This window comes from Haemaphysalis longicornis, unplaced genomic scaffold (assembly GCF_048455015.1).
Source record: "Haemaphysalis longicornis isolate Haplotype H1 unplaced genomic scaffold, Haemaphysalis longicornis Haplotype H1 scaffold_13, whole genome shotgun sequence".
NCBI lineage: Eukaryota > Metazoa > Arthropoda > Arachnida > Ixodida > Ixodidae > Haemaphysalis > Haemaphysalis longicornis.
This window is the reverse complement of record NW_027526233.1, coordinates 46,320,869-46,392,957: the sequence shown is the minus strand read 5'-3', so window position 1 is coordinate 46,392,957 and position 72,089 is coordinate 46,320,869.

Below are 72,089 nucleotides of genomic sequence, written 5' to 3'. Positions count from 1 at the left end.
TCCCTAAATACAGAATGATGCACATGAGTTGCCAGGGGTAGTCTGATAGGCGACGAAGTTCGCTTGTAAGAGCTCAGATGTTATGTTTTTTTTTGCATCTCTGCGGTCGCTTGAATAGTTTAATTGAGCATAGCGATATCTCCGCTCGATATTCTTGCGTTTACCACTGCAAATTCCAGAAAACCCAGCGAGCCGGTCTGTTGGCTTAGCATTATGGAGCTACCTATTCAGGTGGGGGATGCCAGAGTGAGAGTGAAGATGTTGCGCGCATTTTGGTTATAAAAATGATAGCCTTAGCTATTCGTAGATGTAGATCTTCCTATATTGTGCATTTTAGTCTGAATTAGTCTCTTTTACTTCAACAGCATCCACAAGTAAGGAGCCCTAGATCCTTACAGTGCAGAAATTGACTAGTTTTGGCGTGTTTGAGGTTGCGTGTGTGAGTGCGTGAATGTGTCTAGGGGGAGGAGTTATTTGTACCTGTGTAATCTGTTCGTACGAACGGTCGAGCGCACGTTTTACAGCTAGCAGTTATAAATGGCTTAGCGTTAGAGGCTGCAATGTCTCCGCGCCATTCTGCTGTCGCAAAGATGCAAGTTGCCGAAGAATGCTTCAGGTCAGGACTCTTTCATTTGATCTTCCATACTGTTTTTCGTCCATCCATAAGTAAGGCGACATGAAGGACTTGAAAAATTACAGGCCGATCAGCTTACTGTCAGTCGTCTACAAGGTATTTACCAAGGTAATCGCTAACCGAATCTCCGCAACCTTAGATTTCAGTCAACCTAAAGAACAAGCAGGGTTCCGTAAAGGTTATTCAACAATGGACCATATTCACACGATCAATCAGGTGATAGAGAAGTGCGCTGAGTATACTGAACCCCTATATATAGCCTTCATAGACTATGAGAAAGCATTTGACTCGGTCGAAACCCTAGCAGTCATTCAGGCATTACGGAACCAGGGGGTAGATGAGCATTATGTAAGAATACTAGAGGATATCTACAATGGGTCTACAGCTACGATCATCCTCCATAGGGAGAGCAGTAAAATACCTATAAGAAAGGGTGTCAGACAAGGAGACACAATCTCTCCAATGCTATTCACAGCATGTTTACAAGAAGTATTCAGAACGTTGGATTGGGAACAGGTGGGAGTAAGGGTTAATGGAGAATACCTCAGTAACCTCAGATTTGCTGATGACGTTGCCTTGCTAAGTAACTCGGGGGTCGAATTGCAAAGCATGCTTTCCGCATTGGGCGAACAGAGTAGAACCGTGGGCCTGAGAATTAATATGCAGAAAACTAAAGTAATGATCAATAACCTCGGGACAGCACAGCAGTTTGAGATAGATGGCGAGGCAGTGGAAGTGGTAAGCGAATATATATACTTAGGCCAAGTTGTGACCCCAGATCCCAACCATGAGGCAGAGATAATTAGAAGGATCAGAATGGGGTGGGGTGCATATGGCAGACATTCTCAGATAATGAATAGCAGCCTACCATTGTCGCTGAAGAAGAAAGTGTATGACAGCTGCATCTTACCGGTAGTCACCTACGGGGCAGAAACTTGGAGGCTCACCAAGAGGGTTCAACTTAAATTGAGAACCACTCAGCGGGCAATGGAGAGGAAAATGATAGGCGTAACATTAAGGGACAAGAAGAGAGCGGAGTGGGTCAGAGAGCAAACTGGTGTTATAGACATATTAGTAGAAATTAAGAAGAAGAAACGGACGTGGGCAGGGCATGTAATGCGAAGGCAAGATAACCGCTGGTCATTAAGGGTAACAGAGTGGATCCCTAGAGAAGGCAAGCGTTGCAGGGGGCGGCAGAAAGTTAGATGGGCAGATGAGATCAAGAAGTTTGCGGGGATAAATTGGTCACAGTTGGCACAGGACCGAGGTAATTGGAGAATAATGGGAGAGGCCTTTGCACTGCAGTGGGCGTAGATAGGCTGGTGATGATGATGATGATGATGATGATGATGACTGTTTTTCGAAGTTATGTAGGTGAAAATGTTTCACTAAACGCTTTGAAAAAAAAAGTTGTGAGCGGAAAGCAATCCTGTTATTTTCCGTAACTGTGTCGCGAAATTCATGTCCCTCCTTGACGGGTTTTCTTGCCGCTCGCCAGTGGGCCGAGAGGAGGAGTACCGTGTAGCGAAGGAATGTTTTCGCCGCAGTTGTTGCACCCGGATCGGCTGGCCATGTGTTTCGGGTAGAGAGGTGGGCGAGAGTGCCGCGGCCTACAGAAGGCTGCGCCCCGCGAATTCTTGGAAGCCGCGCGGCCCGGTGGACTGTGTGCGTGGTGCAGCGCGGGGTTTGCGGCCAGAATGGGCTGAGAACTGGCGGTGGCCGGACGGACGGCCGGGACGCGGTGTCGGCCTTGAGGGCTGTGCTGGGGAGGCCGAGCGACGACGGCGGTGAACTCCGGGCCCCCGAAGATCGCCTCGAGGAGGTGAAACTGCGCGGCCGAGGTTCGCCCAAATTGCGTCGCGGATGAGCGGTGCCCCACCACAGACGACCGACAGCCTCCGTCACCCCGGCGAGACCATCAGCCGGACCGCAGCTAAGATGTTCTCCCCTTCTCCACCCTTCTTCGGACTCTTTCTACTCGGTATTTCTCTAAGTGCACTGCACGGGCTTCTTATCCGCCTCCTTCAGTGCACCACGCTGTATGTGTTCTTCGCGGGCCTTTGTTAACAGTTGGGGGAAGCCACCGACCCCACCTACTGTACACTCTACTATCCGCTTCATTTACTGTCGCCTCCTTCTTGGGCTCGTAATGGCGAGTACCGTTTCATTCATTCTCATCAATGTGCTCAATGTCGGTCTGTTGGCAGCTCTGACCCCTACGGGGTGTCAACTGCAGTGTGTTATTAAGTTGTCAAACCTTCTGTCTGTCTGTTCTAGAATTCCTGTGTATGTGGATAAAGTAAATCTGCCTATTTTTGAGGCTGTTATCCCGTGCCCCGTCTCGTGCCTGACGCCAGCGGCCAATCAGGCGTGGACCTATCGCCGGTTGGCAGGTCCGAACCACATCCTCTATTCGTATCCAGGGGGGTGTTGTTTGTCACTCCTCCCGTCAGAGACATCGGCCACTAAATTATTTCTCAATTCTGTGACAACCTGTGCATACTTTTTACAGACACAGAATGCCTTTTATTTGAACTACTGCTTTTAGCAGATTTTTACAGTCACTGTAAAATTTAAGCAGAAATTTGGAGGTTTTCTTTTGTCTCATTTATTTGAGCTTCTTATTGCTTGCTTATTTAGATGCCCGAGTACTTATACAGTGCATAAGCACGTTGTAAATACTGAAATGAAATTTTGCTGCTGATAAAATTAACACAGACAATAGACATGGTGTTGAATAAAGCGGGATTGTATAGGCGCGATTGTAGAAAAATATGAGCACTGGAAGTCATTGAAGACCTTTTAGAGCCTTGTACGGTTTGTTGTACGGTTGCTGGTCTTTTTGCTTGTTGATTACGTTTCTCCTTTTTCTTAAGGTGCCGGGAATTGGCACGTAGAAGTTGCCGATTCTGTGTATTGATTGCAGTCGCTAAATGCGGAGTAAACTAGAATGAAGCATCTTACGGTAGGGCTTTACTTGCGTGCACAATGTAAACGTGGTCCCAACGTTATCAGATTAGCTTCGTTGCGTGGATCTCGAAGTTCCGTGCCGACAGCTCATGCATCGCTCCTACTGTAAGCGCTCCATGGGCACACGTTCATCCCAAGATACCTACACGGCAGAAGATTTTGTTGCATTGATTTTAACACCACCGCACCTAACAAACACCATTTTTAACAAAGACCAAAGACCACTTTGGGTGACAGGGACTAAACCTACAAGATCGATACACACAGTTTCTTTATCTTCAACCAGCTCTGCGGACCGGACAAGTTCATTATATACGAGAGACATATTTGTGAATCAAAGTATATGCACCTCTGGATCACCATTAGGCGTTCAACGGTACTTTTAGGAGAGTTCTGCGCTGCATACACTTGCTTCTCGTTTTTTTAACAGCAGAGATGCTTAAGCTTCTTGTTCGGCCGCATAGCGTGACTGGAAAAAATTCCAAAACAAAATACCGAGCGCAAGTGAGCGTGCGCCTCGTAAGGAACGCCCGGGGTCGGCCAGCTCGACCTTCGAAACGCTCTGCGAAGCATTCGTGACGTGATCTCTCGCGTGCTCTTCTACTCACCAGTTCACCTGTGTTTGGAACTGAAGCGGGCACACAAACGTCCAGATCGCGATACAGACGCTGACTTCGCAAAGGTGCTTGCCGCGGAATCTAGCACGTGCTAACGCGGTCACTTTGTGGGACATGTAAAAGGCTGCGGGCTAAACGATCCTGAACTGCCAGTAATAAAGAACCTTCAGCGGCAATTTCGAAAATCCACGAGAGGTGCAAGAACCGGGTCTCCCACGGAGGGACAGGGGTCACCATCTCTGCTGTTTCAACCGCCTTGCACCCCTAGTTCAGGCTGCGCCAATTTGGCTTATCGAAATGATCCCATGAAATGGCACCAAACCGGAACCCAGCTTTGAAGGACGTTTTATGTTCCGAATATATTAAAAATACATCCAGCGGTAACTTTAGAAGATGTGTGCAATAGGTAACCGAGATAACACGCGCACCAACCATTAATTTGGAAATTTCTCCAACCACCATATGCGAAATACTTTGGTCGATCTGACTTTACATCTAGCAAATTTATTGAGGTAATTTTTTTAACAGCGGATCTTTTTACGCTTCAGTACAAGACATGCCGTTCGTCGCTCAAAAGTCGGCACAGTAAGGTGAAGAAAAGGAAGAGGCTAGGCCAAGATGTGTAAGGGAAAGTGGAGAGGAGGAAAGGAGCCGACGACAGGTGTGAAGACTGCGCGTCGCGGCTCCGATGTTCGGTTTGGGAGCCGTGCCGGGCGTTGCTCAAAACTTGCCACAACAAAGGGAATACGAGGAAAATGATAGGCTTGAAAACGTTCATTCCTCCTCCTTCAATCGCGAAAAAATAAATGCACGCGGCACGTAAATAAGCCAAGTTAAAGGAAGGGAAGACCACCTGCTCAGCTGTTTCCTTAGTCTTTGCATACGAATCGCGAAGCCGGCCGAATAGTGTTTATAGGACATCTCCCTGCTGTCGCCTACCTCTTGTGGCTTTCGCTGTAGCCACACAACCAGGCCGGCCGTCCTAAATTTCACCCAGTAGAACGCCCGGGAGGAGCCGCGAAACCTCGTTTTAAAAATAACAATTGAAAACTTTTTCCCTAATGGTTGCGTTACAAAGATTAGTGGTGCTCACACACTACACCGATATCATGCTTGGTGACGCAGACAGCTGGCGAAGTTAATAAAATATAGCGTAAGGCGCTCACTATTTCTGCGAAATATTTTGCGCAATCATGCAAAATTTGGAGCGCGAGTGCTATCATTTCCGTTGGTTAGTCTCTCACACACGGGGCCGTCACTAGACACTTATGGCTTTCACTCTAGACCTCAGTAACTAAGTGCAGCAGTTAATGACTACGTAGGGAACCATGAAGCCGGTACCATTGTATAGTGGCGGCGACCAGACTGAACATGTATACTGTGCGAACACGGTAATACGGTTAGTTCGGTGGGCAGCACTAGTACCACTCAGCGTTGAGATATGCGTGCAAAGGGCAATCGACAATGCCCAAGGAAGACAAGGGGCTCATGTCGGGTTGCCTGCTTTGGAAATGAAAGCCTGGTGACGGACATCATAACAACTTCTTCAGTGGTACATCGTATTTGCGTGCATTCTCTCTTTTTGTTTGGAAGCAATTAGATCAACGTGTTTCGGTTTCGCTACATCGTGCTTGCGTCTCTTCGGTTTCGCTCCTCTGTTTTAGGGCGTGAATTACGCAAGTAAGCAGTCTGGCACACGCCACAGCTTCCATACATTGATCGCCCCTATTTGACGATGCCGTTGGCTTTAAGGGAGAATAATTATGACAATTGTAATGAGAGGACACAATCGCACATTTGGATGACTCCAGCGGTATTCCTAGCTTGATAATTGCTAAAGTAGTAAAGTACGCTTGCGCGAAAAGGTATATCCAGGATATATCCATGTGCTAAGGCTGTCAGTCGCAGTAACAGAGAGAAAGAAACGGTGCACCAGTAAATGGATAGTGGAAACAGCAATTAGAGGGCACAATAGTTCCACAGGACCCGTTTCAACTGTCGGTGATGTCTAACCCTACGAACTATCAAGCATCTATCTCAATAACACCTGTGAAATGTGCTCTCTCATGGAAGTATTGCTTTGAGGAGACACTTAGAAAGATTGAAATTCCGCACTGCGACCAAGAATGGTGACGCTCCGTGCAGCTGAAAGAACCACCACCTGGAATCCCTGCAACCATAACGACGGGAAGATTACACACCAGACACATTTTTCTTGACACGAAGACGGCGGACCTACCATAAGACATTCAAATTTCCTCAGACAAAAATAAAATTTAGGGCTTTTGCAATGCCACACGTATGCTCACAGCCTTTTGCCAAGCCCCGAAAAGGTTTTTTGCCTGTGAACTCGATATAGCCCCTGATATGTGGATAGTAACTATTTTAAGTGTCCCTCTTAAACTCTTTATACTTACTTGTGTATGATCTCTCTTTTATACGAGGAGCTGTTTAAGCTGGAATACAATCCGTGCCTCGCATCGCTCAACACGCTCCCAAGCCAAGCGGTCAGGGAACGTGGAGATGAGGCCAGTACAACTCACGAGCACGTGGGGGGAGTGCGCACCTAAAAAAAACCGCTTCCCGAGGTCGGAATTGAACATGCGTCCCCAGTGCTATTAAACCGCCGTATATCTATTTGCGCTATTTTGCATTTGGGCACCCAGCTTTTCCTTTTACTTTGTAGCTCTGGCGTTTGCTTTGGACTTTGGCGTTTGAGTTGACGTGGACTTTTCTCCGGGCTTTGGCAGTTCGGATATTGTGCTTAAGGAGAGCGAATTGTGGACCTTAGTTATGACAATTTGCACCGGAGAAGCTTCGCTTTTAATTATCTTTTTTTTCTTAAAAAGTTAGCAGTTGCAAGAAAAACCAAGTCAAACCTAGTGAAGAACACCAGCGCTGTGTCCTCAGGCTTCGCATCTCAACTGCGATGGTAGCCGAATTTTTTATACGTCACTGTCTTCAATACTTCCTTCGGTACTCTCTCCAATCACCCATTCCGCGCACCTATTTCAACTCGGCCTCCACAATTCACTGCCTGAACTTCTACAAACACAGCAAGTCAGCCAGCAAGTCGGCCTGTGCGGGTGAGGGTTACATCCCCTCCCCCCGGCCGCAGCGTTTTGGCACACCTCTGTTGTTCCGTTCTTGCTTCAGTGTAGGTACTTGAGTGCATGTCGCCCATATCGCAACCCACATCAAGGTATATATTACTCTGCGCCATATTTGTCCTACTTAAGTCGTCGGTCCAAGGCAAACACGCATTCGTCTCCTAGAGAAACTATACTCGAACAGCCCCGATACCCGATACACAGCCATCGGCACCTACTCGCACCATGTAGCCCATGCAGTGGTTGCCCTTGATTCTCAAAGCTACATCCTGACATCCACCTCCATCTCTGATAACAACACCAACACCGCCGAAGAGATAGCCGCAGTCTTCGCCTAAACTACAGTCCCAGCCGGGTATGTAACCATTGTTAAATGCTCGCAGCAAGCTTGCAGGAACTTTTACGACTGCTTGCATTTTACCTCCAGTCCCCAAGCCTATCCAGACTCTCAGGACCCTGACCCGAATCAAAATCATTGGTACCCCAGGTCATCACAGGCATCAGCATCGGGGCAGGGCACCTTGGCCTTCCCCCTCCAATTTTTTTATTCCCAGTCGCTGTACCGATATACTACTACTGTCAGCCATGCCGCCATTACCCACATACTCTCCCCACCATAAACTATAGCATCGCCCGACTACAGCGCAGAGCCCAGAAACAGACATATTTCAACACCCTATCCTTTATCAGATATCCCCACTATACACCCTTACAACTGCCCAATCTGCTATACCTCCTATACGATGTACCATCTCGCATGGGCCTGCTCCGATATCAAAAACAACCCCTTTACGCCCCCCTCAGGAGCACTGGGAGTGCGGCGTGACTAGGTGTCAGCTCGAACTCAGGAAAGCCTGATCTATTGTGCTAGAGCGAAAGCAGTTAGTTTCAGCTCTCTGAACTTAGAAGGGGCCACCCAAGATTGATTTTTTTTTTGTCGGACAAATAAAGTTTATTTTCCTTCCCTCTACGACCACTTGCGAATAGACCAGCTCATTTACCACGGATCTATTTGCTTCGCTGAAAATGAACCTCTGGCGTGATCGCTAAATGTCCGCGCTATGCGGTGCAGAGGACACCTGAGGCTTATATTAGGAAAATTGTACATACGAAAGTACCAGCGTTCTTTTATATCTGAACACACGTTCGACTTGGTTTGCCTTGTTAAATGGACAACCAAACGCTAAAAATTCGTTCTCTCTTATATAACTATTACAGCATTTCATAACTGATATTTACCACGGGTATTCTGTTCACAATAGCGTTTTAATAACCACCGGTGAAATACCGCTTACCAATTCAGTTCCGAAGTGAGAGTTATACTTGGATACCTACCCGAGGAGGAGATTTGGAAACGCTTGCTAGAACGCAGCCCTGGCCCTCAATTCACGCTGACAACGTGGTGTTCAGGGCGAAGTCAAACGAGTGCAAGACAGAAAATACGATTGACTAGGGCGCAGTCCCAACGAGTTCCGAAAGCAAATCCTGGCAGTTTTTTTTTTTTGCACTTGGCATGCGGTTGGTTAATCAGGCAGTAAAACTTCAAAGGTCTACAATTTTATCATAGCAGAGCAGCTGCCAGAATGGTTTACAAATCCGACTACATGTTATCTGAATTAGGTGCGGTAGTTATACGAGTGACAGAATTATACAGAATACTTGCTGCGATGAAGGTCTCGCGGCTAGGCGTTCGCTGAGCATTAAAACGCCACATTATTTCTTTCTTGATTGTACCCATAACACATTAGTCACGACAGGTAAATGTAAGTATACTCCTTCCGTTCACGCACCTATATTTACTGCGGAGGGTAATTTCTCATTCTTCACACCACCATGGTACTCATGAAGAGTAAATGAAACTGAGCTTCCCTGCGAAGGGAAAAACTCGTTATCACTTCTTCCACGATACCTACAATCGATTGAGAGCTACTGGCAATCCCGGAAAAGTTGGTTTCCCGCCACATTTTTTGGAGACGGAGGGACGTAATGAAAATCAGCCATCCGAGTACTATCCAGCTTATCTGGACCACAAAGAACAGCACAGTACAGTCAAAACCGACTATTATGAAACCGGATAGAGGGAATTATGCTATATCTCGAACAAAAATAAATCAGCTGCAGAAATACACGCGAAACATATTCCTTATAAAAAACTTCACATCTCATATATCGAACTCGGCGTGCCTGAATGGCCGCCAAAATGCATTGTCTCAGAGCGGCGATTGAGGTGTTGATTGGCCGCTACCACTGAGCAAAGGCCGCGACTGATACATTGCGCCTCGTATGAAGTGACATGACGCCCCACACTTTCCGTAACTGTTTGCGACGCGCGAAACTCACGACGGAACCCGCCCAGTCAGTGAGACCGCACCAAGACGGAAGCTCGCCAACCTTCCCGATGCTGCGCCGAAAGGAGGGTCCTTCGAAGATTTCCTGAATTTTGACGACGACGTTGCCAATTAGGTGAGCCCCTAATTAGCCCGTTGCCAATTAGGTGGGCCTCTGAGCCCCTCGGATGCGGGAATCGTCAGTAGAACCGCCGTAATACTGATGACAAGCACCGAGGAGGCAGAGGATGTCGCGAGTGAAAGCCGTCTGACACTCAATGATGCGCTTTCGGCAGTCGATGTCCTGCGCCAATACTACGATATTGAAGGACACGGACTTGAACTGGTGCAAACCATTTCACGTGTAAAGAATGCTGTGCTAGTGGACGCTGCCAAAATGAAAGGGAAAACAAAAATCACCGTTTTTTTGGAAGTAGGCAGTTAAGGCGTAAAGTAGCTTTATTGTTTTTCAATAAATCGATTGTTTTGTGTATGGTAATGACCTACTTTCTTTTGTTCGTTTTGTTGGCAAGGGGATTCTTGCGTATTGCGAACTGGTAACAATATACTCGTTGTAGGCGGGTTCGGCTATTTCGAAGTATTGGATATATCGAACTAATCGTTACGCATATTGCAGTACGCTATAACACGGATTGACTGTAACTCCCACTGGCCCTTTGACTGAAGAGAAGTCTGCACCAACGTCTCAGGGCGAACGTTCTCCGGCCACACCCTGGAAACATAAAAAGCGAGAGTTCCCAATCACGAAGCAAACACAATAGTCGCGCTTGGCGTGAGAGAAACAGGACTGACAAAAGACGCCTGCGTGCTCGAATTCGCCAGGTGAAACGCCAGCCCCGGGACCGCATCAGTGTGGCTGTAAAGGTTTTTTTGCAGGTTGTTGTTCTTGTTGCAAAGGTTGTTGTGGCAGTATTTTCCCGACATGTAGCTCTATCTGTATTTTAAGTCAAAGGAGCACTGCATATCTTGCGGTGTTTGTCGCAACATTTGAAAATAAAAAAGGCAAAAACTTCTTTAAGTGCGAAAATGTTTGCATGAATCAGGCAATTTTTAGGAATGTTATTATACACAAGGTACTGGTCTTAGCAGGCTACAAACGACAGACTATTCAGTGTTTAGGGCTGGTATCATGACGAACGGTTGCAGCAAACTGTTCGGAAATGTTCAATGCTGTCGTGATCTGACACAGTGTCTGGTGAGCGTGGCGTTCTGCCGGAGCGACATTTTAAGGGCACATCACTTTAGGGGCCTGCCTTATCGTTGCAGCTCGTTCGCTGTTACGCTGTCTAGTCCCCGCCACAATCAGGCGGCGTAGAGAACCCTAGCAGAAGCTTTGAAACACAAGCGGTTAACCTAGCCATTACCGTTCGAAACTCCTCAGCCTCCGGCACTTGTCCTACATCTCTCCATTATTCAGCGCAACGAAAGATGCAGGTACATTTGAGTCGGAATTTCCGTAGTTACCCGGGAGCCCCTCTCCATTCATTTATTATGAACGCTCATTTGGGCTGGCTTTTATAACAGTATGCTGGAAAGTAGCTGCGGACTTCACCCTTTCAAAACAGCGTAGTAAGGCTCCCGAATGTGTGAGACAAACGCAAGCACAAAAAGAACGCAACTCCCGCTCCTGCTGTTGCCGGTAGAGCGAGCGCTACCACTGCGAAAACGGGAAAGTTTAGTTGTGTTGGACAAACCCCTGTTAAATTCATCAACAGAGGAGTGAGATAGGGAAGGGAAGAGCGTGAACGGTGTTAGCAATGAGCGAATAACGGCGCCACAGCCTCTCTGGCCAATCACTGCTCTGCACTTCGACAGCTTTCGCGTTTAGTGGAACTGTTTTAATTTTTCAGTGTGATTTAAATTTCAATGATTCGAACTATTGTTGTTTTTGGCAACCCATGTCGTATTTATTACGGGGCTTATTGCATTGGTTATTATTATATTCTTTCTTAAAGGGTAAGCCAGGAGAAGCAGACGCGTTTTGTCATACGCAAAATAAAACTTTTGGTCGTACATGTCTATTGCAATAGACGAGAATAGCGTGTTTGCTGTGCTGCATGGTACTGAGTGAAAATCAGCGAGGGATATTACATATGATAGACTTTAACCTTGAGGTAAAATTTTGGGATGGCTGTCGTTCTGTCGCTCGTTGCCATGACTTCCCGCTGGCAAAATAATATTTGTGTGGCTCTTTGCTTCTCTGCAAAACAACTACTGGTCCAGCTCATACATGCCGGTTTACTGAGCGCGAAATGAACGTCAGGCAAACTGGTAGCCAAAAGAAGATACATAAACGACAGGACCAATGCTTACTTATTGCGCAACACACTTTGGGGGGAAAGGGGGCGAGTTTACAGCATTTATTGAAAAAACAAACAACACGATCAAGACGGCGCAGAAAATATTGCGAGATAAACTCACGCTATCCCAACAGAGGGCGTAAGAACAGTTCGAACGCGGGATACTTTAATTTAAATGAGCATTCCGTGCAATCATCATCATTGCGTTAGTGCAGTCATCATGGGCGGAGCAAAATGGATGGAGCAAGCTGGAGGGGTAAGAGGGGGACGAAAAGGAGATACGCGGCGGAACGGCAGGAAACTCACCTCCTTCGACGCCACTTCTTGGTTTCAACTACACGACCTTCTTTTTTAGTCCTAACTCACGTTTCCAATCAGGAAACGTTACACTTATCATCCTCCTGTTTATGGCGCCTTGAGTTCCCCTAAACACTCCTTGGATGTGCTTTGTAAAATTTCGCTTCGGCGTATATGTGTTCCCAATTTGCATGTATTTCTTTTTAGTGATAGCTGTTAAGTACCCTTTGTTATCTTGGTGTGCCTTGAAGTGCATTCCATTTCGTCTGAATTTTACGTCTTATTTCTAATGAGTCTTTCATACCAGCACTGCCATTCTGTAAAATGTAATTTTAAAAACCACCTTCATTACTATAACGATAGGCGCTTAAGGGCTTGTATTTTCACATCATATGTCTAATTAACGATGTATGCGATTGCTTGTTTATTTTAGGCTTTCGATTGAAATTTTCTTATGGGATCCCTAAATATTTGTTTCGTTCTTTACCCCGTATTTAATTAACAGGGCGATTGTGGATGCCTGAATGGATTTATATATTCTCAGTTTACTCGTATACCTAAATTTCGGTACTTACCTTCCCGAAAAAAAAACGCCTGTTAGATCGAAAGAAGGGAAAAGGTTTGGGCGTGTTGGTTCATCGTCAGACGGAAAACAAGCGCTAAATAAAAACACAGGACGAGGAGAGGACGGGCAATAATCTTTTTGTTGAAAGTAAGCGCCTGTCCCGTCCACTCCTCGTCCTGTGTTTTTATTTAGCGCTTGTTTTCCGTCTGTTAGATCGAAAGCTATGTAATATTATTTTGTGGAATAAAACTGCGCACCCATGCGCTTATGTAAAAGAAGCATCTGCGTGTAGACGAACATTACAAAGGACCACACATTACAAATGACTTGGCAAACATCGGCTAGAAAAAAATGTGCAGCGACTAGCTACTGAATAGCGAAAAAATAACATAGTACGATGCCAAGTTTCGTCCCTGCAGTTATGGTGTCAGTGCCGACACACGATGCCTTGTATTTTACAACAGAACTCGAAGGGAACATGGAGGATCTAGTATAAAGTACATTTATGCACTTGTGGCCTTATTAACTATCTTTTCCGAAGTCGAATATACCTGTTCCCGAGAAATGTTAATCCCCAGAATTCGCGTCTTCGTTTCAACCTATGAAAATGACAATGGAATCGTTTGTCGCTCCCGAGGTCACGCTCCAAAAGAAATTGCCGAATTTACTGGCGTAATGGTCGTACTTTTTTTTTCCAAAAATGTAATGCAAATTTAGGGGTGCGTTCATTAGCGAGGCAAATTTTTCGCGAAAAAGGTTTTACCGCACAAAACTCAAGCCAGTTACAGTTCAGAATTTTTACGATAGGCTTCATGAAGTAATAAACACCATAAATGAAAACATCATAAAAAGCCGCCCGCATCTTCCCACGGGGGGAACTCGAGTAAATGCGTCGCATCTACTCGAGTCAAGCAAAGCGTCACGTCAAGCGTAAGCCATGCAAAGACGCCCTTGACTGAATTCCGAACGCGCGCTCCGCCGCTTATATAAGTTGAGGGGACTGCGTAACCCGGTCCCAGCCGACGACGGTGGCGTAATTGTAAAGCGGCGTGGACTCTAGGTGTTTGAGCCAACCGCGGATGTTGCTTGGCCGGAGAACGGCACACCGGTTATATGCGCAGCGCGCCCGAAGGAGAGGAAACCGCGGAAGAGAGAGTACTGCACATGCGCCGGCCCAAGCGCGTCTGCCGCGGCTATGACGCAACGTGCCGCGGCTATGACGCAACACAATCCAACACAATCCACTTTAATCCAATCCAATCCAATCCAAGCCAAGCCAAGCCAAGCCAAGCCAAGCCAATCCAATCCAAGCCAATCCAATCGAATCCAATCCAATGCCCCTCGCGAGAGAGTGTTCGAATCCAATCCAATGCCCCTCTGCGAGAGATGTGTTCGCTTTCGCCTCGACTCGACGCGCATGCGCAGTGAGCGTGCGGACTACGGACGCCAACGCGGGTGACATCGTGAGTTACTGAAATGCTCTGCATTTAAAACTCCACCGACCACCACCTGCCGCGTTTCAAAGTGACGCAAAATGCATTGTTTTCATGAATTACGGAACGCGCCCCGCAACAAGTTTGTTGCGAGGGGAGAACAGGTCAACACATAATTTGCTGCTGCTGGCACAGTTCTGGACATCAAAATAAAGACTGTACTCCATCTAGCTGCCGGGGGTCTGTAACACAAGTACTCCGTAACCCGCCTAATAACACCACTTTGTGTTCTAACATTTCTTGCTTTCCTATATAAGGCGACTGTGAGGGTTGACATCAGCTGCTTCAGAGAAATGATGAAAACTGCATCAGCATGTTGCAATTCATGTAAGAAGCCATGGCTCCCGGTAATTACATCCAACATTTGAGTTTCACAGGAGCGTCTACGCTAATACACATGTTGATTTTGGTATAAAATGTTGATATTTCTTACTTTATTATTGTTGACGACAGAGTGGGCTCAAAACGCTGCCGTAGCAAGTAAAGTGCGTCCTTTTCTTTTTCTTGTGAGTACATTATGGGCATTTAGTGAGAGTTCCTTCTACACCAATAATGAACACATGCTTTCCGATAACGCAAATACCGGCACGTCTACGGCAATAACGTACCCAATTCCGCTTTCAAAGAGCAGGGAACATAGGTAATAACAACCATCGCCAGCTAGACTTGGCACACATACCACATATGGCTGCGGAATGTTCAGGGTGCGATCATTGCGCGGGAAATAAACGAAGTTGTATTTGGACGACGAACTTCCGCGTGCGGTCATTACGCGAGTACGATCATTGTGCGAGTAAATACAGTAAGTGCTCTAAGCTAGAGATAGGGCGCTCATGGTCATTTTTTTAGCCTACTACCTCATAAAAAGACGGTAATTTGCACATTGTCCACTACTGATGGAAATTTAGGTCTGGTAATGTTGACTTGGGTAAAACGTTAGCGCTAAGAGTAATACATGGCGCCTTTTTTATTCGTCGCAGCTGAAGACACAGACAAAGATGACGAATACATGTATGTTTTGTATTGTACCTGGTATAAATTTTATAACTTGCTTTTATTAAATGTTGAGTGTCATCATCATGCGCGGTGACGGCGACAGCTATACGTTGAGTTGAAAAGTTTTATTTGAATGCACAAAACATTACACCATGATAACGCCGGGCCCCCAAGAACCACGCTTCTGCGCCCATTACATCACTATGCGCGAAGCGCCCGTCCCCAAGGGGCTTCGCCCCAAGAAAAAGGCCGACCTAAGAAATGCCACTTCAAAATAGTGAAGACCAACAGCTGCGCTGTTTCCTCAGGCTTGATATATCAAATGCGAAGGTGGGCGTATTTTGTAGCGCCAACCTACACTAGGCTATCCTTGGGCAGTATTCGCGGTGTGACCAGTTTTGCCTTTAAAGGGACCCTGCCACAGTTATCATCGACTGCTAGGAATGTATTTTGGGGTAAAGTCTATTGTCGCAGCAACCTCGTCCCGCGAGAATTTTGAAAATCCGTTCACTATCACCGAAACTACGCGCGATGACAAATCACGCATAGTCGTTCTCTCTCAACTCAACCGCGGACAACGCGACGAAAGCTGCGCGCTCTCTCCCGGAGAGGGGGGCGGCTCGCGGTATTCTCTTTGGCGGCCTTTGATATATTAGGGGCCGGGGAGTTTTCTCCTTTTCTCCGCAACGTGGAGGCGCCTATTTCTGGTCTGGTGCCACAAAAATGCAGGCATGGGTGCCTGCTCGCAAGAGCGCGCTCGGGCTGGTAGGGCGTTTTTGAAGCAATAAACGTTTGTAGTCGAGTGATCCCGTTTAAAAGGGAACTATTGAGCTCATCACTCAACCTCCGCGCGCACTCAAAACACAAAATAAACGGCAAAACTGTGCCTACAGGTTCAGGCATAGAAGTTCGTACACAGCGATGACGACGGTGGAAATAAGAGAATCTAGCTGCGAAGTTGACCAGTGACAGCCGATCGGGCAGCCATGGCCTATGTGACGTCGCTTAGGCCATGCCAGGGGTGCATAATGAGGAGAACGGAAGAGAGCGCTGTTGGTTTTTCTGCGTCTTTCACCGCTATTTGCGGGTTCACCACTTCATGTGCACGTGTAATATTTGGCTCAGGTATTCCTGGCAGTGTAATCTAAACGCCGCGCTGGTTTACTTGCACTGCTAAAAGAGGGTTGCAGGGTTCCTTTAAGCGCTACAGGGCAAACCACATACCATTCCCCAAGCACCTAGCAAGAAGTAGCGGCCCAATAACGGGGAGAAATAGACGGCAGGGGAGAGATAAGTAAGGAAGGCGACCAGGCCCCGCCGCGGCAATAAGCGCGCGCCACGAAGGAAGGCCACGAGGCCACGTCCGCCGCAAACCGTGTGGGATAGAGGATTACGAACATCACGCTGTACGCCCTCGCACAGCGGCGAGGCTTAATCAACGCCGTGATGCTAAAAGGAGGGAAAACGTTACTTTTCGGCACAGCTTCGATACCTTCATGTCTTACTATTTAACGTGAGCCGCCTTCATTTTGTATCTCGCGCTTTCATCAATAATTTCTCTGGTGCTCTCGGCATTCCCGCCTACTATGCACCTACTCCGACTCGGCCTCCGCAATTCGCTGTCTCAACTCCTAGAAGCACAGGAAGTCGGTCAGCAAGTCGTCCGTTGGGGACGAGGGAGACATCCCGCCAGGGTCCGCAGTCTTTCGACACACCTCTGTGATTTAGTTCTTACTTCGTTGGACGCATGAGAGTGCATGTCCCCCCGTGTCAACACCCACATTAAGGCCTGACCTATCCCGCGCAATATGCGCCCTACCTACACGTCGGTCCAACACAAGCACGCGTTCGTCTCCTAAACCAGCTGGCGCGGCCACGCAATGGTTTCCTGATATTCCCAAAGCAACATCCTCGAATCCGCCTCCACCGCCGATACCAACACCACTACCGCCTAAAACACAGTCATATAGATCTCGCCGCCACCACCGCCCCCAAAGCAATACGTAAACATACCTACAGACTCGCAGCATGCTTGCCGGAACTTGAAGACTCTGTCCCTGAAGACTCTGTCCCAGATACAAATCTTGTGAACCCCAGGTCATGTCGGGCATTCCCAACGGGTGTCGGCGAGTTGCCCCACCCCCCTTCAGCCTCCACATTACAAGAAGCCCCGCCATTGCCCACTCCTCACTCCTTTCTCAGCACTTGCGACGCCCGACTATGACGTATACTCCAGACGCAAACATATTGCAACACCTTATACTTCATCACATATGCACCCATGCCCTTACGACTTCCCAAGCTGCTATACTACCAAAACGATGTACCAACTCGAATGCGTATGCTCGGATCGCCCAACTCCCTTTCTTCCCCTACCCCGGAGCAGTGGGAGTGTGGGCTGTCCCGCTCAAGCTCGGACTCACGAATGCGTGATACCTAGGACCAGAGCAACAGCAGTCAATGGACCTCTCCCTGTATGTAAACAACGTGACGTCACTAAGCGCACGTGCGCGACGGGTAGCGCCTGCTGGCGGCCGCGAAGTGAGGTGGCGGTTGGCAGAAAGCGCCTGCGCCGACGGCACGGCCTGGCCGCGCGGCGCCCGAAAGGAACGATGTGCCGTTGGTTCGGGCCGTCACTGGTTTCCCACATTGCAGGTGGCGGTTTAGCTATCCTAGCTGCGGCCGTCGCACCTCCATGTAGCTTTCCGCATCTACAACCTCCCGTACGGTCAACTGAACGGCGACGCTTTCGGATACTCAGTGTGCGGCAGAACAGCCTAAACGAGTCATTCTGAAGGTCGTTGCTGTTGCGACGCATCTCAAAATGTTTTTGAAGATTCTTTGTGTTCGGACACATACCAAGGAAAGCTAATTTATTGTTGCTTTCGAGGTCCGCTTAAGCTAAGCGCGGTGCCTCAGGCAGCTAAACGCTCCCTGTTCTTGGTCTCTTTGCGTCGCCCGGAGACCGTGGCGTACACAAGATTTCATGTCGAGGGGAAAAAGGAAAGGTAAAGCATGAAAGGATTAAATAGTAAAATAAGCAGCAACGAAACAAAAACATGAAGAGCAAAAGGCAAAAATTATTCCAATAAAAATATCGCGATGATGTCGTTCTCTACGAGATTGATCGATTGTTTTGTTACCTTTACCCCAGTGAAATATCCAAATGGTTCATCGTCATTGTGAGAGTAACATAGCAGCCACATATGGTTAGTGCGTATATCTTGCGACAGTGCACTGAAATATTTTCGGTAGTCATTATTTCATGATAGTTAAAGTTAGTGTCCATGTACGCCCGCTGCATACGCCAGCGTCGGGAGGCCGCAACAAATGAATACATTCACTGAGTCTGTTCGCTAAGGGCAAACACATTTTTCGAGTCGCGTGAGCGGCCCATCTCGCCCCGAAGGCACAATGCTACATGTGAGCACGGCAAGCATCTCAGTTTTCCGGCATCCTCAAGGCAGAATATAATTGATCAAGGTAAAAATTTATTGTACTTACAAGCAATGAATTTCGTCCGTCTTGAACAGATCCCCCCATAACAAAAGACCAAACTTGTCGTTGTCGATCAGGCGGCAGACGGCTATCGCGGATCCCTCGTTGAAACATTTATTTCGCGTCACCTAAGCAGGTTAGGCATTCATTGTTTTTAATACAGTGCTCTACCTCCTCAAAACATGACAATATTTCGCAGCAAGAAAATTTCCATCTGCCCCCTCCTCCCCCCCCCCCCCCCCCCTATTTCACTTGAGCAAATTTCTGCTGGTGCTGCATGGTAGCGTGATGGTTGATAAACAGTATCATTTCATTGCACGAATCAGCGCGGACTGCCAATGTAGACGGTATGACTGCGCTTTGGAGAACAGCTGAAGTTCGAGAATGGGAAATGTTGCTACGAGTAAGAGCAGACTGTCACTGCTTTGGCTGCCAGCCTCTTCGGCACATTGCGCGCATCCACAATACACGCCGAATTTACCTCTGTGGGGACTCCGAAAAGTCTGATGCCGCTGATTTTGCTCGCAAAATTTGGGTAGCCGAGAGCACAGCAGCCCACCGGCATCAGAAAAGCCAACACGTAAACAAAAATTCCACTTTTGCGCGCGTCTAATGCAGCCTCACTGCATACGCGCCGCGCGCCGGTCCGAATGTTTTGCCAACCACCCTCCCGGCCACGCCCAGCACGTGCGATTTCCGTGACGTCACGGCCGCCGTGTGACGTACCCCGGGAGAGGTCTATTGCGGCTCTCTGAACTTAGAATACCCAATCTACCTGTATTTTACGTCATTTTTTCGGCTCAACGTTTATCTTTATCTTAATATCATATTTGGCTTTATCTACTTTTCTCTTATCTGCACTACCTTTATTTTACTTAATTTTTGGCTTCTCTCTTAGACCAGTTTCCGCTAGGCCACAAAACTGGCCGCGCATCTATTCCCTTTGTTGAAATTTAATTTCTAGCGTGACCACATCGTGTCCACGCCATGAAGCGCAGAGGGCGCCTCATGCTTCTGTGAGGCGGATTACCTAAAGCGCCAGCGTTCTTTTATTTCCGAATAGGCCTTATGCAAAAGTGCTGCCCTCTGTCGCAGCCGAATCGAACCCTCGCTTCGACGTTTAAGGATAGCGCCGGTCGGGAATACGTGTGCTACAAGGTGCTGCACGTGCGTGTTATCGCTTCTTGGTGACTCGCTGCACGTCTCATGGTGTGTTGTCGCACGTAATGACTGATGAATGGTGTGTGAACTTGTCTGCGTTGCCCCGGTTCCCGTCCGGCTTCGCGGAGACATATTACGCGTCCAAAACGCAATCGCAACGGCACCAGGAGCGCAGTTACATGTTCGCCACCGAATCGTACGTTTGCCTGCCGACGATGAAGACTAAACGGTGCGCCGGGTAAGTACTCTTGGTTTGCTGTTATTTGTATGTACTTTTGAGTTTGCGCAGAAGTTCTTTAATGGTGCCTAGAATGAATTAGATTCTAAAGCCTACCGAGCCATCAATGGTGCCGCACGCAAATCGAAGTTTTGAAAAATCAGTCGCTCGGGCAGCCGCGTGTTCCGTTTCACTTCTTCTGCGTTTATTTTATGCAATAAATATTTGGCTCACGGCTCTTGTTTGTTCACATAGTGCTGGGGTATCGTGTTTTGCAACAAACAGTGCGGTAAATCGTCCTTATGAAAGCGAAAAAACATTGACGAATCTCGCTCTTCCGCGATTCAACTTTGCGCTTGTTTTTGTAACAGCAATCCTGGGTCGCTCGCAAAAAAAAATCCCGTTTTTAAGAAATCAAATAGCACTGCAATGCTGCAGCCCGGTGCAGAGTAACTTTTCGATTGATGGAAGCGTTTTCAATGAAAAATAAATACTAAGGAATTCTTGCCACGATAATGAAACAAACGATCGAACACAGTTGGTCATTAATTTTTATAGGATTAACGCTATGGACTGCGGGTTGCCCTTTCTATGGCGTGAAAGCACACCTGAACGCATCATGCGCAAGCGCATTGTTTGTGCGAGGGTCATTAAAAAGGCTGTCATATGTTCGTCACCTTTGCTTGTGGCACTCGTTTCATTTATTTTGTCTGTGTGAATACTCTGTTAATTTATTTTACCCACACTTGTTAACGTGTATACTACTTATGGAGTGTTTAAGAACTCTCTTGTTATGCAGGGCAGGTACTGTAGTCTCTAACATGGTCAAAGACCATGGTGCTCTGGTTGCACACTACGTAAATCATCTTGAATTATTTTTATAATCGTCATAAATGCTTCAACTACCAGCCGTCCTGTTTATTTCCAAGGGTATGCATTAAAGGCCACGTCACACCGTATTCAAATTTAGGTCTAAATGATGGCTTTCTCCCCCTCTCTTATTTGTAAGCACTAGTCTAGTTCTTGAACAGGTAATGTTTCTGTGCCTGTATTGAATTTCACGGGTCTGTTGTTTGGTTTCAGTGTCGCTGGTCCTGCTGTTGCTGTGCGTTGTGCCTGCTACCGGAGCTTCTTCACCATCAGGAATGCAGTGGAATGACACCTGCAAAAATGAGATGATGTGATGATTGCCATGGAGGGAAAAAACAACCTCTTTAGCTTGTTTTCCGTACTGAAAGTGCGTGCTAGCTTGTAATCGCAAGTACGATACGATAGGTTTACCTATGGAAGGTAGCAAAGAAATACTTGATAAAATGAGAGGGTACAACGGTGGTACACCCCAGAGAACAATGTCTACGACACAGCTACCCCCTCCTCCCCTTCGTTCTACCTCCTCAATTATGCACTGAAAATGCTCAATAATCATTTATTGCGCTAATTGCAGAACTAAGGCATACAATAAATGTACCTAAACTGCGTCTTTTTCCATGTATCTTTTTTTGCGCAGCGTTTTTTTTTTGCGTGTGCTTTTGGCCAGATAATCGTCATTCATGGCAAGAAAAATCGCGGATCAAGCGATGGTTCGTGTTCGGCACGGAGTTCGTTCACGCGACCACTCGAACTCATTTTGCCTTGCATTTGGTGTGAATGCAGAATGCTTACATCGCGTGCAAACTTCTCTTCGTTGTGAGAATGTAAAAAACGGAATCTTTCAAACAGTACATAAAGTACGTCCGGACATGAACTGTAGCAGCGACGTTCGCCTTGAACTCGCAAAGCATGTAAACACAGCGGTTGCACCCTCTATGATCAAGCCAGTTGACACTCCTGCCTTCCGAGGGATCAAATAATTTCAAACACCGGACCAGCACGCACGAACGCCGATTCATCAGTATTACACGCACGAGCGCTGGCCGTTCCATTCAGCATTCGCTGTAATTCTTTTTATAGCTTCTATCGCGTTCGCGCCGATCACCGAAGTAGTAGTCCGCAATCGGCGCTGCGTTAGCGCGAGGTCGCGTTCGCGCCGATCACCGAAGTAGTTTAGTCCGCAATCGCCGCTGCGTTAGCGCGAGGTAATTCTGGCATATTGAGACAAGCAGGCAGTTCTTTGGTAACCCCTTTCATATCACACGGACATAATTTGTTGTTGTCTTTGTTACTTGAACGAATTTTACACGGGTATACGATTCGCTGCGCGCGCGACACGCACGCGCGGCACGCAATAAACATTAATAATTTGACTTCTATAGCATTCTTACCTTTGCCCCTTGAGCATCCTTGTTCCCACTTTGTGTGCAACATGGCACACAACAGTATGTAGGCATCCTGGACGACAGGAAACGATAGATCGCCGGGAACGCGCTGCAGTTCGATGCTCCGCTCACCAGTTGAGCCCTTAAACATGGCGGTCGCGCTCGCGGTGGCCGCGAGAGGGCAGCAGATTTTGCATAAGGCCTATAGAAGTTGATCAATTCTTCTATTGTAGGGTTTAACGCCCCGACGCAACGTAGGCGATGAGGCGCTCCGTAGTGGAGGGCTCCGGAAAAAATTAGACCACTTGGGAATCTTTATTGTGCACCGAAATTTGGTGGACACGCGCGTTTTTGATTTTCGCCTCCATCAGAAAAGTGGCCGCGCGGCAGGGAATCGAACCTGCATCCTCGTGCTCAGCACAACAATGCCTTCGCCACTCAGCCACCACGGCGGGTACTAGAAAACAAGTTAGACTCGGTCGTGCTTTGTTAAATAACAACCAGACGCTAAGAATGTATACCGTCATAAGAACCATTATAACACTTCATAAGTGACAGTCATCACTAGAGACCGGAACTTTAGGCAAAATTCCTGTATTTCCTCTAGTCCGTATAAAGCCTATTTAACATATAAGCACGCACTAAGGGAAGGGGAGCATTTCAGCAATAGTAATTGTGCTTAGTGCCTATTTTGACTATATGAGCTTCTTCGGGCCTATTTTGAATATATGGGATTTTTTGTTGCCTAAAAATGCCTTTTTTGTGTTATATATGCCTTCCTTAGATTTTTGAATTGATGTTCTGCAGGCACTGTTCTTGCTTGAGAATGCCACGCCGCTTACGAGAAAAATCTGCATGTCGTGCCAAACACGGCGAGAAGCCCACACCGTGCTCAAGCTGCCAGCACCTCGAACTCGCAACCTCGGCCGAGCCGCCAGAAACCCGTTCCCAGCGACACCGCAGCCAAGCTCACTGACGTCGCCATGTTCCGCGCAAACTCTTTTGTTCGATGTACTTATGACGTGCTGTGCCCACGGACCAACAGGGAAAACTTCTGCCGACTCAGTGGCTAAGGCGTTGCGCTGCTGAGCACGAGGTCGCTGGTTCGATTCCCGGCCGCGGCGGTCGCTTTTCTGATGGAGGCGAAAAGCAAAAAACGCCCGTGTGTACGAGATTTCGGCGCACGATAAAGATCCCCAGGTGGTCAAAATTAATCCGGAGACCTCCACTACGGCGCGCCTCATCGCCTGCGTTGCGTCGGCGCGTTAAACCCTACAATCAATCAATCAATCAAACTTCTGCCGACGTGCCCTATCTATTGCTAACGGAATAAAAAGACAGCAAACAAAAAACGAAAGCGGCATAGCCGCGTACATGCCGCTCAAGCTCCAAGACGCCTTCTGGGGGATACCACGGGAAGATCTGAGACACCAAAGTTTTAAGGTGATGCCACGAACACGGGCACTGTCAGCCGCCGATCACGGGAAAACCGGCGGCTGGCACGATGCAGTACGCGTAGCGCGAAGACGGAACAAGAAACGGAGCTTAGAAATGGGGATCTCAGCACTTTACAAGTAGTGTAGTCGTGACACCCATCATCTGCCGCGGCCGGGTGACCTTTAAGGGCATTGGGAACCTCGCTTTAAGGGAATTAGTTCCAAAGAATCGTGCGTGCTGTGTGATGTCGATAATTGGTATATAGCGCTTTGTGAGTGAATGGTGCTATTCCTGCAGCTTCACAAGTCATCCGCTTCTGCAGAACAGAATAGCTCAGTAATTTCTACAGAATTATTGCACTTCCGTGTACTGTCCATGGGATTCATCTGTGCTGCGAAGAGCTGAGGAGCTCGTCCTGCTCCGTCAACGAATCAATACCTGCAGTAAAGATCTTTATTCGAAGTCAAGTTGTGTCGCCAGGCGTCAGTTACCGATTGCGCGTCTTCTACCGGAGCCCGTCGTTACCCCTTAACAACTCGGCTAAGGGCGGAAAACTATACCATAAACACTCCGGTTTTATCAACAGCTTTTCAATGGACAAATGCGTCGCAGCCCAAAGTATTTGCCCCACGTTACACTTCAACGTGACACAGCGCATTCATGTGCTTATTTCGAATTCTTACCAGAAAGATTTTCAGCAGCTGGGAGATTTGGCGCCACTCTGTCTAAGAATGACAAGTTAATCGGGGAGGTGCAGGACAGATACGCCAGCATCCCCGAAGGACCGGTTGATTAAATCTGTCTGACATAAAATTTCTGGATTCCAGGTTCTTAAATAACTGCCGAATGTTCTGAGTAGCAAAAAGTGTTATATTCCAGATGGAATTAAATCATGGAAAGTCCCGAAGTACAAGAACGTTCCCCCAAATTCAGTGGACGTTTTTCCAACACAATTACCGACTGAAAGTGGTTACAACCTCAAGTAGCAAGTCATTGAGATTTGTGTGGTTTTTCAAGGCTTTCGATCTTTTCTGTTCTTGTTGAATCACCGTGAATGTCACGTAAATTTTAAAATAATAGCTCTTCTGCTGCGTATTTTAGATTAGAAAAGAAAATTAGAAAAGAAAATTAGATTACTTTCCCGCAGCAAATTATGTGTCCACGGTTTCACTGCAAGCAAAAAATTAGTGCTAAAATATACTTCTAAAGCAAAAGAAATTTGGCCTATATATAAAAGGGAGTATTTGGTGCCTATATATGCCTAAATGGCACTTCTCAATGCCTATTATAGGCGCCTAAAACCTGTAGTTTTCGTGCCTAAAGTTCCGGTCTCGAGGACTCATCACGGGTAGTCTACAAGCGAAAACGTTTTAGCCGCTGGTGTACAAATACTGGCCTCGCCTTGAGTTAAGCGGAGTGAAACTCGGATACCTAACCGAGGGGCAGACCTGGCATTGCTTGCCGGACCTCAGCCCTCGCACCCAATCAACGCTCAGAATGTGGTGGGTAGCGAAATCAAACGAGTGCAAGACACAAAATGGGGTTCTCTAGGGCGCAGTCCTAACTAGTGCAAGAAACAGAGCCCGGCAGTCTTGATTTTTTTTTAATCGGCAGAGGTTTCGGTTAGGGAGCTAATAAAACTTGAAAGGCCTGACTTTTATCATTGCAAACAAGCGTTGGCCGCCTTCTCACGGCGCCGTCATGATGTTGCTGGAATGACTGAAAAAGCCGGCTAGATGTTATCTGAAATATTGGTACGAGAGATCGTATTATCCCCAATATTTGCTGCAATAAAGTTATCTCGGCTGGGTCGTCATTTTAGCAGTGAAAAGTCTCATGATTTGCTTCGGGATCATGCTGATAAAACATGTTATAAAAGTTACTTGTAATTATAATCCTCCCGTTTACGCATGTATTGTATTTACAGCCGCGGTAATTTTCTAATCCTTTACACCTTCATGGTACTTATGACAAGTAAATGAAACTCGGCTTCTGGTTGTAGTTGCAAAATTGAGTTTCATTTCTTCCGAGATGACCTACAATAGATTGAGATCTACTGGCAATCGCGGGAAAGTTGGGTTTTCCTCGGACGGGTTTGGGCCTAATGACACACCTCGAGAAACTCCTCAATCCGAGCCCCATTCAGCCTCTCTGTAACGCAAGGAACAGCACAGCTGCTGCACAGCAACTCTTACTGTCCCTTTTCCTAAGAGAATCCTACGTAACATCTGTTGGACGAACGGTCCCACGTCGTGAATACATAAAAAGCGAGCTGCCGACTGCTCAGGAAACACCACAGCAAACACTAGACACGAGATGAAGAAGGCGGTGAAATGGCTTTGCGTACCCACGTCCGCGCCGCAAACGCTACTTTCGGAGCCGTATTCCTTGAAAGGTGAAGATTTTTTTAGTCTTTCTTGCAATATCTTTTTTAACAAGTAAGCCTAACCGCATTCCAAATTAAAAAGACATTGATATGCTTTGTGGGAATCGTGGAGAACCGCGACCTGCGATCCCGAGCCAGCGCGCGCTTCGGGAGAGACGCTTGTGCGCTGGAACCGGTCCGGCGCTCCGCTGGTTCGTCGGCGTCCCCCGAGAGATGGTGCCACCGATGTGTGCGGGGATAGGCGCGCGGGCGCGGGCGGCGCTAGCGTTCGCGCACGCGAGACGAGGAAGTCTCGGCGGAGACCCGGTCGGGGCGAGATCGGCGGAACGCGGCGGTGATGGATACTTGTGTCTCAGGTGGGAGCTTTGTTTGTCGCGCGCCGTGAGTGCCTGCCTCCCGTTCGCGGTCACGACCCGGACGGCGTGATTCGTGAACGCCGTCGAGCCCTGTGCTCGCATGCTTTGGGATTCCCCAAATAAACGGCTGTGCTTCGGCACTACTGTCTACTGTGTTCTCGTATCGGCGAACCTCGCTGGGCTGCCGTAGCCATGGGAGCCCGCGTGGTTGACACGCCGGGAGCTAGCGTGGGGGCCTACCCCAGAGAGCTGGCAAAGCCCCCGAGGAACCCCACATATATCCCACATGGCGCCCGAACGTGGGTCTCGTATTCGGACGAATTCGAGGTTGCTAGCTCTCCGAGAAATGCGTTGCTGCAGTCGTAGCCCGCTACCCTTTGTCCGGAAGACTTCGGACGAAACGCCTCGCGCCAGTCGGTTGCAGGCAGACAGTTATGATGCCCGATACAGCCGTGACGGCAAATGCGTAAACCTTCCTACACGCACCAGGCGGTGAGTCAGTAGGATACCTCCGAGCACCGCAGTCGCGGCCCGCTTGCGAGACGGGAGGTGCGTAGGCCTTGTTCCAACATGGCGGCGGGTCGCCTTCCTCGTAGCGCCGTCCCCGCGCGGTCGTGCCGGCGGCGCCGGTTGAAGTTTCCCGCAGGCGCGGCGTACACTACCGAGCGAGGGTGCGGTGTTTGGGAGTTCGCAAGCCGCATGATGAGCCCGCCGCCGCTACTGCGCTTCGAGTCCGAGGCGGAGTGTTTGCCGATTTGACGCCTGACAAAGAGCGAGGGGGATCGCTGAAGAATCAGTCTCCTCTCGCTGCGGGGAGAAGCGGGAGCAATGGGACCGTTGTCTCCGCGCTTCCGGAGTGCGTGCGTCTCGATGCCGTGAAGTCTCCGCTTGAGATTGCGTTTAGGCAGTAAGAGCTTCGCGCGGCTCGGCAGCGGGCTCGTTGGTCGCGAGAGATCGCCAGTCTTAGTAAGAGACGGACTCTCAGGCGACCTATACCGGTGATGTGCGCCCGTAAGCCGCTGGTATTGCGGTTGGCGCTGGCTCTACGGCAGCTTGTATTGCTGCGAGTGAGTTGCAGGAGCCCGCCTGCTTGATGCTGACGCTGCTTTGCCGACCAACGCACCAGGCCGAAATAGCTCGGACGGGCGTTTCGATGCCGACAACCCGTAATAGTCAGGCGAGCTGCCTCCAGGCGGGGGTGGCTGCTGGAGCACAGTTGCCGGACTCGCGATTCCGCGAGCAAGCGAACCTGCAAGGGGGAGTCCCCTCGGGCATCTTTGTTACCCTATTTGGCGAGATTGTCGATAAATAAGGTTTCCGGCCAGTCACAGGAGATGGCGGAGTCCCGCTGCTCCCCACTTCAAGTTTGGGAATCGTTTAAACTGGACGGTGAGAGCGAGACCTGCAAACGGATACAACCGGGAGCCACGCCAGTCACCACTGCCACGGACAGCGAGGATGGCCTGCTGAACCACCGGCGGGACAGAGCGCGGCCCGCGGAGCTACCGCCAGTTGCTGCTCCGGCCTGCCGGGCGGCAGCCAACCGTTCAGGAGGACCTGCGGCCGAAGCGGCCACGGAACCCAGGAGGCGGCGGGATCTGGCGCCTACGCGAGCGGCGCGAGCCTTCGGGCAGCCGCAGTGGGCGCGGCCGTTCCCGTTGCCGCCTCGAGCAGGGAGTGGGGGTCGCATCATGGCGCGACCCCGGCGTTCGTCGGCTGCGGCTGCAGCTACCCCCGGGCCTGCCAACCTGCTGTGCTGCCCAACCGCGAGAGACTTGGAACCATTGCGATGTGTTTGCGGGTTTGTGAGGCGAGCATCGCGACGGCGGCATCGTGTGGCGAACTTTGGTGTGGAGTGGCGTTGGGTGGCTGTTTTGCTGACTTGAGACGTGACGAGTGTGGTGCACCGTGGCGTCACTCGAGCTCAAGTGGCGTCCAGTTTTAGGGGGGAGGAGTGTGGGAATCGTGGAGAACCGCGACCTGCGATCCCGAGCCAGCGCGCGCTTCGGGAGAGACGCTTGTGCGCTGGAACCGGTCCGGCGCTCCGCTGGTTCGTCGGCGTCCCCCGAGAGATGGTGCCACCGATGTGTGCGGGGATAGGCGCGCGGGCGCGGGCGGCGCGAGCGTGCGCGCACGGGAGAAGGGGAGTCTCGTCGGAGACCCGGTTGGGACGAGATCGGCGGAACGCGGCGGTGAGGGATACGTGCATCTCAGGTGGGAGCTTTGTTTGTCGCGTGCCGCGAGTGCCTACCTCCCGTTCGCGGTCACGACCCGGACGGCGTGATTCGTGAACGCCGTCGAGCCTTGTGCTCGCATGCTTTGGGATTCCCCAAATAAACGGCTGTGCTTCGGCACTACTGTCTACTGTGTTCTCGTATCGGCGAACCTCGCTGGGCTGCCGTAGCCATGGGAGCCCGCGTGGTTGACACGCTGGGAGCTAGCGTGGGGGCCTACCCCAGAGAGCTGGCAAGGCCCCCGAGGAACCCCTCACATATCCCACAGCTTGTTGGTGTCTTTGCAGTTTTAAATAATATGGAAATACCTAGTTCGTTGTCTAGCCATGTTGACATGAATAAGGCGATTTTTAGAAATGTTTTTTGTATATACGGTAGTTCTGTCGGCCGTTTTGGCCTTGGTTTTATCAGTAGTGCAGTTTCTCTAGGTAGTATTCTAAACTAGAGTTGTATGTGATGGTAATGGGCAGTGAAGCCACAGAGTGTTTACGTGCGTGAGAATCTTTTAGGGGCGAAGTTCAGATCCCACAGAGTGTCTTCGCGCGTCAAAAGCTTTTAGGGGCGGAGCTCCTCTTGCTCGGGGCAAGCCCATGGGCGCGCCGTGTCCACTAGATCTCGAAGCGACCGCTACAGGAGCAGCTGTGCAATAGTTCATAGGTCGCCCGCTAGATGGTGCGCCGCCGCTGAAGGCGGTAGAGTTCCTCTATGTAGCTCCCCTTGATATACAGGAACTCTAGAAGGCGTCGCGGCACACACCTGTGCTCCTCCGTCTCCGTTGCTCCGCTGCATACTAGGGCGCGCGCAATTGTAATCTTTAAAGGAAAACGCGTACCATAGCTTTGTAATCAGCACTGTAGTCCTCGTATATAATTTCATCGATATGTACATGATTACATCTTGTGTGTATATAAGTGTACATCATTGCATCGATAAGTAAACAATAAACAACGTGTCTATAAGTGTATATAAAATCCCACCATAACAACGTGTCGAGTCTTTATATGATGTGTGGGCGATTGTTTCACGGTTTTACCGATAATCATTGGAGCTTCGCCCCACTCATCATCACTCACTTTGTGGAGATGGTGGGATTTTTTGAAAAGTTCTTTGTGCTTAAAATCATTCCAACTATTATTGATTTTGTCGACCTGTCTAATATTTACCTACGATGGCTCTTTGTGTTGATAATTACCGTAATTACTCAATAAGCACCCCCTTTTCCACGATCGCGATACCCAAAGCGAGGGGGAGCGTGGATTCGAAAAATATAAAATTGCCCCTTCAGTTGGCTGCTGAGGTTATCCAATAATTCTTCTTTAATTTGAAAATGGATGTCCTGTGTTGAAAGTCCTGGGCGAAAGCCAAACATATACAAGAGCGCCATTCTCGCACTTGACGTCAAAAGCGCGTTTGACAATGTCACCCATCAAGCTATACTCGAAGGCCTGCAATCTACCCACTGCGGAGAGAAAGTCTACCGTTATGTGCGCGACTTTCTCACCGACCGCACGGCCACAATTGCAGTGGGACAACTCCGCACGGCAACTCTAAAACACCACCAAAAGGCACCCCCCAAGGTTCTGTCATTTGTCCACTGCTTTTTAACGTGGCAATGCGAGGGCTATCGTCACTCCTGAACAAGATACCAGGCATCAGCCATGCGCTGTACGCAGACGACATCACTATCTGGACGCGTACATGCTCAGTAGGAGGACAACAAGACGAACTCCAAACAGCAATAAACATTACAGAAGAATACCTCCGGGTTCGCGGGCTTTCCTGTGCCGCTGACAAATCGAGACTTTTACTGCTCAAAAAACGCAGCAGAGGTCGCCCACCCGCCCCCATACCCGACCTTGAACTCTCAGTCAATGGTAACCCCATACCTCTGGTTAATACCCTACGAATTCTCGTCTTAAAATTACAGAGAGACGGAGCAGGCCTCACAACCATCCAAAAAGTTCAAGAAAAAGTAATTCAAGTCACCTATCACATTCGCCGCGTAAGCAACAGACGTCATGGTCTCAAAGCGCACCACATAATACGCTTGACCCAAGCCCTAATCATCAGTAGGTTTACTTACGGCACTCCATACCTCAGTCTCAAAAATAGCGAGCGCGACAAACTGAATGTCCTTATGCGGAAGGCCTACAAGCATGCACTTGGTCTACCTCCGACAACTTCTACCGACAAGCTAATTTAACGTGTTCTGCGCAAAACCTGGGAGGAACTCACTGAATCTCACAAAATCAGCCAACTCGACAGACTTAAACTCACCAAAACGGGTCGTCATACGCTAGGTCGGCTTGGCTACTATGCACAGGAGACAGCATAAAGTAAACAGCGTATCCCCCTGGTTCTACGCCAACTTATTACCGTTGCTTCAATCCCCAGAAATATGCATCCCGTATTCAATGCTTACCGAAGAAAGAAAGGCCAGGGTCATCACACTCAGAAAATCCTACGGAGACAACAAACCAGCGGTCCGCTACACAGATGCTGCCCGGTACCCTCGAAAGTCTGCGCATGCCATCAGCGTTGTCAACAACCATGGCACAGAAATCACGTCGGCCACAATCCCAGTCCCTCACACAGAGTCTGCAGAGGAAATTGCCATCGCCTTCGCTGCTACGACCGGCTCAGACTACCTCACTGTCATCACAGACTCCAAAACCGCCTGCCGCAATTACCAACCAGGTCGTGTTTCTGGTCAAGCCATCCGCATCCTGAACAATCAACAAAGCCCACCCGAACTCCGCATAGTCTGGACCCCAGGCCACGCATCCCTCGAGGGGAATGAAGGGACACGCGCCGCTGCCCGCGAGCATACCTTCCAGGCCTTCCCCTCGTTGGCAGACAGATTCATGACCTCCAGCGATGACATTCCAAGAAGATACACAGATTTCCTCGCACAATACCGACTGCTGCGCCGCATTTACCCCCCACCACACCCCAACATGACCAGAGAGGACGCCATTACCCTCAGACAGCTATAAACTAACACGTACCCCCAGGGAACACTATTCCATGCCATCTACCCAACAACATACACTCCGACTTGTGAACACTGCCCCACACCCTACACTCTCTACCACATGGCCTGGGAGTGCCGACAATCACCATCATTAACGCCCCAACCAAACCCAACACTAAAGCAGTGGGAGGCCCAGCTGACCAGCTCACGCCCTCAAGACCAGAAAAAGAGGTGGATAGGGCCAACCGGGGAGCCACTGCTGGTGCTTCACCCCGAATGCGTTGTCCATCAGAATTAAGTAATGAGATTGGTACGAAACATAAACGCGAAAGCACTCGAGATTTACGATCTCCGTTTTCCAGCATTTGGAGGCGTGACCGCTCGATCAGCCCGTCAACCTCGTGTGGTGCTCTTCGTAAAGAATTTATTTTTTATGTGGTAGTCCATGCGCACAAAACATTATTACAAGCTCCGAAGAAGCGCACACCAAAATGCGTTGGCATCATTTAAAAGCCGCGATGTGCATTGATACACCGTAAGTTTATCCCTAGTGAGTTGTAATAAGCTCAGTTTTATTTCTATCCTGCGTCATAGATGTGGGCTTCAAATTATGCTTTTCATCTTTTTAATTGTGAAATCGAAAGGAATAGAAGATTTAGAGCCCTTTGAAGGTTGAAAACTAGCGAAACTGTATTGGTGGATAACAAGTTATCCACCAACTTATTATATTGAATGAACCGGCAGACGGAACTTCCTTGGAATTATTTATCAACTAATTGTCGTATACTAATCTGTTTCTGGACGGCTTAGGTAAAACATGAGCTGCAGCCGTTTTCTGCAATTATACTCCCTCCGTAGAATGACTGCAGGCTGACAAAACACGGTAATTCCTTAACGTTTACAACTGCACTCTGAACTAATTGCGGCACGTCTATGAAATTCGACGTAATGATAGATTTTTCTTAGAAGCCAATCGTCATATAATTATTTTAGGATAGTTTCAAAGAAACAAGAGTTACAGCCGTTTCATGTAGCCATACCCCCATGCGTATAGACGGACGTGTACTGGCAGATGTCAGGAATTCTATACCGCTTACAACAGCACTCTAAACTAAGTGTGACAAGTAGGTGAAGCTCAGCGTTGTGATACAGTCGTCTTAGCGACCAATAGAGTTTAGAATAAGGTACGCAACCGTACGCAAACAGTTAGCGAACGCTATTTCTTTGCGTCGTTCTCACTGCGCATGCGCCGTACGTTAAGCCGCCTCTGCGTTTAGCGGACGGACGCTATTTCAGCGAAATTGCGTACGTACGTGAGTCCGCTTGCGTTTCCAACATGGCGGCAAGTAGCCCGGCAAGCATCCACGATTCCGCTTTTCTGTCGACAGTAATTTGCTCCCGATGAACCAAATTCTTTGCTCCTGTGTTTTTAAATACGTCGAGTGCTTTGCACATCGCCCCTCGCGCAGCTCCGTATCGTCGTGACATCTCTGACTGCCCGAACGAAGCTTTGTAGCCAGGCCAGCCAACGAAGCGGTGTTTGTGTGCGTGTGTTGTGGGCACGTTCGCGATGAAATGCGACGTTGTGTTTCTGCGGGTGGAAATGCTTCCCATGCTCTGGATTATCTTTCTCGAGCGACGCACGACTCAACCTCGCATCGGGTATGTACAGTGTGCATGGCTAAAAGCCCCTTCGGCTTGAGCGCCAGAGTGACTTGCTGTTCCACCCCGGAAACCGCGCGCGAGGTGAGTGCCGGATTTACGACGGGCAGCAGGAGGCAACCGATCGCCGGTCGATTGCAGTTCAGACTTGCAACACATGTCGTGACGTTGTGTTCGTTCGAAACGCCTCTCTGGATTGTTTTCAAGTTGAATAAAATGTATGCGTCAAACCCGGGCATTCGATTCAGGACGTTCTGTGCGATTGCACGAAAAAGTTCCGTGGGACTTCAACAGTGTCTTTATGGAACTTACTCAGGTAAGAGAATATTCATGCCTTACTCTGACCGTGTTGCATTCAATATTAACGGGAAAACGCTTGTTTACAATTCTTTGGATAGTCGTAAAATCTCCAAGGACACCGGCACTCCGCTCGCAGATCAGACGGCGAGTCATTTCGCAAAACATTAGACAGATGGCGCCGTATGCATAGCGTGCCGCTAGGCAAAACTGATGAGATGCTCTACTAAACATTCGCTCGCGGTGTTTACGTAGCGGGACGAAAAAGTTAGCGTTTAGCGTACGCAAAGGCAACAAACGCTGTACTAAAAGTCTGTAATAGTTCTATAATTTGTGTAGGCATCGTATCAGTGAAAGCGGAGTTACATCCCTTTTCTGTTAACATATACACTTCTTACAGAGACAGCCATGGATTGACAGCCGACGGAAATTCTGTATAACGCTTGCAACTTCACTGTGAACTAATTGCAACGCGCATAAGAAACTCGGCGTAATGATCCAATCGTCTTAGCTGCCGATCTTCATATATATATTTGCTTTGAGATTGTTTTGATAAAACAAGAGTTATATCCGTTTCCTCTACCCATAATTCCTTCGTAGACGGACACAAGTGGGAAATTCTGCAACGTTTACAACTTCCACGTGAACTAATTGCGACAAGTAAATAAAACTCCGCTAATAACAGAGCCATCTTAGCGGCCTAATTCAGTATTTTTCCCCGAGATACTTAATTAGGGTAAGAGGTACTCAGCAGCTCTCTTTGCGCGTGCAATGCTTTGCCAACGTACGAAAGTTTTCTCACAGCCAAGTGCCAGACGGTTCGCCGTTATTATTAAGCGCTAAACAAAGCGCCTTTCAGCCGTATTTTTTCAGTCAAATATATAAGGAATGCGTACCGTAAATACCCGATTCTAACGCGCCCCGATTCTACCTCGCACCCGATTTTCCAGGCAAAAAACCGAAAAAACTTGCACCTCCGATTGCAACGCGCAAGGAACATTGTGAGCAAGAAAAACGAATGCGAGAGAAACGGGCGATTTATTCCCCGAAGTATTCTCACTCAGCTGACTCCTCATTGCTCTCCGAGAGCTCCTTGTCGCCTTCCGCTGACCGCAACATCTCGTCATCGGTGCCGTCAAGCACGTTCGCGGTGCCACACTTCTGAAGGAACGTTCAACCATGTTCGATGGGACCGTGGCCCACGCCTCGCACGCCCGTCCCGCGAGCTTCACTAGAGGCGTACGCTTCAGCCAACCGCTCGTTGTGAACGCGTGGGAACCGCTTGTAAGTCGCGGAAGCGGCGCACCTTCGTTGCCGCTGCTGTAATAGCTGTTACCAAACGCGCAACTGCAATAATTTGAAGATTTGTGTGAACGCCGATAGAAAAGCCTGGGCGCCTAGATCCGAAAAATTGTTGCTAAAAGCTTTGGCGCCATCTTGAGATGGTGATGGCGTGGGTGGAACGAAATTTCAGCTGTTTCGGCTGTTTCAGTTTTCGAATGCGATTCTGACGCGCATGCGATTTTTCGGTCTTTGTTTGCGGAAAAAAGGTGCGCGTTAGAATCGGGTAAGTACGGTATACATGACTCATGACCACTTGCAAGCAGCGAGCTCGTTATACACATAACTTTATTTACGATCCTGCTGGCCCCCGTGGACCACCCATACCGGTTCTGGTTCGTGAACGTGGACTCACCAGGCCAGTGCCACGATTCGTTCTTGTACCTGCGATCGGACCTGGCTCGCCATGTTAGCAGGCCACTGTTCTAGACGCCACTAGTCAACATCAGCGGCACGGTTGTGCCTCTACTGATGCTGTGGGATCAAGCCTTCCCCCTCGCGCCTAACCTTATCAATTCCTGCAGCTACAGGAGCCAGCTGGATGCCTAGCAGAGAAGGTTGAACTGCGAGCTCGTGAAGACCAGACACATACTTGAAAATACGATTCGTTGGACGAAGACAAGGTTTCGGTTCTGGCTAAGACGCATAGAGTGTTTCGGTTCTTGCTGGGACGCATAGAGTGTGACTTAGACAATGGCAGGCTCGCCATTCATCCATGCTGCATTGTGATTAATAGCATTTTGCCGCAGTGGTGTGCCCAATTTCAGGCACGCAAAGCACTGTATGATCAGCCTGCACGCAATACACATGATGTGCAGGCCACTGGGAATTCAGTGAGGGTGACCGTTGTTGAGTTCTACAGCACACAGGGAAGCAACGTTTATTTTCTCCTTAGTGCCGGTCAAAATACCTCGAAATGGAGCTGTACAACTTCTCCTGCATTTTGAGCTGCGGGTCGCACAGCTCGAACTCTCTGGTCCTCGGAGCTTTGAGGTCTTTGCTGAGTAACCGTGCCCGTCGAGTAGAGCTCCTAAATGTACAGCAGATGAGGTTTTGCGCTTTTGCCTGGGCAGCTGCCCTAGCGGTGTTGCACGGCTGCTGGGTGCGTTGGTTGGTGGAGCTGCAATTCCACCAGTTGAACAGCTGGTACCTCGGCGACAGCTGATTCGTCTCTGCTGCCAGAAATGTTGTCCGGTTGGTCCAGGTCACTGTAATCAACCGCATCAACAACTATCTCTGGGTCGTAGCCTGGTGGCGTGGTCAGCAGAGCGTTGTCACCATCCTGAGTACCCGTGTCTGTCCCTCCAGGCCCCATGCCATAGCTATGAGTATAAAACCAAGAAAAATGTACAGAAAGGCATTAGCATACGGCAGTACAAAAATTAAGCGAATTATATGATACCAATCAAGAGAATTCGGAGTTGCCACGAGATGGAACTAGGAAGAGATTAAGATCACGCCTAGCTGAACTGCCTGAAGTCTCAACTATAGTAACAGTGCTCCTTAATACTGCTTGCATTGTTTGTTGTACAGCCTTGTGATATTTTTTTATGTAGGGTATATTGAAGGGTGGTTTCGTGCAATATTTTGTCGTGTATTGTATACTGGTTTTATCTCTTTGTTGTTGAGTGTTTTGTGTGTATTGCCTCGTTGCCTACTTTTGATAATGCTTTTTGATCAATTTCTTGTTTAGTGTTTGTGTGTATCGCTTTGTTGCTGTCTGTTTCCATCGTTACAATGTAGTCGCACAGGCTTACGATATTTTTCGATGTAGTGTTTATTGCCGTGTGATTTCACGCACTGTCTTGTGGAAGTTTCTATGTAATATTGTAAGATCACTTTTGGTCACTTTGTTGTATACAATTCTGTGAGTATTGCTTTGTTGCTCATATGTTAACCGCACCTGAAGGGGCTCAAGTGTAAAGTACTGCTTTCTGCAGTCATCGTTCAGAGTTCGGGATCGCTCTGCATTTTTCGTTCTGAACAAGAATGTAAATGCTACCCAGCAAAAGAACTTGCAGTGTTGTGTATGTGAAATAAACAGCTGTAACCTCTTTCGGTGCTCTAAAATACTAGTGCTTGATGTCTTACTCACCTCAACTTGAGACTAACCAGTGTGGCTTGGCACTTGTGTGTAATGAGCAGGCCTACACTACCCTTTTGGTATTTATGAAAGCGCTATACCTTCTCGTGCATGTTATCTTCTTTGCGCAAGAAATGTGAAACCTCATCGCAATATCTTCTGACTTGAACAACTCCGGTGCAGCCGAGTACTTTCACTCATTGCTAAACATTTAGCACGGAAATTCAGTCACTGAAAACGTACTACTAATTTTTGATTCCATGCTCGTATGACTTCTTCTAATTACCCGCGGGACGGAAGTAATGGGGTTTTCGCAGACTAAGCTCGGAATATTGATTATCAGGCTTGCGAGGCACTTCTGAAATCTTGCGAAGAACATTTGGGACAGGGTGGGGCCCAGTTGTTCGGCCTTTTTGCTAGTATCTAAGATAAAATACGTGGTAAGCAGAGGAAGACAACAAAAACTGTGAATGCGCTTGCTGGAAGCAGTGGGCCTGGTAATGAATGAGAAGGCCATACATGCAACAACAGCAGACAGTATTGCTGCTTAATAAATAATTCAAACCCGCCGCGGTGGCTCAGTGGCTACGGCGTTGCGCTGCTGAGCACGAGGTCGCGGGTTCGATTCCCGGCCGCGGCGGCCGCTTTTCTGATGGAGGAACAAAGCAAAAACGCCCGTGTGTACGAGATTTCGGCGCACGTTAAAGATCCCCAGGTGGTCAAAATTAATCCGGAGCCCTCCACTACGGCGCGCCTCATCGCCTGCGTTGCGTCGGCGCGTTAAACCTCACAATCAATCAATCAAATCAATCAAATAAATAATTCAACAATTTTGCAACGAGCAATCCCATTCTTTTTTTCCATCATAAATAGCGCATCGGTTACCCCTGTAGCGCCCGTGCGTTGAAAGGAAGAATTGATATAATAACGCCAACCCTTTAATCAAGAGTAGAATCGCTAGAACTGCCAAATAGGCGGGTGCTCACAAATTCTCGATTTCCGAGTGGACTTGCACCTGCGTATATCTGAAACCAGCCACCCAGAGACCGTCAACCAATTCCTCATACACGCCACTTTTCTTTTCGTACCGAGTAGGTCTCCAATGCGACCTCCCTAGAAGTCTGCCAACACGTGCGTTGCTGCTAATCTCCAAACCTGGCGTGGAGGCCACGCAAGCTTTCGTTTTTCTGCTGGTTGCAGCGACGCACGTGATATCTCTGCCATTGCAATAAATGCATATGACTCCCGAAATCTGGTATTAAACGTAATAAACCATGTATACGATGACCTGATTGCTCTTAAAAACAACACATGGACAACTACAGACCTGACAACCACAAACCTACAAGCACAGGCAAAAGAAAATGGCAACATGGCTCCCGATCCCGTCGTAAATTTTGTTTTTCGCACCGCCGGTATGGCGAGTACAAAGTTACCTTATAATTGCAGACAGAGCAATAAAAAACAAAACTAGCAAACAATATAACAAAGCAGTTCTTGTAAATTTAACTTCCCTTTCGGAAAACCCCGCGTTTTCCAGCATTAGGAGAGCGATCGAATACGCCGGAAAGAACGGAATACACTGGAAAACGCCGAGCCGGACGACAGTATTGCGGGGACCGCATTTTCCAGCGTTAGGAGAGCGATGGAATACGCCGGAAAGAACGGAAACCACTGGAAAACACCGCGCTGGAAGACATCAACGCGGGGAGGTTGCTGGAAAGCATCGAATAACACGGGGACGTTGCCTTTGGAGACTGGGATTCAGACATGGCTAATGGGTCAGTACGTTCTCACTGCGCCGCTGCTTGGCTGGACACAGCAATGCCTCGCGCCGGTTACGTGGTCGACTGGTTGTAATCCAGCGCCGCGATCGACGCAGGTTCTCCGAAACTTGGCGTTTGCGGCCCGTGCGGTGCCACAAAATCCCACTTTTTTAGCCCGCGCTTCGCGGGAACAATGCTCCGTACGAGCGATGATCATGTCGTTCAATTGCATTGCAAGCGTCGGTCATAATGACAGTTTGTTGTATTGCTGCCATTAGCATTCCGGTCGTGTTTGAAAAAACCTTCGCTACAAATTTGCAGTTAACAACGCAACTTATCGCATATCACGGTAATGTTGGAACATGTAAGCGCTGGCCGCTAACCAAACTAATGGATAAATAAAGCCCTTCACAAATTCCTGGGGTTGTTTGAGTGAATTGCAATTGCATATATTGTACTTTGGACAACCTTTGATGAAAGAATCATGCAATAAGGGTAGCCCGTTGGCAAAACGGACGCATAAAGGGCAAGCAAGACTTGCTTTGTGAGGACGTGGTGTAATTATTGCAGTTCACATTCTGACATGTATTTTTGGGTCTTTGAGAGCCCCATTGTCTCAATCTGCGTGCTGTTGTATTATTTTTTTAGCAAGCAAACTGTTTATTTTAACTCGAACCGTGTGTCCAATCAAGCTTAAATAGAGAAAATAAGATTTTAAAACCAGCTAACCAGTCGCCGCTACGGTGTTAAAAGAAAAAGAAATGGCGCCAGTGAACCCATTACAATACCAAGATGTGTTAAAAAAGAATAAATGTAGAAAGAAAGAAAACGCCCGCCTTCGCTTCAGCAGGGCCGCTCGGAAGAAAGTCCGGGGATGCACCGTCACTGACGAAAACCTGTCACGCGACGGCACTCGCGGGGCGGGGGAGCCCACAATACGGAGAATCGAGAGGGGTGCGGAGGGGTCTTGGCGCGGAACAAGCTCTCGCGATCGGCCGGCGAGCACTTCGTTCCCCCCGGATTTTCGCCTTTTGGTCAAAATTCGTATGTGGCTGAGTGGCTGAGTGGCCCGTCCACATTTCACACCGCGGCCCAGTGCCTAGTTGAAGTTACGCGTAAGTTTTTTGTAAAAAAATTCCCCGCATTTCCCCGAGGGGAAGAATGTGAAAGTGCGAATGCACGAGTTGAATTAGCGCGGTTCGGTAATGTTCGCGGAAGAGAGATCACACACACACAAACACAACTACAAAGAAAGAAAGATGCATTTATTCACAGACACCTATTTGTGTTGTCGTTGTACTTGATTGCTAGAGCGAATCTCAGCTTTGAAATTTCGTGTTAGTACTCCTTTAAGCGGGTGCATTAGCCCTTCTCACGCCCGATTCCTGGCCAATCCCCAACGTGGGTATGCGCCATGTCAGCGGCCAGGCAGCGCGCGCCCATCTCCCCCCGTTGCTAGGGAAGACGAGGAGCGCGCGCACCCGCAGCTGTTGCTATGCGGACTACGGCGGCGGACGATTCAGGCTCGCTTAAGAAGTGCATTCGCACTTATAACGTGCATCTTATGTCTCCGGGAAGTGCCAGCAGCAACATGTGAAGCTACGAAAGCTGTGGTAGAAGCAAGAACAGTGGTCCGGATTCCAAGCATCGCGAAGTGACGACTCTTCTAGCGAAGACACACCGTGGTGCTTGGGATTATTGGCACTTTGATGCGAGTGGATACGACGACTCTCGGAGTCAGCGTGATTTGGAATACCTGCGATGTGCTTCGACAATCGACTAAAATTGCAAAGACCCCTGCATGACTTGGGCAGGTATCGTGCTCGCGTACTCTTCGTGATAGTGCTGCACCACGGAAACGTGCGCATTTCGTCACAGGATACCCTTCCAAGCCTTGCTGTATGAATGCATTGCCAACGGATCAAGGTTCACCAAGGCAAGGAATCCAGCTAAGGATTGGCTTTCTATTTTAATTCTCACGTTTTGCTATTAAAATAAACGAGGTTCAAGAAATATGTGTTTAATTGTGTTTTAATGGCCCTAAAATTATAGGAACGAATTTTCGAACGGTTACTGTCGATGCTCGTTTAATTTTTTTTTATCCGGGAGAATAAGTTTGCTTTTATGAACAGATTGAGCGCTACTCACGGAACGCGATGATGAAACAATGCATTCAGCAGGGCGAAATCAGCTGAAAAGTGCCCAAAGGAGTCTAGCTAAATTTTGTAGCGCTACTTATGTTTCCCCGAAGGAAGAAATTCTGTATGTCTTGTTAACAGCCATGCGGGTTTGTAATTACACGGCTATTAAAGAAAAAAGGCCTAGCGCGAGCACCGGCCACGCTATACGATGGAAACGACGTGGTCTACGGCGTGTTCCTGCGTCACGTGCCAGCGCGCGTCGGATCCACGCGTTTCCGCGTCCGGCGTGTTCCAGCGCCCAGGGTCTGGCGCGCTCCAGCGTTTCCGCGTCCGGCGTATTTCAGCGTTAGGTAGTCCCATAATCAGGCATTCGCAGGAAGCGGAGCTTCAGCGCCGCTGGGTTTTCCGATAGGGTTTACTGCTAAATTAATTTTTTTTTTGTTAATGGGGCCTGCAGAAACTGCGTGCTACAGCACGAAAGTTTGCGTTTCAAAAGTTTTTGAAAATCTGAAAGTTCAGTTGTCATCCTCCTTCGACTCAAATGGCATTTCAGTAAAATGCCTTTGAAACAGTTCGTGCGGTAGCTCAAAGGTGTCATTCGTGCCAATTGCCATTAGGCGCAAAGGCCTCTGAAACGCTAGTATAGCACGAGTATTAAAAAGACAGCAGCTGTCACGTCCCACAAACATTGATTCGAAGGCTGAAATAGAGCACGGCCGCGTGTCGTGGGGAGGAGGCAATCGCCGCGTACTCTTAACTAAACAGCCTTATTTTTGCTGAACTGTATTAATACCGCACGCCCGCGTAAAAAATAACCAATACCTTTAGTGAGGTGAGCGTCGTGTAAACGCGGGAAATTTCTTAACTGCGGCGTTATCGGAAAGGCACTGCCGGTTTGGTCGAGAGGGTAGCGGGGCACAGCGCTTGTGAAATAAACCCGTCTGGTTGCCATTGTTGCTCACATAAGTGCATCGATCACCGGGTGCTATATATTGCTGTTGGTTCCTAGAGCAGCTGTGGCCGTTTTTTTTTTTTTTCCCGTGCGGAGTGCAACAGCTGTCAAAAGCCATTTCTAGGGTGTTGTAGCGTACACGGCTGCTCATTCCATCCGTCTGCACCGCACCCCGCGGCGCGGCGGGAAACAGCGGAATAGCCACTTCGGAATTTGCGTTCTCTCCGAGCGATTGGAACGGACGGAGCAACGGCGCTCCGGCAGGTGACTGCGGAGGCCATGGCTCTAATAAACGTCTATTCCTCCTCCTGTGTAGTTTTGTGTTTGATGTTTTAAATTCCTGATTTCTCTTAGTTTTCTTATGTCAGGTTAGGTAACATTACATAACGTAAGGGAGACCAAAGTAGTACTCGAGGCGGCATTTCTTTAGATAACACTGGTGGAGGTCACTTTTGTGGATTGCTTACAGTGCCGTCGGATGGCGTTCTAGATACAGACTATTTTTTTTAATTTGTGCGCTCAAGTCACGGCCGTAACGCGCAACAAATTCGCCAAAGCCCGTTTCTAAGTCGAGGATCACAAGCCGTACACGATGTCCACCTCCAGTTATCTAAAATTACCGATTAGCTGTTGTGGTCAAGGTGCTCTGTGCATGAACCTGTTTCGTATTCCACTAAGGGAAAGTTTTCCAAATATCTTTTTCAACTCAGTATGTTTATTGGAGCTTCCCCGAGAAAAGTGGCGTGATGTCGAGCATCCATAGACTTTTTTAGCTTTGAGAAACCGCCAAACGGCCAGAGTCTGTACTATGCGGCGGCGATTTTGTTTGGAGTAACACTCGATTGTTAAGCATCATAATGACTCATGAATTAATGCATTATTAACCAAAATTCATAAAACCAAAATCTAGTCTTTTCATAGGCCTCTGCGAACGGTGGCCCCCTATCTTGGCTAGTTTAGTTATCAACGCCAGGCTGTTATTGAAGCTAGTCAAGAGAGGACGCCACAGCCCTCCAGGCGAATCACTGCCCGCACACTTGGACGCTCTCACGCTGAGTAAAACTTGTTTCTCTTTTTTAAACTTTTTCATTATACTCAATAGCACGTTTGTTAGGGGCGAAGATCATTAGGACCTCGCTTTGTCAGGGGCCTGGTGTCCGTGTGCGTTGTATTGCGCATGTGCGAGGAGCATTGGATTGGATTGGAATATATTGTATTGGATTGGATTGGATTTGTGTATACTGTACACACGCATTTTCACTCATTTACATGCGCGATTCGGCAATGCCACGGGTGATTTACGGTAAGAACAATCGCCAGTGCTCCGCCCACTCGTCATGATTTCTTCGTGGAGATGCGTGAATGCGTGAATAACAGAAGGTTAAAAGGTGATGCCATTTCCTTACAAATCGTGAGATGCGTGAATGCGTGAATAACAGAAGGTTAAAAGGTGATGCCATTTCCTTACAAATCTTTGTTGGCAATCGAACTTGTTGCAGATAACACCGAAATGACAACTGACCGTCTGGAGTGGCGCACCGCAATTCGCGACTGCTTTTCCTCAGTCTTCATTTTCTTTAAAATTCAGCCTTTGCAGCAGCATGCGGCACCACCAGCGCACGCAAGACTAGTGCGACGAGGTCTGGCTTGTCACCCGCTATTGCCTTCCAGCCGTCTGTCTCCACCACGTCTGTGGTGTTCTCTTTTTTGAACCGGAGGGTGTTTGCCTTCAGCTGGTCCGCGTTGTGTGCGCCGGCGAGAACGAACATGTTCCCACAGCCAAGTTCGAACACAACAGGTCCTCGCAAATCGCTTTCAACTTCCCCACATCGCTCTGGTTGGCTGCGACTAGGACTTCCTCGGACGTTCTTTGGCCGCGACCTTGAGTTCTCCGTCCCCAAGTACAGAGAATTTAATTTCTTATAGGGCACTACTGCAGTCGCTGGAGACACGCGGCAGGTTTACTATACAGGTCCAGCTCTGACGGGTACTGTGCACCTTTTCGGTAGATAACTAGACACCACTTGCTGTGGACGTGCCCCTCCACTGAAAAGATGGAACTTTCTATTATGGGTCCCACCGTATTTCGGCGCTGGCTAAAATTGTGAATTATCCAGGTTTAGGAAGCTTTGACGATATTTAAGTGCGTTTCGTAAAAAACGCCGTAAGTTGCACAGTTTTTTTCAGGGCTTGAGGATGACGCCATGTTTAGCAATCTTGAGCACGAAGCGTATACACCACGCGCAGGATGCTTGGCGGCCAATGCAACCGTGTGCCTACTTGTGAACTCACCAGCTGTTGCTGCGCCGGTGACGAACGAAGGACGACGGGCGTCTCTGCTATGCAGTACCGATTTGAGTTAAAAAACGGGTTTGCCGGCCCCTAACAGTTTCTTCAAGGCCAACCTCCATGCAGCGCAATTTCACAGCGATTATTACTGGCGAACGCCGAAGATTGACGCGCCCAGAATTTTACGTCGACCCCAACTTCCATGCAACATGACTCGGCGAATGCCACCTGCTGGTTAGGGTGTATGGTGATGACGATGGCTTCGCGGCTGCCCCTTTGTAGAGGGGGCACACTCCTATAGGTTTATAAGCAGTAGTACCCCGCTATTAAGTTCCTCGCTGTTGCGTTTTCCTGGCTGTTACGTTGTTTGTCATCGGTCCTGGCATAACTTCCATAGGAAAAATGGATTGCGAACCCCGCTGTAACGTCGCAACTGTGGGCCCGTTCCCCTATGATGCGTCGCAACCTGACACTCCAAAGCCGCTTGGGCACCGCCATTTTGGCTTTTCATGTGTCTTGGCAGGCTTTGTTACTGAACTGGCTACAATAAGCCGCAAGCATAGAGTTTCTTAAGTTAGTGAGAAACTCTGTGGCCGCAAGCGAGTTGGAGAGGCCATCATGTTCACTTCGGAACGACGGAAGTGCGTGATGTTAGCGCCGCCGCACTGTTGTAATGGTGCCGTGCGGCATTTTTAGATAAGGTCAGTTGGAGAAGAGCGCGGCCTTGCAGCATAGAGATAATATTCTGACATAGAGATAATATACTGCAGTACTGTGGCGCGGACCGGTGCTGCCGCCGACCAGGCGGTGGGGCTGGGGTTGCGTTTAGATCGGTCTCGGCGCGTTGTCGTCCGCTCCTTCCATGGTACCCTCGGGGATTTCTACACCGCCCATACGGTCCCTTGCGCCAGTTTTGTCGAACAAAGGCCGATCATTTTGGCAGGACGCAACGCTGCCTTTGGGTGGTTTTCTGCATGACTGTGGCGCCTTCGCTTCGACAGGTGCTCAGGTATGTTAGGGGAAATACGGGGCACCGCGCTCTCCCTCAGGGTCCACCTGCCTCGCGGTATCCTTAGTTTGACCGTTCACGATCTGTGCCTAACAGTTGACGATGTCTGAAGGCTATCAATGAATGTCACATCCGTATATCAGCGACGTAATCTAGAAGGTTTTCCGCGGAATCGTGCTTTCCCATGCCTTCAATCCGTCAGGATCCTACGGCGCCTTGAAGAAATTCCGCCGCACAGAATTCGCCGCTGCCAAAGCAACCCCGAATGACAGCCCGGTGCAGCACGTAAAAAAACTGCACCAACACTTCAGAAATCCACTACAATATGTACGCGCGATGACAGCGCAGAGTTAATTTGTTAATACAAACGTGATGGCAACAATGGAGCTCTAGGTAGGGGGTGATTTAACGACGCCAGCTAGGCGCCGGCCCATTGTCGTGGCTTTCCTCACTCTTACATTTACCCGGCTGTTTCGCTTTTCTTTCCCGCTCCGGTGAAAAACGTATTAACCGGGTACCGCTGTATTCTCCCGCGCTCACTAGCGACAAAAGTTTGGCTCATGGTCGCTCTTCCTCACTCTAACGAGCGCGTATTCCCGAATCCTTTAGTCGAGGCTTCGTCGGGCCAACTCATTATCTTCATCATGATCATCGTTATCATCAGCCTGTCGACGCCCACTGCAGGGCAAAGGCGTCTCCCATTAATCTCCAATTATACCGGTCCTGCGCTACCTGCTACCATTTTATCTCTACTAACATCTTGATCTCATCTGCCCGCCGCCCCGTGCCACGCTTCCCTTCTCTAGGGATCCACTCTGTTACCCTTAACGACCAACGGTTATCTTGCCTTCGGAGAACATGCCGTGCCCACTCCCATTTCGTCTTCTTAATATCTACTAATGTGTGATTAACACGCGTTTGTTCCCTGACCCACTCCGTTCTATTCTTCGTTAACGTTAGACCTATCATCTTCCGTTCCAGTGCCTGTTAAATCCTCCTCAATGTAGGTTCAAATTCAACTGGATTCAGCGCGTCGTTAGTGGTCGCCCGCCCCGTTTGCGCTGCACTCACTTTCTTGGCATAGCCCGCGCCCCGGCCTGCCCCCCGATGGGGGACGCGCAACCAAAACCTTCACCTCGATTGGGTATGCGACGGGAACGCTTCTCGCTGCAGACGGCACGTAGGGACGAGGGGCGTGACGTGCACTCCGGCTTGACTTTGCCGTCGTGGCTGGCAGGCGCAGATATCCGGCAGCAGACGACGCGCCTCCGTTTCTATGGCAACGGGGCACATGCACAAAGAGCAGTGGGGGTGGGATCAAGTACGAAAAATTACACCATCTTCCCGTAGGGGAACCCTGAGTAGTATGCAAAGCAGCCATGGGGTCGATTCAAGTGCCCATTAGTTTTCAGTTCATCGTTTCCGTCAGGTTGGGGCACGTAGCTACCGTTATATTTACAGTTTGGTTTCTATGGTAACTACCACACTTTTCACTTACCGGAACTACGAAATGGGAAATTGCGATGAGCCCATGTCTGTTTCGATTACTAATCAGGGTTCCCCATACGGGAAGATGGTGTAATTTTACTAGATGCGACGGGGCTATGTCCCTCACTTGTCGTTGTTGTGCCGTCCACACCCCCACTGCGCATGCTCGGCTTGCTGAACGCCCGGTGTTGTCTAACCCTTTAATGGCTCTTGGAGCGACAGTGTTACCGGTGTCTTCCTGGGCCGGCCCGAGATGAACCGAGCATGCGCAATGGGGGTGTGGACGGCGCCACAACAAGGGAGGGACATAGCCCCGACCATGAGATGCTGGAGCGACAGTGTTGCCGGTGTCTTCCTAGGCCGGCACGAGACGAGCACGCTTCCCCTTAAAGGGCTCCTGGAGCGACAGTGTTGCCGGTGTCTTCCTGGACCGGCAGATGGATGGACGACGGACGACGGAGCCGAGAGCAAGGGATGCTTTGCATCTAAAATCTCTCCCGTGACGTAGGGCCTCGGTAGACCAACCTTCGGCGACGTTGCTTGGGCGCGGTTGCCGGAGTCCTCCGATGAGCGCGTGAAAACGATGCGACTTCCTCCACATTTCACCGGATGCGCCAGTAGCCACCAGGGCGTTTACTTCTTTCGGCGCTGTTTGTTTACTTGCGCACGACCGCTCGATGGGAACTAGGTCCGGCCTGCCCATTCACGCAACGCTAATGGGCAGGCGCGTGACAGCGGATAGGGTGGCTCAGCGGAGTTGTCAGCTGCCGCCGCTACTTTTGGCGGGTGCGCCACACATCGGTGACGGTTCCCGCGGCCCTCGTTTCGGTGCGCCTACGGAATGTTGACAATGATCGTTCCTTTAAACGCGGTTCATTCGCGTTGTAACACACGTATCTGGAATATAATGACCCCAAAATTTGCGGCAAAGATATGTCTTCAATATCTATGAGTTTCATCCGTGTGATGAGGGTAATTCTCGTTCGCGGTTTAAAAAGACGAGTGCGATGCGGCCGTTCGCGCAACCCAGTTCCCGCGATGTTCGGGATTATGACTGTACAACATGTTGCAATGCCAATTCGGTTTAAACACTGCAGCCCGTTTGTGCTGGAAAATAAAACTCCCTTACTGCTGCCATTCACCATGGTAATTGAAGGACAATTTTAAAACGGCCGTGTTTTGACCTTGCCAAACAAAGGCTCAGCAGCCCCAGGGCTGTCTCATGTTTGAATTCAGACACGGTACTTTTACTCCGAACCAAACGTCGCGAAATGCCGAAAAATTGTAGAAGGTCACATTTATTACTAAACCGGTTATTTACTCGTCAAACAGGGACGTAAAATGCATGCGCTGCCTACCTGATGGCTTTGCGGGAGAGAAAAACCTGTGTAATATCGGTAATGTGTTTGTGATTTGCTTTTCTCTTTCTGTATTTTGTTTGAATCGTAGTTTGATTTCGCATGTGCGCTCGAGTGTCCCGTATGTGTGAAATTTGATGTGTGAAGTCTGTTAGGCCATTTGGGTGGATATTCATAGATTTAATAAAAACTTCTTGGCAGTGAGAACTTGTGTATTTTTGCGTGATTCTTTGTTGCTTGGCATTTACGCTGCTTGTCGTTTTTCATTATGAACAGCACTGAATTAGCTCAGCTTCCAGATTTATTAATGTGTACTTGGTAACTTCAGGAGGGTGGAACCAGAATTAATACGGGCAAGCAAAAGCGTTGGAAGGATTGCAGCATCGCGTGTCGGCGACGGCCAGGGCATGGAAGCAAAGATTACAGTTGCTGCTTGTACGCGCAGTGGGGTGCCACGTATCGGCGCAACTCCGGTTTGTGCGGGAAAAGCAGCAGCGGTGGGAGTGTTGAAGCTTTCATGAGCGCTTTGAGCTTTTCGTTTCGCAGAATTCCGCGCACTGTGCGTGTTATATAGGGTACGAGTGTGCTCCTGGCCATGAAATGGCCAAACTGCTGCGTGCCGCTCTGCGAGTCGAATTCCTCGAAAACCGTGGACGTTTGCTACCACGAGTTTACAGCCACAGAGTGACTCCGAGACGGCTGGCTGCACATCATCCCCCGTCAAGGGATCGGCAAGGGCAGCCAATAGAAGCCAATCTCCAGGTAGGTCGTTCGCTCGCTGCACTTCAAAGAGGGTGACTACACGGTGAGATTGAAGCGAAAGTTGTTGCTCCCAACAGCTGTGTCGACAAGATTTCCGTCGTGCATAACATACGTGCTGCCGGAAAGCCCGAAGAGGAGGAGGGCGCTTGTTCGGCCGCCGCTCGAGTCGTGTGCGTCGGCATCTCAAATACGCAATGAAGAGCAAGTGAGCACAATGGTTGCAGAGAATGACGCGATTGAACGTTCAATTCTGGGCCTAACTAGGAATAAAGAAAGAGATCAACCGCACTCACCGACAGAGGCAGACCCAATCCTGTACGCTCTCACGGACATGCAATCATGCGGCCAACGTAATTTTGAGACTCAAGAATACCAAACTTTGTTCCATCTGACAGGCTTTTTTGATAACACCAAGGGAAATGCCCGCCGCCTTAAAATGAAAGCAAGCAGCCTAACCAAAACACTACAAAAACTGCAGGAACGTTGCGACGAATTCCGCCAACAAGTGAAGAAGTATTCGAGGAGGATCGAACACCAAGGGAAATGCCCGCCGCCTTAAAATGAAAGCAAGCAGCCTAACCAAAAAACTACAAAAACTGCAGGAACGTTGCGACGAATTCCGCCAACAAGTGAAGAAGTATTCGAGGAGCATCGAACACCAAGGGAAATGCCCGCCGCCTTAAAATGAAAGCAAGCAGCCTAACCAAAAAACTACAAAAACTGCAGGAACGTGGCGACGAATTCCGCCAACAAGTGAAGAAGTATTCGAGGAGGATCGAACATCAAGGGAAATGCCCGCCGCCTTAAAATGAAAGCAAGCAGCCTAACCAAACAACTACAAAAACTGCAGGAACGTTGCGACGAATTCCGCCAACAAGTGAAGAAGTATTCGAGGAGGATCGAACACCAAGGGAAATGCCCGCCGCCTTAAAATGAAAGCAAGCAGCCTAACCAAAAAACTACAAAAGCTGCAGGAACGTTGCGACGAATTCCGCCAACAAGTGAAGAAGTATTCGAGGAGCATCGAACACCAAGGGAAATGCCCGCCGCCTTAAAACGAAAGCAAGCAGCCTAACCAAAAAACTACAAAAACTGCAGGAACGTTGCGACGAATTCCGCCAACAAGTGAAGAAGTATTCGAGGAGGATCGAACACCAAGAGAAATGCCCGCCGCCTTAAAATGAAAGCAAGCAGCCTAACCAAAAAACTACAAAAACTGCAGGAACGTTGCGACGAATTCCGCCAACAAGTGAAGAAGTATTCGAGGAGCATCGAACACCAAGGGAAATGCCCGCCGCCTTAAAATGAAAGCAAGCAGCCTAACCAAAAAACTACAAAAACTGCAGGAACGTTGCGACGAATTCCGCCAACAAGTGAAGAAGTATTCGAGGAGGATCGAACACCAAGGGAAATGCCCGCCGCCTTAAAATGAAAGCAAGCAGCCTAACCAAACAACTACAAAAACTGCAGGAACGTTGCGACGAATTCCGCCAACAAGTGAAGAAGTATTCGAGGAGGATCGAACACCAAGGGAAATGCCCGCCGCCTTAAAATGAAAGCAAGCAGCCTAACCAAAAAACTACAAAAACTGCAGGAACGTTGCGACGAATTCCGCCAACAAGTGAAGAAGTATTCGAGGAGCATCGAACACCAAGGGAAATGCCCGCCGCCTTAAAATGAAAGCAAGCAGCCTAACCAAAAAACTACAAAAACTGCAGGAACGTTGCGACGAATTCCGCCAACAAGTGAAGAAGTATTCGAGGAGCATCGAACACCAAGGGAAATGCCCGCCGCCTTAAAATGAAAGCAAGCAGCCTAACCAAAAAACTACAAAAACTGCAAGAACGTTGCGACGAATTCCGCCAACAAGTGAAGAAGTATTCGAGGAGCATCGAACACCAAGGGAAATGCCCGCCGCCTTAAAATGAAAGCAAGCAGCCTAACCAAAAAACTACAAAAACTGCAGGAACGTTGCGACGAATTCCGCCAACAAGTGAAGAAGTATTCGAGGAGGATCGAACACCAAGGGAAATGCCCGCCGCCTTAAAATGAAAGCAAGCAGCCTAACCAAACAACTACAAAAACTGCAGGAACGTTGCGAAGAATTCCGCCAACAAGTGAAGAAGTATTCGAGGAGGATCGAACACCAAGGGAAATGCCCGCCGCCTTAAAATGAAAGCAAGCAGCCTAACCAAAAAACTACAAAAACTGCAGGAACGTTGCGACGAATTCCGCCAACAAGTGAAGAAGTATTCGAGGAGCATCGAACACCAAGGGAAATGCCCGCCGCCTTAAAATGAAAGCAAGCAGCCTAACCAAAAAACTACAAAAACTGCAGGAACGTTGCGACGAATTCCGCCAACAAGTGAAGAAGTATTCGAGGAGCATCGAACACCAAGGGAAATGCCCGCCGCCTTAAAATGAAAGCAAGCAGCCTAACCAAAAAACTACAAAAACTGCAGGAACGTTGCGACGAATTCCGCCAACAAGTGAAGAAGTATTCGAGGAGCATCGAACACCAAGGGAAATGCCCGCCGCCTTAAAATGAAAGCAAGCAGCCTAACCAAAAAACTACAAAAACTGCAGGAACGTTGCGACGAATTCCGCCAACAAGTGAAGAAGTATTCGAGGAGGATCGAACACCAAGGGAAATGCCCGCCGCCTTAAAAAGAAAGCAAGCAGCCTAACCAAAAAACTACAAAAACTGCAGGAACGTTGCGACGAATTCCGCCAACAAGTGAATTAGTATTCGAGGAGGATCGCTCGGTACAGGCAGTTCCACACAGCGGACAAATTTGTAAGCTCCTTTCACACACCGTATTGCCACACCTCGCAGACTGTCCGCTGGTGTGGTGCGCCAGCAACAGGGGCCCGTGCCACTGTCATGAGCAGTGCGAAGTGTTTTTGAAAAAGCTATTGAGGCCGCTTCTTGCCAATTGGGCTGGCGACGTTGATAGCTCTTTGTAGAATCTACTGACGCTTTCGCGAAAGCATTTCTCGCCAAGTGTTTCCGCTTGTATAGCTGATTGCCGGTGAACCGTAGGCGAAGAGGAATTACATATTTTCGGACCAAACCCATAAATCCCCCTTTAAATGTTGCATTATATTTACCTTTTTATGTCCCTGCAATTTAATGCAGTTTAATTTACCTTCCAACTGTATTTTACGTGGTGTAATTAGTGTAAATCAAAGAACGACTGCCGCAGTTTTCCACCATTCCAACTGCATCCTGTGCTCATTTCCGCGTCTTGGTTCCCATTTAAATAGTGTTCTTCTTGCAGTAAAGCAATTCATAGTTGCGTTCGCTCGGTCCACTTCATTCGTGTGTCCTCCATAACTTTGTGTACCCTGTAACCCAACGCGCCGTCTAACAATATTTCCAAAGCAAATGAACCAATGGACCGTAAAATGTATTAAGGTTATTCGAGTTTTCTTTCAAAACGCAGTTAAAGCAAGGTGTCAAAATATTCAGTCCCATTTGTCAAATGCGTGAGAAACGGGCGTGTACGACACAGCATGAAACGTTTATGTCATTTTTACGTATACGCGCAAGTTATAAGCTGTAACGTAATAAACAAAAATTCCGTTGGTCAGACTAGCTTGCCAGGCCAAACATTATTCATGAAAGCCTTGGGAAAGTTTTTAGAACAAAATCCGCCTATTGCGCTCGACGTTAGCAATGCACCACCTGCTAACGTCGCATACGGCGCGCCAAAAGGAAAACAATTGCACCGCTGTGCCTACTTGGGAAATACTAATTAGTCAGCCACGCCTATATTGTCCGTTTCCGCATCACGTATCACCGCATATTATTATAAATAATGAAGATGCTGTCTTTGGCCGACGCTGCACTCATGAACAACTCACACCGCATTGAAACCGTGACAGCGGACGGCAGCCGCCGCTCTTCTTTCACCGATGATTAGCGCCGCGACTGACGCTGCGGCGGAAAGGGAAACTAACGCCGTCACCTGTGGAGAGGCGCGTTCGCCAGGCCGGACATAGTTCCCATCGAGCGGCCGTGACTTGCGTATTTGCCGCGACGCTTAAGTTTTGCGCGTTCAACTTCGCTACAATGATTATCATTTTTTTTTCCATTTCGGCTACCCTTTTACCCACCGCGAAGCCGCGGCACTTTTCTGGCATTTTTCAGGATGCTCGAGTCCACACAGTTTGCACTTTGGAAGAGAGTGCAAGCCTGTGGAACAAACCATCTAGTCCTGCCAGTCATGGAGAAGTCTAAGCGGCAATTTCGAAATTCCGTGTGATGTGCAACTGACGGGTCCGCGACAATGGGAGTGGGGCCACCAAACATTGTTCGCGAGGAAGGCATATGGTTGTGAAACTGCACAGCCACACTCACTGGAATGCGGAACTTGTGGTTTTCGCGCCGCATTTTAATGGTTGATGGTAAGGTTTAACGCGCCGACGCAATGCAAGCAATCAGGCGCGCCATAGTGGAGGGCTCTGGATTAATTTTGACCACCTGGAGATCTTAGGCTGCGCCGAATTCTCGAAAAAACGGGGGTTTCTGCTTCCCGCCTCCATCAGAAAAGCGGCTGCCGCAGCCGGGAATCGAACCCGCGACCTCGTGCTCAGCAGCGCAACGCCTAAGCCACTGAGCCACCGCGGCGGGTACGGCGCATTTAGGATCACCCCCACGAACACCGGAGAATATGGAGGGCGGAAGCGCCATTCAATGCCACACTTTGATACAATTCAGGCGCATGCGCAGTACCCATTGGGCGATTCATTTCTCATTGAAATGGGAGCGACCCACTGGAAGCGCTCTTTTCTCTGTCGCTTCGAAAACACATTTTAACGTAAGACGTGTGTGCGGTCGTTAAAACTGTTAAAGGGACACTACAGTGGTTTTTCAACTGTGGGTTTACTTGCCCAACTTGTAGTCTGGAGTTCCCAGGCCACGTTCCGACCACTCTCAGTGCGTTGAAGGGACTGTAATTACGGAAAACATCAATTAGAAAGTGATGTCCTCCTCTCTGCATCGTCCTTGCAGATTTTCTCTGATGTTTAGTATGAAGCTCACTCAAGATGGCTTGGCTTGACTGCGCTATGCCGCGGCTTACTGGGCGCTGAGGCGGCGGGTGTGTGCGTCCGTGCGTGCGTGCGTTCCTGCGTGTGTGCGTGTGCGTGTGTTCGTGTGCGTGTGCGTAGGCGTGTGCGCGTGCGCGCGCGCGCGTGTGTGTGTCTGTGTGGTCCAATTAGTTCGCTCAGAAGAAACTATGTCACGGCACGACATGTGCATAAAAGAATCTTCAGTTTGTTAGTTTGTAGACGGTATCAACCTTAGTAAACGCAAAATCGAAATAGCTCAGCACATTCCACATCCGATGCTCCTCTGACTGCTGGTTGTAGAAAGATCTACTTAAAGGCGGAAGATGAGCCATCAAAGGTTCCATACGTATTAAGGAACTAAAATCTACGCAAATTTTTATTGTGAAGCATAAAACCAAGGCGCGGGGTCACATTTTTGCACTAAGTAAACTAGCACAGCGGTCAGCAGCACGGCCACACGTTTTCTATCGCTTTTGCTGCCCGAGGAATGCAGCCGGTAGAGATAAGACATTGGTGGGAATGTGGGGGGCGCGTCGCGCACAAGCGTTATGCAAGAAATAGTGATCGAAGCTGCTATAAATGCTGATATTAAACAAAAATATATAGGCTACGCGAAATATACTTTATATTTCAGCCCCCGCTGGTGGTGGGGCTTTGGCCAAGTGTTCTGAAGCATGGGTGCACTGTTTCACAATGGGAATGCTCGAAATCGCGATAGGATTTAATGGATTTTAGAATGCGTAGCATTATTTGCTAAATCCCCGCCCAGTCAGGACCATGTGACCTCCCGCATATCCCCCAAAATCCGATATCACGATAAAACACCAGCAATCGTTATAATGTTGTAAAGAAGATACTTCGACGAAGAGAATTAAAAAAAATAGTAAATGAAAATATAACAAATAGAGTTTTTAAAAAATTATCTGGAAAGATACAAAATATTCATCCTATACATCTCCCTTCAAAACACAAGAATAAACAAAAATTCCGCAGAAAACGTTCAAAATGCGAAAAAGAAATGGCGAAAAAGTGTATAACGCCTTCCATTTCTAAAAAAATGCACAATTGTCGAGGAAGCACCAGTAATCGTAAAAACTCCGTAAATGGAGATAATTTGTGAACTAGAATTTTGAAGAATCAGAAATAAGTAAAATAGAAAAAAATGCGCGCAATCTACCCTGTGAAAATGGTTGGAAAGCGAAGCTGTAAACGACAACCACAACGATTACCTATGCTACGTCACTTGGATTCACTCACGTGGCTCTACAAAGAGTGAGACCAGAGGCAAATAAAATGCACTAAAGACACCCTTTATTACTTCAAAGAGATTATCTTTGCTAAGGTTAAATCAGCGCGTGATTCATGAAAGGTAGTTGGTTAAGTTGCAATGGGGCAGCAGATGAGTGGAAACTCTTTTTTATATAAAATTAAAGGAAGCCTAAACCGGGTGTTAGACGATCTCACTTTTCCTCCGTCTCTGCCGCTGCTGAAGGAGGCGTGAGCGGCCTGGCGCCCAGACCGTTGCCCGCACGCATCAGCAGGGACGCCCGCTGCCTGCTTCTCCGCATGCGGCTGAACTGCTGCAATGTGGCGGAGCGTCTGCACCCACACGGCCGCAAGGACTCCCTTACATGTGCGGACTGTTCCTAACTGGAGACGCTCGAGCACCTACTCTGCTTCTGCCCCCACCACACGGGCCCGAGAGCAGAGCTCCACCGAGCGCTCCAGCGTCGAGGCCTTCCCAGCGCCGACATGGAGGACCTTCTGTTCCCGAAGGGACCTGCGGCAACCCAACGGGAAGTGTTCACTTATCTGCTTCACTTCCTGGAGACGACCGGCCTCACGCAGCGGCTGTAGCTCGGAGTGCAGTGATTGGCTGGTGTGCCCGGGCTGACAGCGTTCTAGGACTGACAGCTCTCTTTATACCTTTCTCTCCCTCTCTCTCTCTTTCTACTTTATCCTATCACTCCCCCTCTACTTCCCTTCCCCTGCGCTGGGTTGTATGCAGGTGAGCTCCCTGGCGAGCTCAAAATATCCCCAGTGAATTTCCTTTCATTTTCCCGTCGCAAACCACAACCACCACCACCGACGAGATCGGCGGCAGTGGCGGAGGAGACGTGAGATGTCATGCGTTGGTGTCAGCTTCCTTTAACATTTACGAACTCCTAGCGCATGCGTAAGGCGCTCACAGGGTTGCTACACGTGTCGTGGGCGGAGCGCACAGCTGCGCGGAATATCCCGCGACGATATCACGTGGCATTCAACGAGAACGCAGGGGGTAAACACGCACATGGGCTCGGTGAGTGCACAGTCTGTCTCCCCCATGGAGGAAAGGAAGCTTTCTTTCCTCCGTGGTCTCCCCTGTCTCCGCGTGCGCTCGTTGTCAATCGGTAAGGCAACGGGCTCTCGCTCCGTTTCCCTGCTCGTTCCAGGTTCGATTCCTGAAGGTGCCAGTAGCTTATTTTATTTGCTCGCGGGAGTTTTACGTTGAAGCCAACGGTAACGAAAGAACCCTTGGGGGTGTTGAGGGAAAAGCTTCGCTTTAAAAATCGAATTTTCGCTAAAATGACCCAACAAGCCCAAAACTGTGCAACTAGTTTACCTCCACCCAAAACCAGACTGAACAAAAGCAGTTCGCAATAAAACGACGTTCAAAGTACGAAGAAAGCATGGTGAAATACCGCGTACCACCCTGCACTTCCACAAAACGACAGATTTGGCAAAAAAGTACCGGTAATCGTTATAATAGCGTAAATGCAGCTAATTGGTCTAACAAAACTTGAATAACTAAAACTATAAAGAATGCAAAATAATATTTTACAAAAATTATCTGAGAAAATCATAAATATGAACCTTATACATCTCCGCCAAAGCCCAAGATTGCGCAAAAAAATTCCACAGGAACGTTCAATATGTGAATGCAAAAATGAAAAATAAAAGAACGAATAAAAACTGTAAAGCTCTGCATTTCCCCCTTAATATCAGGTTTGGCGTTAAAACGCCAGTAATCGTTAAAATAGCGTAAATGGAAGCACTTGGTCGAACAGAATTTTGAAAAACTACAAAGCCAAAAGAATCAGAAAATTGCATTCTCACAAAAACGAACCTACAAAATCAAGAATACCCATCTTTTACACTCATGGACAATTCGAATACGACCTGCGGAGCGCCCGGCCGAAGATACCGATGCCGTCACCTGGCAGCGGCCACGGCAAAACGCATGGCCATCAGTTGAGATGACGGGAGCGAGGCTGCGTGCCCCACTGCGATATGTTGCCCTCCGCTCGCTCGCAGGCTTGCCTTGTCGCGATGAATGCCGCAAGAGCGCTGAAAGCACTCCAAATACTACCACCACTGGAGCTAGAGGTGTTGGTCATGTTGAGAGCAATGCGGGGCATAATTGCTTGCAGCTGCGACCAGTACTTGCATTGGAAACGCATGCACACTCTCGTAAGGCATACTGTTAAGCTCATCATACTTTCTTGAAGAAAACCAGCGCACAGAAAAGGAGGCAAAAATAAATGCATGCCACCTAACTTCTGATGGCACTGCATTGTTTTGCGTTCGTGGTGCAGTGGCTCCGGAATTGAACAATGAGCTGGCCGCCAACAAGAATGCGCCTTTGTTCGACGGAGTCATGACTGAGCCACTTGGCGGATTCCGTGATTGTAGCAAACAAAGATATACCGCCAGACCTGGTCTTCAATCACATACTACATTAACTGCACGCATTGTGTGGTCTCGGAAAATTACTGGCAGAATTCTAATATCACAAAAATTCAGAAGATATGCAGGTCCAACCATTCCTTAGGTCAGTTGCCCTTGCACAACAATTTTGGCGGCCCAATTTCTTTCGTTTTTTTTTTGGCAGGCACCTAAGTGCATGTAGAAGTCTGTGGACAGGGCATTACTGAGCATGCCTTAGGCTTGACCAATGTGTCCATTGTTATTTGCTTACGTTACTGCATTCCACATGCAAAGCTATGTCGGCAATGTGACGATGGCACACACGGGGACCACGGGGTGAGCCGAGCACACAGTGTCCGAAGGTACTATCTCGCGCCGCATCGCTAACAACTGCTTTCACTTGCGGCATGGCGACGAGGCAAACATGCGAGCGAGCAGAGGGAAACATATCGGACACGCAGCCTCGCTCCCGTCATCTCAACTGCGCATGTCCGTGCGTTTCCCGCGGCCAATGCCAGTTGACGGCACCCGTATCTACGGCTGAGCGCTCCGCAGCTCGTATTTGAATTGTCCCTGATTGTACGTCTCCACCCAAACGCAAAATTAAGCAAAAAAATGTCCGCCAAAAACGTTCAAAATACAAATATAGAATGGCGAAAACGGCGAAAAACAATTTCTCGCCCTGCATTTCCACAAAAACGCATTTGGAGAAAAAAACAACAGTAATTGATACGAAAGAATAAATTGAGATAGTTGCTCGAAGAGAATTTCGGAAAACCAGAGAACGGAAAAAACTACCACCTACACTCGCCGGAACCCCTGTGTAGATGCGACGCATACGGGGTTCACGTTGCAGCGTAGGACAGCAGAGGGAGCCGCCGCGGTGGCTCAGTGGCTAAGGCGTTGCGCTGCTGAGCACGAGGTCGCGGGTTCGAATAAGCAAGCTTCTGTCTAGCGTACTCAGTTATAGTTGGGAGTGCAGCCACAACTAATGATTGGAAAGACTGCTTCGACGGGATTAAAGGTCGAAGTCACGAGATTGCTAGCAAATGTATTCCTCCAGACTCGAAAAACACCCGCCGTGGTGGCTCAGTGGCTAAGGCGTTGCGCTGCTGAGCACGAGGTCGCGGGTTCGATTCCCGGCCGCGGCGGCCGCTTATCTGATGGAGGCGAAAAGCAAAAACGCTCGTGTGTACGAGATTTCGGCGCACGATAAAGAACCCCAGGTGGTCAAAAATAATCCGGAGCCCTCCACTACGGCGCGCCTCATCGCCTGCGTTGCGTCGGCGCGTTAAACCCTACAATCAATCAAATGGACAGCAGAGGAACGGCGCTGGAACGATGGAGCGGAGCGGCGCAGGCACCGCGTTTTATAGCGCGCATAACGGTGAGGGGACGCGCCGGCGCCAGTGCGTCTGCCGCGGCTATGACGCAACACAATCCACTTTAATCCAATCCAAATCCAATCCAATCCAAGCCAATCCAATCGAATTCAATCCAATGCCCCTGGCGAGAGTGTGTTCGCTATCGGAGAGGAGAGGGGGTGAGCGGCGGAGAGCGAAGCTGGCGCTGCGAGGAGAATGGGGGAGGGGCGGACGCCAACAACAACGACGCCGACGCCGGATGGAGGGACAAGGCGGGTGAAGGAGATGCGTGGAATCTAAAAAAAATGAAATTTCTCTGAAACCAAACTGACAAGATCAAACAAAATGAATGTTGCGCATACCTGCGCTCCTAGTGGCATTTGGGATAAACAGACAGCTACAGCGGCGATTAGCGCAGCCGAGTAATGACATCCGCCACACATTGAACTACATACAACTGTCCTTGGTTTGATCAATGACCATTGCAAGTCCGACAAGCGAACTAGCCAACCAGTTGGCGCAGACCATGTTTTTTTTTCTCCCATTGAGGTGCTGTGCTGCTGACGCCAAGGACGCGGGTTCGCTTCCCGGCCACGGCGGCCGCTTTTATGATGGAGGCAAAAAGCGAAAACACCCGTGTGTTGCAGATTGAGACGCACGTTGAAAATTCCCGGGTGGGAAAAATTAATCCGGACCCTTCAACTACGGCGTGCCTCATCGCGTGTGTAAATCAATAAATCGCTTTGTTCCATTGCGTACACTAAACTATCCATAGTACACGTATACACGTGTTGAAAAGGTGCACGAAACGAAATGTTCGTGCACTTTGCTGGGCGTTATCTCGGCGTTCACACCCAACAGCAAAGCGGAAGACAAGATTTGCGCTCCGAGAACCCGAAAAAAAAGCACGACTTAATCGAGCTCTTGCGTAGTTGTGAGGAATACTTACTCTATTCACCTCTAGCGCTCAAGAACGCCAGAAAACTAAGAACCCTTTAAGTCTGTTTATTCCAACAAAACACATGTAAGAGCAACGTGACACATCAAAATACATTTTTGTTATAGCGATAACCTACACTACATGCTAACGATTGGAAAACGATACGTATACATTTACCAGGAACAGCCCGTATAATCCGAACTTGGCGCTACATAAATACAACATCAACCTATAGATTAAACGCTATCATTGTCACTAAAGCATAAATCTATAGTCTCAAAGGTAAAAACTCTGTCCAAAAATATGTGTACTAAAACTGTTCCGCTAACATAGTGGCAAAATGATTGCGATAGTAGCAAGAACATATTGGCCACGCCTTCAAAAAATGCGTGAACAGACTGAAGGACGGCCCTCAGATGTACGAAACAAATAATGGCGCACTTCTAAACAAAGGATTATTGCACCGAAATCGAGACACTAATAACTACAGCGCCCGAATATGTCACAGTTGTCAATGCGATGCTAAAAACGGTACGTACGTGCTATCTGATGTAACATTAAGATTTGAAGAGTAATCGACAAAAAAGACCTACAAGCAATTCTTCCTGTGATGTCGAGGCTTGGCCAGGCCAATAAACGTGGCCATCGAACAGCCGATGCACGGCCTATCCGCAAGAAGAGCTCCAGCAGGCTGTCGATCATCTTCACTCGGTTCCCGGTACCATGCTGGTTGCCGCAACCAAGTCAGGGTCCGTACGCAGTTATCACCACCGACGTAGTGCAAGTGGAGTGTCTGCAACACTGGAAGTCGAGCAGTCATGTGGTTAAAAAACGACCGGACTTTGTCGCACTCAGACGGCGTGCTCAGGTCGAGGCTGAGGTGATGTAGGCCACTGAGGGCGTCAAGCTTTTCCTGGTAGAATTCGAGGCCACGGTGCACCGCGCTGTCTCTGAGAACAAGTGACCGCAAATTGTCGTTGCAGCTGAGCACATTGCAATCGTTATATGTCAGAGACACTGTGTCCCAATCGGCCATGAAGGAAAGCCGGAGCTCTGACGTGTGGAGATGGGCGATGAATTCAAGGGACCGCACTTTCAGAACGCCGAAAAGAGTAAAGCGTCTGAGTAAACTGCGCTGCTGCAGAAGAGCCGCATCTGCTCCACGCACTCGGAAAGGCTGGCAACAGAAGGTGCAGTGTAGGCTAACATTGTCACAGTTCACCCGCACGTCCAGTTCCTCGAGCTTTGATGACACCTTTGCCAAGTTTCTTACAGAATACGCCCGGTTGATGCCACATGGCGCGAGGGACAGAGCTCGAAGCCTCACGGGGATCGCAGCCAAGACATGGCAGCAGTCCATGCCGCCGGCGAAGTGAAACGAGTTCACGTTCAGCTCCGTGAGAACTGGGAAGGAATTAAGGAACATTATCAGGGGTGTCCTGAACATGGAGCCGGCGTAAGAAGCGGTGTACGACGCGGGATAAGGCAACATTTCGAGTGCGAGCACCTCGATATGCGTCCAAGTCATCTCGAGCGCCGCTTCCGACAATCTATGTTGAACACCGACTTCGTTGCTTAGTGTCACGACCACATGCTTGAAGCGAGGTATGTCCACGGATTCGGTCTTGGCGCGAGCACGCGAGTAACTGGCGCCCGCAGTGGACGCTCTTAGGCATACCTGGTTCGCACACGCAGAGGCTCTGTCCGAGCAGTTGGAGGGAAGCTGCCACAAGCGGAGGTATCGCGAGGCGAAATACGGCTGCTCGCCCCGTAGCACGTCCAGCTCTGCCGAGTACACAAAGATCGCATCCGAGGCTGTGGGAAACGTCGCAGCGCCGATACACGCGGCCGTGGCTATGGTGAAGTCGCCGTAAAGGCCGTGGAGGTGCAACTCCTGAAGCACAATGGAACGCCTCAGCAGGAAACTCAGGAGTGCGTGGTTGTCCGCGCCCTGACAGGCCACTTCCACGTACGTGCTGCACAACTGCGGTACCGCCCTCTCGTTGTACGCGGCCGTGAAGCGGCGCATGAGGCCGTCGCTGAGGTTCTTCCCGAAGAAAGACCAGTCTAGGCGCTTAAGTTGGGGGAGCCATTCCATTAATACCATCAGCAAGGTACTGTAGGGCACTGGACAGTTGACGCAGCGGAGCTCCGCCAGTGTGTGGCAGGTCCTCACCCAGGAGAATATGACGTCCGGTGCGGCAACAATGCAGTTGGACACGTCCAGAACCTTCACATTGCACGTCGTGCGAGTCGTGAAGAACCGCTGGAAGGTCCCATCGTCGGAACTTGGAGCGCAGACTATGTTCGACAGAAGGTGTTCATGTCTGACAATGTCGGTGAAGCAAGACGCGGTGGCTTCCATGGCGAGTAGCACATCGGTGTCCGCGTAAGAAAGGATTCGGAGCCAGATATCGTGTGGAAGACGGGAGTAGTCGCAGTCGCAAGGTGCTACCGCCATCCCGGACCGAGTGCTTCAAGGCAAAACTTTGAAATTTCCCAGGCTGCTGCGGCTGTTTCTTCCATGCACTTGTGAATACACGGGAGCCACATCCGCACATCCGAGCGGTCAGTACCTTCACACGTGACACAATCATGACGCTGGCGCAGTTAACGTTGAACTGTTAATCCTAGCTTTTAGTTTTAACGGCCCGCTAAGGCAATTCGTTATCTCTGACATCGAAGGTACTGTACGTGGCACATCGCAGCAGAAAGAATAGCGGATACTGAGCGAACAGGCTCCGATATACGCGACGTCATTTATATGGTTTCCAAGCTCAGAACTTGTGGGCATGCGCTGACCTTGAGTGCGTTTTAAAACACAGCGTACCGTTGGGTTGGCTGCCTCTTTCGTGGAGGGCCGTTTGGCACTTGTTTACTACGCATTACAGCGGCGATGGGAGGCCGAGCAAGAAGCATGTAGAGGCGTCACCCTTTGCACCTGACCGGGACCACTTTGTTGGCAGTTCGAGTTTCGCCGAAAGGCTCGTTGTTATCGATTAGCGCTTCGCACGAGTACAGGCACCCTGTACCAGGCTGAGGCCGCTGTGAGCGCCGCAGGTTTCTTAATAAATTTGCCCATATCGCACACATAGGCGCATCCACAAAGAAGTGGTGATTTCTCAACCCATTATAACCCACCGCCTGCAGCGTGCCGTGCCAGTGGTGTAAGGGGATTGTGCTCATACAAAAAAGATAACCGTGAGGAATGCATCGATTCCTTTTTTGCATTCTTCATCACCTATAACCTCATTGCTGGGCTACGATATCAGCGACTGACGCTTTTTTAAAGCCAAGTTTTTTACCTCTACTCCAAGGGTTCTGTCGCGACCGTGGATGCAAACAGAAACTCCCGCAAACAAATAAAAGATGTGACTGGCACTGCCAGGAATCCTACCTTGAAAGAATAGAGAAACGGAACGAGTGCCCGTTGCCTGACCGAGTGAGCTTTGAGCCCACGCAGAGACACTGGAGATAGAATGTGCAGTCCCCAATCGCATCTGCGTGTTTACCCCCTAATTCTCGCTGAATGCCACGAGATAGCTTAACGCGACCTCTTACGCCGCTCTGCGCTCTGCCAACGGCAAGTGTAGCGGCCGTGTGCGCGCCTTGCGGATGCGCTAGGAGTTGGAAAAATTAAAGGAAGCTCACACCAACGAATGCAATCTCAATTCGTCGCCTCCGTCGGCGGCGGTAGAGACGCAGAAGTGAGGTCGTCTAACACCGGGTTTAAGCTTCCTTTCATTTTATAAAAAATGAGTTCCCACTCCTGTGCTCCACCAATACAACTTAAAGAACCACCGTTCATGAATCGTGCATTGATTTAACCTTAGCAAAGAATGTCTCTTTGAATTATTAAAGGCAGTGGTTAAGTGCTTTTAATTGTGTCTTTTTTCACTCTTTGTGAAGCCGCGGCTTCGTGGTATTGGATTCGCTTGTGGTATTCATTCTCTGTGCGATTCGATTCACCGACACTCGCCGGCGCTCGTCAATTTGTTGTCTACTGCTTTGCCGTCTTTTTATTCTTTGAGTTGTAAGGGGAGCACAAGTTCGCTCCAATAAACTTGTTTTTCATTCAAGCCAATAGCGTCATCTTCGGCTTCATGACATCTGGTGAAGGTGCTTGGTAGATGCACCATAAACCCCCTCCAAGACGTCAACGAAGCCCAATTCGTGCCACCCGCCGACAGCAAGGCCTAAAGCCGGAGTTTGGACTATTGCCAGATAAGTTGAAGTCGGAGACGTCACGACTGGCACCATGAACGACGATGCCATGATGATCAAGGCAGCGAGCACTCCTGTAGTTCTGTAGTTCTGCAGTACCCCGGGAGCCAGCATCATTTCACGGGTCACCTACGGAGGATCCTGAGGAATGGCTGGAGCATCTCGAAGGGGTCCGAACGTTTGACCGATGGGATGACGACTAAACACTACGGTAAGTGTTTTTCTACCTTGAAGACTCCGCATGGATTTGGTTCGAGATCCACGAACGTACGCTGTCGACCTGGGAGTTATTCAAGACCGAGTTTTTGAAAACGTTCAAGACTCTGGTACGCAAGGAACGGGCCGAGCAGCTGCTCCAGACAGGCACGCAGCATCCCAATAACGGCGTGCTCATTTTAACGCAAACTGCACTGAGATAAGCCGTGTAATGAGAAAAACAGAGAATTTCCAAGCGACACCCTGGCTACTTTCCCATGCTGAAATTATGACGTATTATGGGCGGCTTATTGCGATGGGTTGAGGCCGACGAAATCCAATGCAAATTGAAAATGGAATATACGCTTGCAGAACAAGCTAGTTTTGCTTACATTTAGAGCAGATTATGTTTGTAGCAGCATGAAAAATGGGACAAATAATGGAAGCTACAAACGAACATGTAAATATAGAAGCACTAGTACGTACGGGGACAACTATGGCGAACAGCGCTGCACAGCCTTTCGGCGCGTTTCGGTTGTCTAACACAACCCTGGCCACGTGGCACAAGCGAAATTTTCTTACGTCTCCAGGTTTGTCCAGCATATTCAGTGATTCATGAAGCGATTACGATCAACCGTAACAAAAGTAATACAGGTACTATGTCAGTCAACAACTCAGCAAGTGCGGACAGGCAGCGGCCCTGAGGGGTATCGTGATGCCATGGACGGACGGTAAACAAGGCCACAGATAGCGTTTCGCCATTTTCTGCAGCTTTGGTCATTATACTAACATTCATTTTAGATACCGGCTCCGGATGCGTCATAGTGTACATCACGAAACACGCGATGCAGCGGGTGAATTACATTTTTGGCTTAACTTGTTTAATTTGTTACTGGATAAATCAATGTTTCATGTTGGACAAGCCTTAAGGGTAGGATAAGACACCAAATCGTTTAAATAAGGCGAACTAGTACTTCGGCTTCAAGGCACCTGTAGATTTTAGTTTTGTATGATTTTCGCCAGCTGCGTGATTCTTATATGTTACTTTTCCGCGCTTCGGTATTCAATAAATAATTTTTGTATTCGACCGGACCCAAGCCTTTGGCTGACCGTTTAAATACGCCATGAGTTATTTCTTAGAGGCGTTCAAACACGCTGCCTTATGAAAAAACATTACTCTCGAAAAATTCAAGCGGAGTGTTCTGAGAACGGTGATTTCCCGTTTTGTGCCCCGCACACCTCTTCTCACGGCGAAAGTAGGTGACCAAGCTGGGAGAAAGGGCAAAGCGAGTAAGAAAACAATGCCGGCTGCGTTTACCTGCCTACATAGAGTTTCTTACTGCATACACTAGAGAGGAATCTGTCGCTAGCGTCTATGCGGCTCACATCAAGGCCGTATGTGTGTTATGGGCCGCCATTGCATAATGCGCTCGCCTTAGTTTCATCATTGGCTTTGACTGAAACGTTTTAGTGCCCGCTAATTTAAACAAAGTGCCTCAAAAACGCGAAGCATAGTTTGCAATTATGTAAGTGGAATATGTCGCGACTACAACGCCTTCGTTAAAGGAAAAGAACTGTATTTAGATCACATCACATACAGAACACGTCTGACCACCGCCATCATTCTTCATCGTTATCGTCTTCTCCCCTCTGCGATCACTTCTTCGTCCTCGCGGAATAAAGTTCCAACAGAAGATAAAACAGACTGTTTTAAAACTAAGGAAAAATGAAGTAAAGCATATTTTTGCCAGAATGCTTGTGCCTGCTATTCTGCAGGCCAAGGTGGTTGTTACGAACAATATTAATAGAGGGGGACTCATTACAGACTGTCATTTTATTAATTTTAACATTTTTTCAAATAATAGGTTGTTATGAAGACTTTGGAAAGTTTTTGCAGCGTGCCTATGAGAACGTCGCCTTCATGGTGAACCGATGCACCGACTGTCTGCTACAGTTTAACAAAACTTCCTGCTGAGGGAGTTGGTTTATATTTGAAGAAAAAAGAAAATGTGGTGTTAAACAGTTGTGGACGATGACAGCATAGAACGGATACAGGCGCCGGTATCTCTCAGATCTTGTCTTTGTCGAAGTACGTTTTGTTTCTTTTCCTCGTCAGCTACAAATTGTATATATGTATGTTTGTGGTTTATTGGCGCAAGGGTTTCTAAGACCACAGAGCGCCAGAACTATGTTATGTGGTCTTTCAATAGTGATGTTTGTGCTTAAAATATGTATGAAATGAGTATGATATATCTTAAAATACTGTATATATGGGTGTGGAGGGCCTGTCCACTAAAGCATGAAGATGTTCATAATGGTGGCTGAAATGGATTATGGGTGCAACGTGATGCACCTCGAGCCAAAGAGCATGCGACGAGAGTGGGCCTCCCGTGCGGACAAAGGGAGCATGAGGGCCTCATTCACTGCTCGTAGGCTCTGAGGTGACGCACTGTACGAGATGATTTTTAAGAACTTGATGTCTGCAAGATACCTTAAAAGACTTTTGTTTGTAAACATAGGTTCATCTCCTAAAAACAGTGAAGGATGAAGTGGAATGTTGTAGGTATATATTTTAGGGAAATGCCGTTTTCTGGCTTCATTGCAGAATGTGCACTCAATTAACACATGGATGACGGTGAGCCGTTCCCCACACTTTTTACAAACAGGTGAGAGTGTTCCATTCAAAAGATATGCGTGTGTAGCGTAAGTGTGGCCTATTCGCAGTCTGCAAATGGATACTTCAATGAATCTGTTTTGTTTTTCTGTTGTGTATCTTCCTAGGTTTGGTTTTACTGAGTGGAGCTTGTTGTCTGTGTGTGTGTCCCACATTGGCTGCCAGCATTTACGGATTCCCCTCCGGATTACTGGTTTCAGATCGAGGTGAGGGACCTGCGCTACATCAACACCACTACGTAGGGCTGCCAAAGTGGCGTTCTGGTCAGCAATTTCATTGCCCAGAATGCCACTGTGTCCAGGGATCCAGCAAACAAATATTTTTAGCTTTGACTTATAGGCAGTTATAAGAGCTTTAAAAAGGCGGTTTAGAATAACGTTTTTTGTGGGCTTAAAGGAATCCAATGCAGTTACTACGCTTAGGGAGTCTGTGTAGATGACTGATTGTTGTATTTTGTTCTGTGTAACGTGTTCCACTGTGATTAGAATACCATAGGCTTCTGCTGTAAAGATGCTACAATTCCTGTTCAATGTCCTTGTGATGGCAAAGTCCGGGCCATGTGCAGCACAGGACACAGAAGAAGAAGACTTGGAAGCATCTGTGTAAAAAGAGGCGCATGAATATCTGTGTTGTAAACTTAAGAAGTGCTGTAAAATCAATTCGCGGGGTGCACGACGCTTGTCAATTTGTTTAAAGGATGTGTCACAATGAATAGTTGACATGTCCCAAGGTGGGACTATATCGGCGATACAGGTTTTTATGCCATCATCTAAAGACACCCCTATCTCCTCTGCAAGGCCTTTGACACGTAAGGCTACAGAAGCAGGGATCGACGGGCGCGCTAAATACAAATGGGCGGATGAGATGTCATTCACAATAGAATTGCATGTGTGATTCGTCATAGACATTGTCCTAATAGCATAGAGGAGTGCTGTATAAGCACGCTGGTGCTCTAGGCACCAGTGGTCGCGTTCTACATAAAGACTCTGGATTGGACTTGTCCTGAAGGCTCCAGAGGCAAGGCGAAGGCCCAAATGTAGTACTGGGTCTAACATTTTTAAGGCAGTTTTAGACGCGGACCCGTATGTTACACTTCCATAGTCTATACGTGACCTAACTAAACTCACAAAGAGACGTATAACGCAGTCTTTATCAGCACCATAAGACTGATGTGACAACACTTTTAAAATGTTAATGGTGTTTAGGCATTTTTGTTTGAGTTTCTTTAAGTGCTGTACGTACGTTAGTTTTCCGTCAAGTACAACACCTAAAAACTTGTGTTCTTTCTTGACAGCAATCCGTTCTCCGTTCAGTGTGACATCGGGTTCTCGACGAATTCCACGCTGTCTTGTGCATAAAACACATGTACTTTTGTGAGGATTCAATTTAAAACCATTTTCTTCCGTCCATTTTGCAAGCCTGTTCACACCTAACTGTATATGCCTTTCACATATGGACTGATTGCATGACCTAAAGCTTTTTTGGACGTCGTCAACATACACTGAGTAGGAGATTGAGGGTGGCAATGATTTCCCAAGTGAATTCATTTTAATTATAAACAGAGTACAGCTTAATACTCCACCCTGGGGAACCCCATTTTCTTGTATGTATGTTCTTGATACCACTGTTCCTACTCTTACCCTAAATGTCCGCTCCGACAAATAACTTTCAATAGTGTTTAGCATATGTCCAGACACACCGAATGCCTTGAGTTCAAGCAGTATGCCGTAACGCCAAGTTGTGTCGTATGCTTTTTCTAAGTCAAAGAAAACAGAAAGACAGTGCTGTTTGTGGATAAAAGCATCTTTGACATACGACTCAAAGGCAACTAGCTGGTCAGTTGTGCTTCGACCTGATCGGAAACCAGCCTGACTACTGTCTAGGATGCCGTTATATTCAAGAAAATGGATTAGCCTCTTATTTACCATTTTTTCAAAAACCTTTCCTAAGCAACTTGTCAGAGCTATTGGTCGGTAACTGGCAGGTAGTGAGGCATCTTTCCCCTGTTTTAATATGGCAACTACAACTGCTTCTCTCCAAGCTCCCGGAAAGTACCCCGCCGCCCATATTTTGTTGAACAAGTGCAAGAGTGTTCGGAGAGTTTCTGGGTGCAGATTTTGTATCATTGTGTATGATATACTATCTGCCCCTGGCGCTGAAGCCTTACATGTTCCCAAGGCGACCAAAAGCTCTGTTATGGAAAATTCGGTGTTGTATGGTTCGTCAGATCTTTTGTTATCACGAATCGGTTTCTTCTCCATAGATGTTTTGTGTCGTAAGAAAGCATTCGTGTAATCAGCAGAACTCGATACATATGAAAAGTATTTCGCAAGTGGGTTTGCCTGGTCCTCTAGGGTATCGCCTGTACTGTTGACCAAAGGTAAGGTGTGTGTTTTCCGTCCATTAAACTTTTAATTCTGTTCCATACTTTGCCTGCATCTGTGTACGAGTTGATAGAAGTTACGAAAGAGCGCCAGCTATCTCGTTTTGCTTGCTGGCGAATGCGTCTTCCTTGTGGTTTTGCACGTTTGAAGGAAATCAAGTTTTGCGTATTGGGGTACCTGCGAAGGACACCCCACGCCTTGTTTTGAGCCTGCCGTGCAAGCCTACACTCTTCATTCCACCACGGCCTCCTAGTGTTAGGTGTGACACCAGATGTTTGCGGAATTGAGCCCTCGGCAGCATGAAGGATGTGTGCAGTCACCAGTTCACAGGCTTCGTCAATGCCGAAATAGCTTAAGGACGTGTATGAAAGCTGAGATAATTGTTTAAATTTTAACCAATCAGCACCAGATTCCTTAAACGTTTTATGGCAGATGAAACTGTTACGGGCTTTATCAATGCCTTTCAAGATGACAGGGAAGTGGTCGCTCCCATAGGGGTTGTCGTCCACTTCCCATTCAACAGCCGGAAAGAGGACAGAAGAGCCGATCGCCAAGTCTATGTGTGAGTATGTATTGTGCGTAGTGTTGTAGTATGTCGGCTCTTTTTTGTTAAAGAGACAAGCTCCGGAGGAGAAGAGGAATTTTTCTATCAAGCGGCCCCGGGAGTCTGTGCGTTCAGATCCCCATAGTGGGCTGTGTGCATTCAGGTCACCTACGAGTAAGAACGGTTCCGGCAGCTCATCTATGAGAGACTCAAATTCAGAGCTAGATAATCGATATTCAGGGGGAATGTATAGTGAGCAAATTGTGGTTAATCTGTTGAAACTAATTGCCCGGATTGCAACCGCTTCTAGGCCGGTACGCAATTGAAGAGATTGGCAAGGGATTGATTTTTGCGTAACTATAGCTATGCCACCAGAGCAGTGCGTGCAGCTATCTCTGTCTCTCCTAAATACTGAGTATTGTTTCAGGAAATTGGTGTGCTTAGGTTTCAAGTGTGTCTCCTGTAAACATAGGATGGCTGATTGCGTTTTGTGTAGGATTTCATATATATCATCTAGGTTTTCAATAAGGCCCCGGCAGTTCCACTGTGTAATTATTTGTGCTACCATAAATGTTTAGAGAGGAGATTTTACCTGGTGTAGATGAGGACTCGGGCTGGATGTATACTATCTATCAGTTCTGACTTGGGCCTGTGACACGGGTGGCTGGTGGCTTTTTGCCTCGCCCCACCATGGTGCGCTGTTCTCTTTCCGCCTTTGGCACTGGCAGAGACGGTGTTACCTCCATGTCATCATCTGAGTGGTGTGACAGTGACGAGATGGAGTCCTTGCGGGCTCCACCTCGGGATAAGTTCGAAGTGGAGGCAGGAGCCCCTGCCGTCCCCGACTGTTTGTTGGACACAGAAGTGGTCTTGGGACCGACCACATCTACGTCCATGGCCGCCTGCAGTCTGGCAGCCGGAAGAGGAGGATTGACGGCAGAGCCGTCACTCCTCACACTCCCAGCTAACACAACACTTGCGGGCGCCACGGGTGTCGTGTCGGATGGTTGGGCTGCCTTGGGCAGCACCTGGGGGGGGGGCTGGGACGGCACGAAGTCGGCTTCGCAGTACTGGGTGGCCGCCGTGACTAGACGCCGCTCCGCCCCCCGGCGAGCTGCATCGGCATACCTTTGCGAAAACATTGAGTGTTTCTGTCGTGCTTCTTGATAGGTGATGTTCTGGGTGACCTTCATGTTTATGAATTCTTTCTCGGCTTTGAATTTAGCACATGACCGAGAGTATGCAGCGTGGGGTTGTTCACAGTTGGCGCATTTCAATATGTTAGAAGCACAGTTCTCTGAAGGGTCATGATGTCCTGCGCACTTGGCGCATGTCAGTTTTCCGCGGCAGGTGGTAGTACTGTGCCCATACCGCTGGCACTTGAAGCAGCGGCGTGGGTTGGGTATGTAAGGTCGTACGTTGCAACGAAGGAAGCCTGCAGTGACAGACTCCGGTAGGACACTTCGGTCAAAAGTTAGGATCACATGTTTCGTTTTTACTTCTTTGCCATCGCGTCTGATCATTATTCTTCTTACCACTGTAAAGCCCTGGTCACGCATGCCCTCGAGGAGGTCAGACTTACTTTCATTGATCAGGTCCATCTCGGATATGACGCCCTGCGAGCTGTTAAGGTTCCGGTGTGGCGTTACAGCTACTTCAAGGCCAAGTAGGTCGGTCTGGTTCAAGAGACTATCAGATTGTTTTTAGTAGATAGTTCTACAAGCATGTCCCCCTAGTCAGCTTCTTTGCCTTGTAGTTCGCGCCAACTACACTCTCAATGAACTTGGCAATTAAGAAGACCGACTTCCAGGTAACTGGAGATTCCTTGTTCTTAGATTGTATCACTAAGAAGCGAGGAAAGTTGTCCGGGGTGTTAAATTTCATGTTGGGCAGAGGTTAGAAAATTACATCGGTGCGGGCCCTTTTTGGGGCCCGATCATTTGGAAGAGAGGGTTTCGAAAATACCATGCGACATAGTATAAAGCAGGGGACGGCGGTACTTTCT